The 55,192-nt window shown below is 64.4% G+C and overlaps 3 protein-coding genes across 4 annotated transcripts; all 3 read left to right on the top strand.

Annotated features, from left to right (window-relative positions):
- The first annotated feature begins 686 nt into the window (after positions 1-686).
- On the top strand, positions 687-19,500 carry Gna11 (G protein subunit alpha 11). Its single transcript, XM_071604121.1, has 7 exons — positions 687-862; positions 10,929-11,113; positions 13,414-13,568; positions 14,488-14,616; positions 16,817-16,946; positions 17,042-17,195; positions 17,308-19,500. The coding sequence occupies exons 1-7, from the start codon at positions 727-729 to the stop codon at positions 17,496-17,498; spliced, it is 1,080 nt and encodes a 359-aa protein (XP_071460222.1). The 5' UTR covers positions 687-726; the 3' UTR covers positions 17,499-19,500.
- A 7,766-nt stretch (positions 19,501-27,266) lies between these two features.
- On the top strand, positions 27,267-47,415 carry Gna15 (G protein subunit alpha 15). The gene is made up of 7 exons (XM_071604115.1): positions 27,267-27,475; positions 34,550-34,734; positions 36,850-37,004; positions 37,302-37,430; positions 41,125-41,254; positions 44,107-44,260; positions 46,651-47,415. The coding sequence occupies exons 1-7, from the start codon at positions 27,331-27,333 to the stop codon at positions 46,875-46,877; spliced, it is 1,125 nt and encodes a 374-aa protein (XP_071460216.1). The 5' UTR covers positions 27,267-27,330; the 3' UTR covers positions 46,878-47,415.
- Positions 47,416-51,864: 4,449 nt separating this feature from the next.
- S1pr4 (sphingosine-1-phosphate receptor 4) lies at positions 51,865-53,871 on the top strand. Of its 2 annotated transcripts, none has more exons than XM_027952594.3 (2): positions 51,865-52,242; positions 52,575-53,871. In XM_027952594.3, the coding sequence occupies exons 1-2, from the start codon at positions 52,230-52,232 to the stop codon at positions 53,783-53,785; spliced, it is 1,224 nt and encodes a 407-aa protein (XP_027808395.2). In that variant the 5' UTR covers positions 51,865-52,229; the 3' UTR covers positions 53,786-53,871. The 2 variants fall into 2 exon arrangements, with proteins under 2 accessions (XP_027808395.2, XP_027808393.2); XM_027952592.3 differs by having other exon boundaries at positions 51,865-52,251.
- Positions 53,872-55,192: the final 1,321 nt, after the last annotated feature.

The raw sequence follows: 55,192 nt of genomic DNA, 5'->3' as shown, positions 1-55,192 counted from the left end.
TATGGCAGGCACAGCACTAATGCCTGATGTGGGCCTCTTCTTTAGCAGGTACTGCATCAATGCTCGGTAAACAGTGGGCACTCTGTTCCTGCTTGCGTCTGTCTGGTATTAAGGCAAGGGCTGCATTATTGCCTAGCATACAGCAGGCGCCCATTAACGCCTGTTCGAGGCATGCGGGCGCCCCAGGCCAGGTGATTCCCTGCACCGCAGGCCGCACAGACCCGGGCCGAGGGCGCCCGAGCGCGCCCGAGGGGGGCCGAGTCGAGGCCGAGTCCGCCGCATTCCCACAATCCCGGGCGGCCTCGCCCGGCTCCCGGCGGCGCTGCCCCTTCCCACGTCGGCGCAACCAAACGCGCCCGCCCCGCCCGCGCGCCCCGCCCCCACGCGCTTCTCCCCGCCCCCCGGCGGCCGCTGGCCCCGCCCCGCGGCGCGCGCGCAGGGCCGCCGCTCTCCCATTGGCCGCGCCGCCTGCCCGTCGCGCGCCCAGTGGCTTAGGTTGTCCGGCGCCGTCGCTCGTCGCGGCGGCTGCGGTTGGCGGCGGCGGCGGCGGCGCGGCGCGGGCGGCGGCGGGGTCCGCGGCGGCGCGGCCGAGCGGGGATCGGCGGCGGCGGCGGCCGAGCGGGGGCCGGGCCCAGGGCGCGGCCGAGGCGGCTCCGGCGGGCCGGGCCGGGCCGGGCGGCCGGGGGGCGGCGGCGGGGGCGGCCGGCGGCGGCCGGGGCCGGGACGATGACTCTGGAGTCCATGATGGCGTGTTGCCTGAGCGACGAGGTGAAGGAGTCGAAGCGCATCAACGCCGAGATCGAGAAGCAGCTGCGGCGGGACAAGCGCGACGCCCGGCGCGAGCTCAAGCTTCTGCTGCTGGGTGAGTGGGGCCGGCCCGGACCGCGAGGCCAGCGCGGCCTCCGGCCCTGCGTGGTCACCCCGGCCCTGGACCCCTGCACGGTCGGTCCTGGGCCCAGGGGGCCAGCCCTGCTCTGGCTCCCTGGACTGTCACCCTGCCCTGGTGATCAGCCTTCCCGGGGTCCCTGGACAGTCAGCACTGCGCCAGACCCCTCCGTGGTCAGCCCTGTCACAGTGGTCAGCCTGTCTGATTCCCACTGGTCAGTCCTGCTCTGATCCTGGAGGGCAAGCCCTGTCCCGGTGGTGAGCCTGACTATCCCCAGAGGACGAGTGCTTCCAATACTTAGATGGTCAGCACTGCCCATGGTGATCATCCTTCCCCATATCCCCAGAGGGTCATCTCTTGCCTCAGTTGTGCAGGGCAGTCCCAGTCTCAGTGGTCAGTCTGTGCCTGTGATGATCCGCCCTTTCCCAGGTCTCTGAAGGGTCAGCCTTGCCCCTGCTGTGTTGGGCAGCCGAGGGTGGGTTTGCTGCAGATCCTGCGGTGTTTTTTTGGCCTGTGGTGGTCAGTTACCCCCATCCTTCCAGGGTCAGCATCTACCAGTGGTAGTCAGCCCTGCCTCAATTCCTGAAGGGTCAGTCCCTGCACGGGCTGACCTGGGCCTGCAGTGGTGAACCTCTGTCTGTGGTGGTCAGCTCTGCCGCAGATCTCTGTGTGGCCAGCCTCTGCCCTAGCTGTCCAGGGTGGCTTTGATTACTTGATGGTCAGTCCAGTTTCCTTTGTGGTCTGTTCCTGCTGTGATGTCCAGGATAGCCTGGATCCCTCTGTGACCAGCTCTTACCATGCTGTCCGTGATGACCTGCTCTTTGGGGGGTTAGCCTATAGTCCTCTGTGGTCAGCCCCTGCTCATGCTGTCCAGGTAAGGCTCCTGGATCCCTCTGGGGTCAGCCCCTGCCTGTGTTGTTCACGCCAGAGCCCCTGGAACTCTTTGTGGTCAGCCTCTGCCTGTGTTGACGGGGGCCCTGGCTTCCTTCAGGGCCAGTCTCCTGCTTCTGCTGTCCAGGTTGGGCAGTTACTTTCCCAGTAAGCCAGCCTGAGTGCACCTGGAGTTAGCACCTGCCTTTGCTGTCCAGGTCAGGTCCCTGCATCTGCTGTTCACATTGGCCCCCAGGACCTTTGGGGGTCTGCCCTCTATGTCTTGTGACAGCCCCTCTCTGCCCAGGGCTGGCCTCTGACCCGCTCCATAGTGTCTCCCTTTTGCTGTCCCCATGTCTCTGCAGGGCTAGACCTTTGGCTGTGATCCACAGGACACTTACCCTCACCTCCCCGGTCCTGCCTGGACACGTCCCATCAGGGGGAGTCCTGTTCACTGCAGACTCGGCTGTCCCCCTCCAGACTCTGCTGTGCCCCATCTCCCTTCCCCTTGAGGCCATTCCCCTGCCTCCCTCCCTTGGCGGGGAAACTGAGTCCCTCTGCATGGAATTGCACCCGGCTGGGAAGAGGCAGCCATGGGTTGTCAGAATGGCCACTTCCTTGGCCTTCCGTGGTCCCTGTCCTTGGCGTCCCGGTGGAGCCACCACACCCTGTAGGGAGGCCCCTGTCTCCATCTCCTCAAGGAACACCTGTCGCTGGGAGCCAATCGACCCAGCTGTCTGTGTTGTCACCCCAAATAAGGGCGCAGATAAGGGCCAGGGGAGGACTGGCCCTTTCTGTGGTTTACAAAACAGAGGTCCTGCCTTGTCTGCCCCCGCCTCCTTCCTTCCCAGGCTCCTGGGGAAGGTTGGGCACGTGTGCCCTGTGCCCATAGGCAGCCTGGATGGGCTTGGTGTCCTGGGGAAAGAGGCTGTCCTGCGGTGGGTACACCGCATAGTTAGAGGAGCTGAGCCCAGTGGCAGAGGGGACGTGTTGGCACTCTGGCTTGGATGGGCACCAGGCCCAGGCTCCAGAGGTTCCTTGCTTGAAGTGGCTTCCAGGTTAACTTCCCGATGTTTGCTCGCCTAAGGCTCCCCGTGGCCATCTCTCCAGGAAGGGCGGGCGGGCAGGAGCGTGACCTGTGGAGGGCCGCGTGGTCCTGGCTGACTTCTGTAGTGGGTGGGAGGCTTTCTTTTGGGGTAGGAGACAGTTAGGATGTGCGTTGAAGGACAGTACAGATGCCTTGCCCTGCGGCTCTGGGGCCTCCAGGCCCGTCCTCTCCTATGGACCCCAGCTTCTGAGCCTGGTGGTTGGGCTTGAGGTCGAGGGGCTCAAGGCTGCTGCCAGGGCCCCTGTGTGCAGCTTTGCTGAGGCCAGCCTTGGGCTGAAAGCCTCGCAGTGGACCTGGAAGATGGAGCCCACCCCTGGCCTTGTCCTCAGTGCCCACCTGGGCAGAGCACCTTGGTCTGCAGTCCTTCCCTTCCCCTGCTGGGTGACCCTGGCAGCACCCACCCCCCAGCTTGTAAAAGGGGCATCCTGTGAGCTGATGCCAGATTCAGGGCAGGCGGGCAGGTGGTAGAGTGGGTGCGCGGGTGCAGCGGGCAGGAGCATGACACGGAGGCCCGGGACTTGCCGGGGATTGCGGGGCCTTTGCAGAGGAAGTGGCCGTGGCCTGGGTGTTGGGATGGAGAGACTCTGGGCAAATTTCCCATCTGAGGAACCTTTCATTCCAGATTGAGGGCCCTTGATGTAGGACTTCCGTGACCAGGGGCTGGGACTCGCTGTTAAGTGCCCCTCTGCACAGCCTGTGCCCACTGTGGGGACATATTTCATTTTCCCAGTAAGCCAGCCTGAGTGCACTGATTGTCCCCATTTGGGGGAATACATTGCAGGTGGGACTCTGAGGTTCCCCAGCCTTGGGGGCTGCTCCCAATTGCAGCAGGTGGTGACAGCCTGCAGCTGATGGCACTTTCAGTTGCCTCTGAGTGGCAGCCACATGGCCCCGGTGCCAGGGATGGAACTAGGGAGGGCCTGCTTTTCCCTGGAACTCTCTCCCTCGTCCCCCCATGGCTCCTTTGCTAAGTTACAGGGTGGGGTGTCAGGGCCTGCCCTGCGCTCCTCCAGGCTCCCAGGCAGGGCTGAGTGGCTGCCTTAGCACCTGCTGTGCATCAGGCAGAGGTCGCTGGGCAGGAGCTCCTCCGGCTCCTGCCCCTCACTGCTCCCAGCAGCCTGTGACCTGTGAGGCTGCTCAGCTGGGCGGGGCTTCCGGGCAGCACTTCCCTAGCGCTGGACGCTGGGCTGGGCTGTTCTCTGGGGTGGGTGTCCTGGGCACTGCAGGGTGTGGACAGTGTCCTGGCCTCTGCCTGCTCCAGACCAAGAGTCCAGATGATGACTAGTGTGTCCTGAGGCAAAGCGCCCCTGCTTGAGGATCCCTGTCACACGGTGGCATATGGTATAAAGTGCTGGCTGTGTGACAGTGTGTGTCACCTTGTGGGAAGTTTTGGTGACGGCTGTGGTGCGAGTAGTTCTGTTGATGTGTTTCATTGCTCAGAACACGGGAGGACATGTACACACATTCCACTTTATTCGCGGTGCTGCCCCTGGCCTGTCCTGACTTTCCTGTCAGTGGCAATGACCGCCAGCAGTGGGCCTGGGAGATGGGGACTGTCTGTTCAGTGAGTGTGCTGTCCAGCCCCTGTGCCAGGCCCCCAGGAGGCGAGCACGGAGGAGCAGAGGCCCTGGGGAGCTGGGTGCTGGGCTCCCATCGGGCAATCAGGCCTCTGCCTCTGTCCCTGCTCTCTGGCTGCTGCGTTTCTGTCACTTGGTGGTAAGACTCCCAGGAGGCCACTGCCTGGCCTTGGCAGGTTGTGGTGGGGAACTGAGGCAGGGAACACTGTGCCCCGAGGCCCCGCGGCGTCCTTCCAAGGCTGAGCCCGAGTGGCTCCAGGCTTTCTAAACCGAAAGCTGGGTGGTGGTGCCTCCCTGCGCAGGCGCTGTGGGCAGCCAAATCCCAGGATCCCTGAGGAGGGCTGGGCGTGCCTCCCTGTGGGGAGGGCACATCCAGGTTACTGGCTTCTGGCAGGGTCCTGTGTCTTGCACCCACAGACTGTGGAAGCAGGAAGCTCCTCAGATGGCCTTGTCCACCCTGCACACGCAGCAGAGGGCCAGGGCTCGCCCGGGGTGCGCTCTTCCGTCCTTTACATTTAGATTCAGCTACCCGCTGGGTGTGGCGGCGCACCCCGTCGTCCCAGCACCTGGGGGTGAGGCAGGACGGCGGCACATTGGAGGCCAGCCTGGGCAACATGGTGGCCCTGTCTCAGAGTAAGAAGTAAAAGGACTGGGGATGTGGCTCACTGGGAAAGCTCCCCTCAGCTCAATCCCCAGGACCAAAAAAAGAACAAAGCCGGCAGCAGGAGGCCCGATTGCTCAGCTGCCCTCTCCCCTGGGCGGCTGCTCCTCCCCAGACGGCCCGGGCCCAGCCTGGACTGAGCCTGGGCCTCCCAGTGCAGCAGGCGAAGTGGTGTCCCTCCTCCGTGGCCAGGCTCATCCTGGGGTCAGAGGTGGGTTGCGTACAGGCCGTGGGCCCTGAGCTCGGCATCCTTGGGTCACTGAGGTCCTTTGTGCTGTCCCTGCCTGGACCTCCTGCCTCAGCACTGCCAGCTGCTGTCCTTGACCCCAGCCACAGGGGCTCACTTGCTGACTTTTGCTGTGGAGCCCTGCTCTGTCGGGACCAGAACCCTGCTGCACCACGGGAGAGGGCGCTGGCGCGGGAGTGAGGGAGTCACGGTGCAGTCGTGTCAGAGAGACCTTAGGCAGGTGGCGAGGCCCTTGGGGCCAGCTGTCCCTTCTCTGCAGCCAAGCAGGGTCCCCAGCAGGGTGCTTATCTCCCTACAGCAGATGCTGTTGGGGCACCCGAGGGCCTGGGGCGCCTGGGGGCGACTGCAGTGTGGCAGGACTCCAGCGGCTCGTAGCACTGGGCCTCTGAGCACCGGGTCACTGGCTTGGGGCTTGTGCCACCCTAGGGCCCTGTGTGCTTGTGGCCTCGAGGCCTGGGCTTTCACCCTGGGTCCCCTGCCCTCTGGCTGCAGCATCATCAGTCCTCTGAAGGCCACTGCTGGGTCGTCACACCATCTGCACGTGCTGCCCTGGACTCAGCTCCCAGCTGGTCACCTGGTCTGTGCCCCTTGCCCCCTCCACTCCCTCGACCCTTTCCTGCACTGCCTCTGTGCTTTTGGTGGCTTTCTGGTCCTAGGGGTGGCGTAACTGGGTGGAGCACCCTGCTCCTCCTGGGTCCTCCAGATGTCCCCAAGTCTGGGTTTTGTGTGGTTCAGAGGCACCTCTGCCACTTGCGGCTGTGACAGCACAGGCCTGTGCCTCGGTTTCCCCGAGGGGTGGGGTTGAGCTCAGGGGACCTACATCCAGTCCCGTGAGCACACAGTGCTGCCGTCTGCTGTCAGGGTGTCACATTGCTGCAGAGTGCCCAGCGTGAGCCTGGCCACAGCCCTCCACGAGGGCTGATTCCTGGAGGAAGAGCCCAGGGTCCGGGAGGGCCTACAGCACACCTGGGCCTGTGGACAGGGTGGCCGGATCAGCCCCTGGAGGAGGCATCCCAGGCACTGCAGTGTCTCTGGCCTCTGCCCACTCTGGGCCAGGAGCATTCCCAGTCGTGACAACGACGATATCCCCAGACATGGCCCTCTGTCCTTGAGGTGGTGTCCTCAACCAGGACAACCCTGGTTGAGGACTGCTGACCTGGGTCTCTCAGGGTCCCTCCCTGCTCTCTGTTGTTGGTCAGCCGTATTCTGAGTCCTCTGCCCTGGATGCGGACCCCGAGCCCCGGGGGCTCCAGGTGCTTGTTGAAGGACTTTGGCTGACTGAAGCCCATCCACTCAGGAAACGAAGGGGCATAGCCTGGTTCCTGACTCCTGCCGCCCCGAGCTCACCACGGCCCTGTCACCAACCATCTGTGGCCTTCTGCACCAATCCACACGTAGGTGGGACCAGGAACAGTCTCTTACTAATTCCTGAGTGTCTCCTGAGCCCAGGCTGCCTGTGCCACCCAGAGTGGGAGAGAGCCAGTCTTTTGGTGTCACTCGGCCTGTTTCCTCATCTGCCAAAAGGGAGCAGTGCTCCACCACAGGACAGCAGCCTGAGTGGGCGTGGCAGCCTGGAGAGCCGCCCTCTGCCTCCTCCCTGAGCCCGCTGCCTCCCGGAGGGCTGTCTTCTCCCGACCCTCTCTACTGCGGCTTATTTGCTCATCCTTGCTGAAATGCGGCTGGAGCAGCCCTGGTTCGTGGGTGTCCCCCATTACTGTCCCCACAGGGACCACGCTGGGAAGATGCCGAGCTGCACTGTCTCGGGGCTTCTGTCCTGGCTGACTCCAAAGCCAGTGCTCCCTGGTGGTCCCTTCTGGGACCACAGGGAGGATCAAGGGTGGCAGCCTGAAGGGGTGTGGCCATGCCGAGGCACACCATCTGTGTTCCCTCCTGGTCATTCTTCAAGGGGTGTGCACTGAGGGGCAGTGGTCCCCTCCACTGCTGCATGGGCCCCTGTGTCCTGTGGGGTCTCTGGAGCCTGGCCTGCTGACAGTTGCTGCTTGTTGATCCCTGGGGCCAGGAAGGGTGCTTGTGCCTGGTGGGCTGTGGTGGGCACTGCTGGGGGACTGTGTTGTGGGGCTGCCTGTCCCCTGGGCTGCACTCTGCTCGGGCCCCCTGACAGGACGAGGCGATTCCTGTGAGGGATGGCAACAGGCGTCTGTGTCTCCTGACGCCCCCTTGGTTGTACTAGCTGAGCCTCACGGGTGACAGAGGGGAGCTGGACAGGTAGTCTCTGTCCCCAAAACTTGGGAGGTGCTGTATGTTCCCCAAAGGCCCAGGTGTTCAAGACTTGGTGGTCCCTGGGTAGTGTGTGGGTGGGTGGAGCCTTTGAGAGGCGGGGCCTGGGGAGGGTTTTAGGTCATTGGGGGGCGTGTTCCCAAAGTGGTGGTGGGAGCCGCCCCTTCCTCTGCCCCGTTCCTGGCCATCATGCCCCTACAGCAGCAGCCTGGGGGCAGCAGTGTGCCTGTGCGGACTGCAGCCCCCACCTGAGTCCCAGGGAACCGTTCTGTGTGAAGTGGGCATCTCAGGGTGGAGAGCCGTCACTGCCCAGCCCAGTGTCCTGCTCACACGCCCCCTCTGGGCTGGTGGGCAGGACTGGGCACTCCCCAGGCCTCCTGACTCTAAAGGGGCTTCAGAAAGAGCGTTGATAAGCCCCCGCTTGCAGGGACCAGGGGGCTCAAAAACAGGTGTGGGGTGACTGGGGGAGGGGTCCTCACTGTACCAGGGAGGCCTGCCTCTTCCAGGGTCCTGGGGTGGTGGCAGTCCTGACTACAGCCCCCAGCAGTGGAGCGGAGATCAGTCTGTGAGTCAGGCCATTCTGTCACTGCCTTGGCTGTCGTGTCACCTGTGGGACCCCAAGTGCCAGGCCATGTGGGGCCCCCGTGCGGTTTCCCTGTGCGCTCTCCCCTCCGCCTGTGGACGGCAGAGCTCCTGGCCGGCCTGTCTAGCCACCTGCTTGAGGCACAGTGTGACTTTCTGGCTCATCGGACGTCATCTTGGGCTCGGACCCTCCTAGTGGTGATGGTGAGCCTGCCCGGGTGTCCTGCAGGCTCCTGGGCAGGAGAGGCAGCGCTGTGGCCGAGGTGGCAGAGCACCTGCCTGTGGCCGTGTGGGGCCTCCTGGTGATGTGGGTGCCCCAGACCTTGAGACTTGGCTTGTGCTGGGGGCTGGGGCCAGGGACAGGAGGGGCCCCTCCTGCAGCTCCTTCAGGGGTGCTGTGAGGACTGGCTGTGCAGGGGCTGGTGGCAGAGCCCTGGCCAGGCCTGGCTGCAGGGCAGGGTGTCCAGTGCCCTGCGGAGAAGGGCTGCTGTTTGGGAGAGCCGGCCGCTTCCCGAGGCTTCCTGAGAGCTGGGCCTAGATTCCCGCCCAGGCTCACGCTGTGGCGCTGGGAAGGACAAGGACCTGGGGCAGCCTGACTGCACAGGGCACCTGCCCCCAGGTGGTGGGGTGGGGCGCGGTCCTGCTGAGCTAGGACCCTCAGGGCTGCCTGTGTGCTCTCCCGCAGTGGGGAGAGGTGTGACCCCAGGCCCTGGTATCCTCTTGTCTGACTGGCCGCCACCATGCTCTCCGTCTCTGAGGTTCTGTCGTCTCCGTGTGGGGTTCCCTGTGGAATACCGCTGGCCACGTGCTTTTTCGTAGATGCCAGATGCTGGCTGCTCTGGGTGCTGGAGGCCCGAAGAGGGCCCCGTGTCCCCATGTCCCTGCATCCTCAAGTGTGCTGGTGTGGGGGGACAGGCAGCTCGGTGCCCTCTGCACTCTGAGGGCGCCCCTCCCTCCGCCTCGCCTCTGAGTGCTGGGGCTTGGGCTCCGGGCTGAGGATTCTGCTTGTTGCTCTGGGGCACACAGACGTTCAGGCCCCAGTTGTCATTTGGGAGTCCTAGGTGTCACGTTGGTGCTGTGGCAGCTCCTGGAGGCCCGCCTGCCCTGCCCTGCCCTGCCCTGCCTTGTGTGCTCCAGTGCCGCCCCCCTCCAGGGCCCTCTTGTACCCCTTGAGATGCGGGCTGAGTGGTCCCTGCTGGGGGACCTCAGGTGGCCCCATTCCTAGCAGTTGGGAATGGAGCTCCTGCCACTGTCTGCGCAGGTCTGCTCTGGGGTGGTGTGTGGAGCTCGGGGGTCCCAGGCAGTTCCTCCCATGGTCCAGGAGGGTGGTGGGCGGGACGCTGTGGACGAGTCCAGGATGAGGCCAGAGCACAGGGGTCACATGCCTCCTTGTGCCGTGCACGTGGCCCTTCCCTGGTGACAGCTGTGGTGGTGTGAGCGCGAGGGTGAGTCGGCCCAGTGAGAGGCGTCAGTGGGAGGGGGCCTCTGCTAACAGGAGCCCGGGCGCCAGGCCGCACCTGGGGGATGTGAGGCCCCAGGCAGGACCCAGGCGTCTGCAGCTCTGAGGTGCTGGGTGGCAGGATGTGATGGTGGCTGGGGGTGGAGGGAACCCCGCTGTGCTGCTCAGCTGACACCCCAGCACCGCACCTGGGCTGCGGCCTTGGCAGGTTCTGCACAGCGGTGGCCGGGTGCTCTGGGCTGGCCAGAGGCCCTGCACACGGCTCCTGCTGGCCCCGGCCTCTCCTGGCCTCTGCTTGGTCATCGTTAGCGCAGGGCACGAGACCCAGAATGTCTTCTGTGGAAAGGCCACCCGTGTGTAGAGGGGCAGCTGCCTCAGACGGGGGTCCTCGCTGCCCTGGCTTGAACACTGAGTGACCCTTATCCCAGGTGCAGGTGGTAATCAGTCACTGTCCCTAGGCAAGGTTCCTTTTGCTTCTGGAGGGCACCCATGGGCAGCAGGTGGCGTTGTGTGTCGTCACCCCTCGGGTGCTGTGGGACTCTGCATGGTGGTCCTGGGGTCCCACTTTCCATCTTACAGCTGAGGCATCTGTGACTCGAGGGACTTCGGGCGTTGATTTGAATTCAGCGAGGGCTGACCTGCTCCCTTCTCCCCCCAGGGTCCCATGTCTGGGTGCTGGCTTCAGAGGTGTGCCCCGTCCCCCCTCTGGCCAAATGTTCCTCCCACAAACCAGTGTGCAGATCGAGGCAGTAATGGGCAGTTCTGCCCTCGGGGATGCTTGGTGTGATGTCTGGGGACATTTCTGGATGTCACAAGTGGGGGAGCTCCCGACAGCAGGTGGAGGCCAGGGACGCTGCCCAGTACTCTCCAGTGCCCAGGATGTCCTTCCAGAAAATGACCCGTCCCTAGACATCAGCAGTGCCTAGGGGGACGCTGCCCTAGAAGGTGCATTCCTGGTGCCTTTTCCTTCTCTGCAGAGTAGGGGAGGAGAGGAGAGTGGCACCAGCCACTCCCACCTCCACCAGCCCCTGCCCAGGATGGTGTTGGTGGGCGTGGTGGGTTGGCCCTCCTCAGTGGATGCTCTGGAGGAGGAAAGTTTGAGGTTGGGCAGCTGTGGCGGAGGGTGCTGCTGCCCCTGGGGGAAGTAGCTAGCCAACCTGACCCTCTGGGAGCTGGCCTCAGTCTCTGCGTCTGTGGCACGGGCTGGCGGCATGGTGCGGTGCCACCGCAGCACCCCATGTGCCAGGACTGGGCAGCGGCCTGGCTTGCGGGCCCTGGGCTCACCCCCCCTGCCCTGCAGGCACGGGCGAGAGCGGCAAGAGCACCTTCATCAAGCAGATGCGCATCATCCACGGCGCTGGCTACTCGGAGGAGGACAAGCGGGGCTTCACCAAGCTGGTGTACCAGAACATCTTCACCGCCATGCAGGCCATGATCCGCGCCATGGAGACGCTCAAGATCCTCTACAAGTACGAGCAGAACCAGGTGAGCTGCGGCCCGGGGCATAGCAGTGCCCTGGGTGCCGGCTGGGTGCTGTGATGGGCACCACCTGTGTCCCTTAAGTGGCTGTTGGCTCCCTGCAGGGAACTGCCTCGCCCAGGCCACCTGGGGAACGGGCAGAGAGGCTCCCAGGAGCTGACCCTCTGTAGCCTGTGAGCCTGCCAGGCGCTTCCTTCACATGGCACTCGGCCTCGCGGTGACCCCGCGAGGTGCAGCTGCCAGGGTGACGCTCAGCCTGTGCCCACCTGCTTGAAGAGCATGGCTCGGTGGCCTCTACCATGTCCACACAGTCGTGAGCCAGCACCACGATCTGGTCTCAGAACATTCCATCACCCCAAAAGGAAACCCGGGGCTGGCTGGGCTCAGCGGCAGAGCGCGCCTAGCACGCAGGAGGCCTGGGCTCGGCCCTCAGCACCGCATGTAGATAAGTGAATAAAATAAGGTCATCAACGGCTAGAAAATAAATAAAAAAAACTGGAAACGCCATCCCCACAGTCACCCTGCCCCTCCCCAGCCCTGCACCCGCAGTCCACGTCCCATCTCTGGACTCTGCTGTCCTGGGCTCTGTGTCACTGGGTCACACGCTGAGGCCTTCTGCGTCTGGCTGTCACTGAGCACCAGGTCTGCCGGTCCCTTCACACTGGAGCTGCCACCTTGCTCTTGCTCCCACCCAAGTGACGCTGCAGCGTGAGGGTGAGACGCCCCGTGCCCGTGTTCGTCCGCTGGTGGACGTGAGGACTGCCCGAGGCTGCTCCGAGCCGTGCTGGGCGTGCTCCGTGTGGCTGTCTCTAGGTCTCCTGGGCTTGGAGCCTCTGAGGACCTAGCAGATGCTGTGCGTTGAGGCCACACCACTCCACAGGCCTGCCAGCCGTGTGCCAGGTGGCCCTGGTGGAGAGCTGCTGGCCTTGCCAGGTGGGGTGCGGACTGGTCTTGCAGATGTGTCTTAGGGAGTTAGACTTCACCCAGAAATCGAGGCTTGGCCTGGGCTGACCTTGGCCTGGGGGTGGTCAGACACTGTTGGACTATTTACCTGGAATCTGCAGGCCCTCCCCAGGTCTTGGATGGCTCCTGGACTTGAGCCCCCTACTCCAGGTCACTGGGGTGGGGCGGGGCCTCTGGCGGGGCCTGGCCTTGCCCCTGCCCAGGTCTGCTGTCTGGCAGCCGCGCTGCTGAGAGGCTGGGTGTTCCTCGGGCTGTGGACCCGTTGGACCTGACCGCGGCCAGGACAGCCGCCGTGTCGGGGCGCAGGTTCACGGGCCCGCACGCTGGCTCCGTGCTGCCTGTGGCAGACAGAGGGGGCACACAGAGGTGGAGACGCTCGGGCCACCGCGAAGCTGGAAAGGCCTCTGGGGGAAGAGACGGGTCCCCGCCCCCAGTGCTGGCTGTGGGCTTTCTGGAGGCAGCCCTGACCCCGCTCGTCCTTCAGTGGCTTGTCCTGGCCCAGACGGAGGGGTGTGGAGGGCGGGGACGCGGTGGACAGGGCTGAGAGGACACCCAGTGAGCCCTGGCGCCCAGCAGGGCTTCCCTTGTTTTCCGTTTTGGGGTCCTGCCAGGTGTACCCTGGCCAGCCCCACAGCCATGCCACGGCCAGGCGTGCCCACCGTGTCTGAAGAGAGGCGTGAGGAGCACGGGGACCTCTGCCGAGGGCCTGCCCTGCACAGGGCCCGTGCACCTGCCTGCGTGTGCCAGCGGCCTGGCCTCGGCCGCCCTGTCCCCACGGGGCTCCTGGCGGGCACGCCCCCCCCCCCCCCCCCCCCCCCCCGCCCAGCTGGGGCTTTGCTCTAGGGCCGGGTGTGGTGCGGTGGTGCTGGCAGAGGTGAGGCCTGGGCACCCCGGGCTGCGCAGCCCTCTGACTCGGCTTCACCCTGTGCGCTGGGGCCTGGGAGGGCAACGTCCCGGCACCTCTGGGAGAAGTGGAGGTGGCATGTGGTGGTGCCGTCGCCCGTTTGTCCTGGCGTCATGTCGGGGCTGAGTCCCCTTTTAAGGGCTCGCTGTCGTTCGTGGTTCAGGAGCGGTTCTGTTCACACGTGTGCTGGTTTCTGGTCCCCTGTGTCCTCCCTGTTCTAAGAGCAAATCAGGGGCCCACGTGAAGCCTGGGAGCCCAGGGGACTTGCCTCGCGGGGCCTGGCGGCCAGGCCGTGTCTGCCAGGGCCTGCCTGCTCCAGGACGGAGGTCCTCGGAAAACCCATCCTGGGCTCCTCTTCTCCGTGGGCAGCACTCTGTCCACCTGGCTGGGGCCTGGACATGCCCCTGCCTGAGCTCTGGCCTCCCCTCCTCCTCCGCAGGCCAACGCCCTCCTGATCCGGGAGGTGGACGTGGAGAAGGTGACAACGTTCGAGCAGCAGTACGTGGAGGCCATCAAGACACTGTGGGGGGACCCGGGCATCCAGGAGTGCTATGACCGCAGGAGGGAGTTCCAGCTCTCGGACTCGGCCAAGTAGTGAGTGCCGGCTGGGCTGGGCCGGGAGGCGGGGAAGCAGCCCACCCAGCCTGCTGCGCGTGGTCCTACAGGGTCACATCGCCACCAGGGGCAGGTGGTGCCGCGTTCTACTGGTCGTCCGGACCCCATCTTCCTGGCCTAGGTGGGAGGTGGCTTGTGCTTTAGTGAGCTCCTGGGCCTGGGCCGGGCCCTGCCGGGCTGCCCCTGCCCCCTCCTGGCCCCTGCCAGGCTGCCCCTACCCCCTCTTGGCCCTCTTGGCCTCCCGGCGGGGCCTCAGTCTGTGGGATCTCCAAGGACAGGGTGGGCTGCCAGCCTCCTGCCCTGCCCATCCTCCCACCTGCCTGCCCCCCTCTGGGGGGACCGTGGTAGAGCCCTGACCAGCAGGGCTCTGGGTCAGAGGCCATGACACCTGGGTGTGCAGCCTGGCAGAGAGACAGCACACAGACCCCTGGGAGGACTGAGGAGCCAGCGTGGCCCAGGGAGCCCTGGAGGACAGGTCCCAAGGAGTCCCGCATAAGGGAGGGACGCAGTGTGCCCGAGGAGCCAGCCCCGTGGGGGTGACACAGAGATGCCCGGACAGCAGCTTGCGCCACAGCCTGTAGGAGGCGTGAGACGAGCAGCCGGGCACGGGCAGCGGGGCTCCCTGTGGGAGGCCACCCTCCTTGTGAGTCTGTAGCTGTCCTAAATAACAGGTGGATATTCAGCAAGACAGGCCTCTGAATGTCCCCCCCGACGCACGGCCCGGCTGCCGAGTCCCCCAGACCTAAGGAAGAGCCTGTGGCTCCTGCCCCCGGTCCGGGTGGGGGTGGGGTGGGCAGCCTCCCCTCCCCCGGCCTGGCCCTGGCCCTGGCCCTGCACACAGTGCCGGGCCCGCCCTTCCTGAGCAGTGGCCGCAGCAGCCCTGCCTGCTGTGTTTCAGCTACCTGACCGACGTGGACCGCATCGCCACCTCTGGCTACCTGCCCACCCAGCAGGACGTGCTGCGGGTCCGTGTGCCCACCACTGGCATCATCGAGTACCCCTTCGACCTGGAGAACATCATCTTCAGGTGCGGCACGGGGCGCTGCCCTTTCCCCAGACCAGGGCTGAGGGCCAGCCCCTGGGCCGGGGCAGACTGTCGGGCAGGAGGTGCCAGGAACAAGCTGGGGGGCCAGAGGCCAGCCTCTCTCAGGGCCTCTGCAGTGGGCCTGGCCTGGGGCGGGTGGACAGGTAAGGAGCTTTGGGCTCCAGGCCCAGGGCAGGTATCCTGTGGCCCTGGGATCCTGTAATGGGCTCTGGGTCCACTCCAGCTGGTGGACCAGTGGTGGATGGACGAGTCTTCTCCGGGCCCTCACTGGCCCCTGTGCATGGTGGTCACACAGCTGGAGTGGGCCTGGTGCTGCCCATGGGGACATGCGCCCTCCCTCGGGAGTCCGCACACCCCGGGAGGCTCCAGTGACCACCAGGTGGCAGGCTGAGTGCAGGTTCTGCCGGGACAGAGCAGCGCTGACCAGTGTGTTCCTTGCCTCAGCTCTGGAGGCGGAAGTCCCAGGGCCAGGGTGGCAGGGCTGGACCCTGAGGCCCCCTCAGTGTCTGGTGGAGGTTGCGGCCTCAGTGCCCTGGGCTTGTGGAGGGGTCTCCCAACCTCTGCCTCCATCTGCACATGTCCCCCTCGCGTCTGTGGTCAAATCGCCTCTGCACTGGGACGCCCATCATCAGACGGGGTCCCCAGCCCCACTGGGCCCCCGTCCTGGCTGATCTGTAGCAGGACCCTGCTTCCAGGCACTGGGGACGGAGCCCAGCCCTGCACTGCAGTGGGCTGGCCCCCTCGCAGCACACGTGTCCTCACAGTGGCCCCGTGGGGCCCGGGGTCTGCCTGGAGGCCCCGTGGCCGAGGCCGCCCCAGGCCCTGGTGTCGGCTCTCGCCGCCCTTCCCCAGCAGAGCCGGGTCCAGGCTCTGAGCTGCCCTGCCGCCCAGGTGCTCTGGACCCCCCAAGCTGCCTGTCCACCTTGTTGTGAGAGGGGAGGTGTCTGGTCGTGTTGTCTTTTCTTCGTGGGATCTGAGGCCACCCGGGCTGCACCTGGTCAGCAGTGCCCTGTCCCTGAGTTCACAGAGGGCTGGCCAAGGACCGGGGGTCCAAGTCATGGCCTGGCCCTGATCGGAGGCATTGGGGGCACCAGGTTGCCCCAGCTGTGAGAAGATCCTCGTCCCCAAAAGGCTCCCAGGGGCTCGTGTGCACCGAGGACGCCTCAGGGTGGGAGAGGCCGTGGCCCAGCACCAAGGCCCTGACCACACTTCACTGGCAGCAGCCCCAGCTGGGCCAGGTCCTGGCTCGGGCCCTCTGCGGCCACCCTGCCCTTCAGTCCTGCCGGCTTGCCCGCCCTGTGCCCGCTGGGCTCCTGCACACCCTGCCCCAGGCTCCCCTCTGCCCAGCCAGCCCTGGAGTTGTGTCTGCAGCCCGCCTGCCCCTCCACAGGCCCCGGGTGACGCCTCTGTCCCTGTATCCTGGGGTAGGAGGAGCGCCCGCAGCCTGCTGTTCCCAGAGGCGTCTCCCAGCTTGCCCTCGCCCTCACTGCCCACATGTTGGCACCTGCCGTGCTGGACGGAGCTGTGCCCCCTCCCCTCCCAGCACCCAGACGGCCCCCCTTGCCCTCTGCGGCTGCCACATCCCGACGGTGAGGCACATGGCAGCTGGGCAAGGGGCTGGGATTCGCCGGGGCCTCTGCAGGAGTGACGAGGCCACCCTTGGCTGCAGTGGACACCTGGCCCACTGTCCACAGCCAGGAGAGGCCTTCCCTCCTCCGGGATTCCAGACTGAGGCAGCAGGTCCCAGAAGCCCGACCAGCTTTGGCTGCACAGCGCTGTCAGGCCCCCCGGGACCTGTGCCCCGCCATCTGCCACCACTGCACTCTCCAGGTCTCTGCTCTCAGGACTTGTCACGATTTTGGAGAGACAGGGACAGTCACCCTCTGTGTCCGCAGCTCCAGCCAGCCATGGAGAGGGCACCGGGAGGAAGGTCCCCTCTGGGCGCTCCGATCGTGTCGTCTCCTGAGAGGCGCAGCGCCGTGCCCCCTCGGCCTGCCGCAGCAGCCTGGCTCCTCGGGTGCCCTCCGAGGTGCCGCCTTGGCTGAGCAGAACTCCTGGCGCTCACTGGCTTCCGGCCACACCTGCTGGCCTGGGCTCATGAGCAGTGTCCAGTGGCAGCCACAGCCACAGGGGTCGGGGCCGTCTCTCTGGTGCTGAGTGCTCGTGGGCTGTTTCTGTGCAGGATGGTGGACGTCGGGGGACAGAGGTCTGAGCGGAGGAAGTGGATCCACTGCTTCGAGAACGTGACGTCCATCATGTTCCTCGTGGCGCTCAGCGAGTACGACCAGGTCCTGGTGGAGTCGGACAACGAGGTGAGCGCCTGCCCTGCCCTGGCCGCGGCCTGGGTCTGGCCGTGCTCCGCGGGGCCGTGGCCCCGGCCAGGCTCCTGAGACGCACATCCCCCCAGAACCGCATGGAGGAGAGCAAGGCGCTGTTCCGCACCATCATCACCTACCCCTGGTTCCAGAACTCGTCCGTCATCCTCTTCCTCAACAAGAAGGACCTGCTGGAGGACAAGATCCTCTGCTCCCACCTGGTGGACTACTTCCCCGAGTTCGACGGTGAGCCTGCCTGCGGGAGGGGGCGGCGCGGGGCCAGGCCGGCTGTGGGGGGGGGGGCGGAGGCTTGTGCTGCCAGAGCGGGGCCTCACCCCCGCCCGCCCGCCCGCCCCAGGGCCGCAGCGGGACGCGCAGGCCGCCCGGGAGTTCATCCTGAAGATGTTCGTGGACCTGAACCCCGACAGCGACAAGATCATCTACTCGCACTTCACCTGCGCCACGGACACGGAGAACATCCGCTTTGTGTTCGCGGCCGTCAAGGACACCATCCTGCAGCTGAACCTCAAGGAGTACAACCTGGTGTGAGCCCGGCCGCCCGGCCACGGACGCCCCACGCCTCCCGCTCCCTCGCGCCCTCCAGGGCCACGGCAGCCTTTTCTGCCTTGATCTGTGGCTCGGTCTTTTTCTAAAAAAAAGAAAAGAGAAGAATAAACAAAAAACAGATCGGAGGCAGGTGGCCGAGAGCCGGCGCCCCAGGCCCCGGGCGCCCGCGACCCTGGGCTCCCACGGGGAGGTGTGGGGTCCTGGGCCGTGGCCTGTTACCACTTCTCTAAGTTATTGACGTCCTCGCGACCTGCGCTGTAATTTGCTCCTGGACTCCAAGAAGTGGGGGTGGTGCACCCGCCGCCCGCCCCGGAAGTGCCTCACCTGTACACGTACAGAGTCGTCTGTACGGTCTTTTTTGTTCTTTTTTTGTTTTTTGAGGAAAAGAAAAAAAAAAACCAGCTCACGGGGCTCCCAGGTCGGAGGAGACCCCACGTGCCTGGTGCCGTCGGCCCCATCTGCCGGGCTGGGGACTCGGGTGCCTGTCCTGCGGGCAGTGGGGTGGTGCTGGGGGCCTGGGCCCGGGGCCTGGGCCTGGTGCCTGGCCTGGGAGCCAGCGCTGGGGACGGCCGAGCGTCGGGGGCACGGAGCCTGCTCCGGGTCGTGTGGCTTCCATTTTGCTCCTTTTTTTTTTGTCACCGGTTTGGAAAGTGAGGGCAGAGTGGGGACTTCTTCAGAATCTTCTCAGGTCTGTCCCCGAGAAGCAGAGAGGAAAGGTGGGGGTCACTGTTGGTGGCCATGTGCGTGACCATCCCCGCAGTGTCCTCAGCCCGCCCCTGCACCTTGCCAGGCCTTCGAGGGCCAGTGGTGGCCAGGTGCGGGAGGGTAGTCCCCAGTCCCCAGCCCATGTCCTGGGCCTGGTCCCTGAGACGAGGCGGAGCAGGGGCTGTGCTCAGGGTGGAAGTGGCCGTCCCTCTGGTGTCACGGTGTTGTCCTGTTGGATTTGCTCATGTGTCCTGGGAGTGGGTCGGCGGCAGTGCCTGTCCCTGGCACCCTGCTGGGACCCTTGGAGGCTGCTGCTTTGGTGCTTGGAGAGGGCACAGGAGTAAGCCAGCCGTGAGCCGCCTGTGCCCGCTGCCCACGCGGGCCTGGGGAGGGCTGAGGGGGCTTTGGAAGTGGGGCTGTCCCTGGCTGTGGCCTGTGGGGCCTGCAGCATCTTAGGGCAGGGCGTCCCTGTCTTAGCGGGTCCGTCCCTGGGCTGTGTGTGCCTAGGAGGGTTTGTGCCATAGACCCTGGCAGTGGGGCTGGGCCAGGGTCCTTGCAGAGGGGCACCCTGACCTCTCAGAAGGGAAGAGGACTTGGGCTCTGTCAGTGGCCCGAGGACAGGGTCCCTCCCGTGGGGCCTGGGCGCCTCTGCCAGCCAAGTATTGACCCTCACAGAGGGGCAGCGTGCCAAGCGTACCCGGGCCGCCTGGGGCCACAGCCAGAGCCCGCTGCCGTGGCCTGACCAGGCCCCTGTGCCCGGCAGAACCAAGACAGGAGCTCCTGCGCCAGCGCCACCCAGGCAGGACCGGGCAGCAACCTCGGGCCATGGGGATGGGCCACGCCTGATATGCTCCCCGGCAGCTGGGCTGCAAGGTGACCCTGGTGTCCCCCCCATAAACTGTCGTCAGCAGCCCCGACAGGAGCCTTGGCCTGGGCACTGTCCCCCAGGTGCCCTCTGCCTGGCCACCACCCAGGACCTGCGCACCGCGGAGCCCTGACCCCAGACGACGTGGACCCCGACCTGTTTAAAAAGAATATTCTGTAAAATGCTGTTTTTAAGCCTTTTGTCATTCGAAGTGCATGTATTAGGCAAGTTGGGGACAGAGTGAGGAGCGGGCACTCTGGGCCCCATGCCAACCTCGGGCTGGGCAAGGGGCCGGGGTCCCTGCAGCAGGTCCGGGGCCTGACCCCTTACTCCACATGTTCCTGATGGAAATCGACTTTTCATATCTTTCTCTTGAAGCGAATTGTTTTAATTGGAATAAATCCTGTTCCTACACACAGTGGCCCCGCTGCCTTGCTTCTGGTGCCAGCCAAAGGGGCGGGCGGGCGCAACCCAGGCCCGGCCTCAGCCCCAGGTCCTCCCTGCCTCCCGCCTGGCTCTGGTGCGCTGTCCACCTCCTTGGGGGGGGTCACATGCTGGGCCCCTGACTTCCAGCCTGTCCCAAGGCCTGCGTTATTTGGGGACTGGGCCCAAGAGCCACTCCCAGGACACTCAGGAGGCAGGTGTGCCTCCCCACCGCTGCAGAGGGCTGTTGATCCAGCGGCCTCTCTGCTCCGCCTCCATTTAGTCATTTCCTTTCGGGGGAAGGTTGTAACTGTGGTAAAATACACGCCACAGCTTACCATTTGACCTGCCCTAGCGCCCAGTTCCCCAGCATTAGCACATTTGCAGTGTTGAGCAACTGTCACCACGTCCAGCTCCCATCCCCTCCCAGCCCCTGACCCGCCATGCCACTTCCTGTCTGAATCTGATGACACCAGGGACCTCCTGTGGGTGGGTCCTGCAGCCTGTCCTGTGACTGGCTCATATAACTGTCCGCAAGGGCCCCCCCACCTCGTAGCAGGTGTCAGAATTTTCTTCCTGTTCGTGGCTGAGTAATATTTCACCATGTAGATGGGCTGCACTAGCCGTGCGCCTGTGGGTCAGCCCTGGGCTGTCTCCTCTCTGCTGCCCTCAGCTGTGGGAACACCCCTGCTGCAGCTCTGGTCGGGGTGGGGACCGCCAGCTGTTTCCGCAGTGCTGCGCCATGCCCATCCCCTGGCAGCGGGTGAAGCTTCTCTTTCTCCCTCCCCCAGCGTCACTGACCTGGTCCTGGGGCCTGGTCGGGCCCAGTGTGTCCCTGGGCCAGGGAGGCAGCGCGCAGCACCCCACCAGGCAGGAGGGGGCCCGCGGGCGAGGGCTGTTCTGGATGGGCCCTTCAGGGAGGGAAGGAGCCTCACTTACCCGGGGCTGGTGCTCCTGGCTGAGGCCCAGCCTGGGCGAAGGCTGGCAGCCGGGGGGACAAGCCTGGCAAGCTGGAGGCTCGGGAGCCCTGTGGCTGGAGCAGAGGGAGGGCGCGGCGGGAGAGGTGGGGCGGGGGGCAGGGAGGACTTGGCTTTGACCCCAAGGAGGTGGGAGCCTTGGAGGGCCCCCCCGCTCAGGTGCTCACAGCGCCCTCTGGTGGTTGGTGCAGGGAGGACAGGCTGGGGGGTCGCAGGTGGGAGGTGACCTGCTGGTGCAGGGGACCAGGTAGCAGAAGCAGAGATGGAGTGTCTGCAGGACGGGACCTGGGGAGGGAGCAGCGGAGGCCAGTGTGTCCAGCAGGCCTCGCCCCAGGCAGCCCCTGGCCTGTCTGGTGCCCACCCTGGAGGGAAGGCCTCCAGTCACCCCCGTTCTAAGGGGAAGCAGGCTCGGAGGGAGCCCTCGTCACCCTCATCCCCATGGGCCACACCATACCCATCACCTGTGTGGACACCGATTGTGTCCACAGTTGGGTGTTGTGAGCCGCGTTGCTGTGGGCAGAGGTGTACATCTGCCAGGGGCCTGCGTCCAGTTCTGGGCACACCCGGCAGCAGAATGAACAAGGGTCAAGAATCAGACACTTTCGTGGTCTCTGGGTTCTGGTGTAAATCTGAGGAGGGGGACGAGGGAGGGCTGGGTGGGGCGCGCGCCCAGCGGGGTCCGGTTCCAAGCTGCGAGCTGGGAGAAAGAGGAAAAGCAAGGGGTAAAGAGAACACTGCCCAGCCCCGCGGGACCTGCACTCGCAGAGTACAACTGGGAAGAGCCCAAAGGGAAAGTGGATCCACAATTACACCTCGAGACGGCAGCGCTTCTCGCAGAGGTCAGCGAGGCCAGCTCTGAGCGCAGCGCCAGCCACACTGTAGAGCCCCAGCGGCAAGCTCTCCACAGCAGCAGGAAGGTGCGTGTCCAGGCCCCACGGCCACACGGAGGATCCTAAGGACCCTAACAAATCTGAACTATTTGACTTGTTCAGAGCATCTTCTCTGACCATAATAGAATGAAACTGTAAATCCATAACTGGAGGATTATTACTTGGAAAAGTCCTCCAAACCCTGGGATTTAAGCAACACACTCCTGAATTGTCCATGGGTTCAAGAGCCTCGAGAGAAATTAGAAAATACTTTGAACTGAATGAAAGAGAAAATAGAATCTAATAAAATGTGCAGGATGCACGCCAGGCATGGTGGCTCACACCTGTGATCCCAGTTGCTCAGGAGGCTGAGGGAGGAGGCTCACAAATTTGGGCCAGTTGGGACAACATAAAGACCCTTTCTCAAAAGTTTTTCTAGGATACAGCTAAAGAGTGCTTTGAGGAAAATTCATAGCATTAAAGTACTTATATCAGAAAAGAAGAAAGATCTCTGCAGGTGGGCCTCAGAGATACGATAGGTCGGGTTCCAGCCATAGCAATAACGTGATCATCACAGAAAGGAAGTCGTGATTATCTTCTCAGTGCATATAAAAGCTGTATTACACTATAAGCAGTCCGTCGGATGTAAATAGGATCATGTCTAATAACGTGTGCATTGCCAAGTGCAGTGGCCTCTCCTGCAATCCTAGCAACTCGGGAGGCTGAGGCGGGATGATCTCGAGTTCAAAGCCAGCCTCAGCAACTTAAGAGAGACCCTGTCTCTAAATAAAAAATAAAAAGGGCTGGGGGTGTGGCTCAGTGGCTAAGCGCCTCTGGGTCAACCCCTGGTACAAAACAAACCAAAAGCAAAAAAACTACCAAGAACTGCATGTACACAAGTTTGACATCTTAGAGGAAACAGACAGATTTCTGGGAAGACACATGCGGCCAAGACCCACTCAAGAAGAAGTGGAGCCAGAAGAGTCCTACACAAGGTCCTCCAAGGAATAGGAATGAGCTATATCCTCGGGCCACCTGCTTTCCGTGATGAACGCTACCAAATGCTGAAAAATAAACAGCATCAAAACCTGGGTCTGTCCCAGAAGACAGCGGGGGGACACTTCCAGCTCCTTTCTGAGGTCAGCATCATCCTGACGCCAACATTAGGTAAGGACAGTTCAAGGAAGCACGGAGCCGATCCCCTGAACACGACACCAGCAGACCAGGTCCAGCAGCTACCGGGGGCTCGTCCTGGGGGCGAGGGAGTCGAACAGAGAAAACAATCAATGAAAACAGCTTGACGCTCGGAGGATTGATGAGGACAGCACACCTGACACAGCATCTCCTCAGCCAGCAGGAACAGCGTGACTCCCTCCACCTGATCCAGAGAATCGATAAACACACGCACCTGCACACACGCACGCACACACACATACCCATGCACACACGCACACACGCACGCACATACATACACACGCACATGCACACGCACACACACACACACTCAGACACGCACATGCACACACGCACTCACACACACACACCAACTACAGCTAACGTCATACTTAATGGTGAAAGATTGATGTTTTCCCCTTAAGATCAAGAACTAGGCAAAGATGCCCATAGTCCCCATTCCTAGTCAACTCCACGCTGCGAGTCCTAAAACCTGCCCCAGTAAAGAAAAACAAATGTCAGCGAGACAGGTGACTTGACTGTCTACGTAGAAAATCCATGGAAATCTACAAAAAGAAAAAAAAAAGATTCTGGATTAATAGTGAGTTTAGCAAAGTTGCAAGATAAAACACCTATGTGCAGGCTGGGGCTGGGGCTCGGCGGTGAGCGCTCGCCTCGCCCGCGTGAGACCTGGGTGGGATCCTCAGCACCAAAAAAAATTTAAAAATAAAATAAAGGTATTGTGTCCATCTACAACTAAAAAAATAAATATTTTTAAAAGATCCATATGTAAAAATCAATCATATTTCTATACAATAGTAGTGAACGACTGGAAACCCCAAATTGAAAACAATTCAATAGATCCCCAAAGTAAACTCCCTCTGTACAAATGGGGTGAAAGAAGGACGAGTCTGAATGTGAGAGAACAAGACTTGCCGAGAGAACCGGAGGAGCGGCCCCATGGAAGAGCGTCCATGTTCATGGACTGAGGACGTGGTGCAGCCCGACACCGATTCTCTTGAGAACATCGACAGATCTGAAGCCGTCCCAGTCATGATCCCAGTAGGTTCTGTGCACATGTAGACAAGGGATTCCGAAATGTCTGTGGAGAGTTAAAGGAACTAGGATAGCACACACACGCACGCACGCGTGAACAAGAACAAAGTTGGAGCGATGCACTTCCCTATTTTAAGAGTAGTGAGTGCTCTCCAGAGAAAGAGAGCCTACAGGGTAGATGGGTGGGTGACTGCCTGCCGGGTGTAGGTGACAGACCATGGATGATGGACACGGCTCACACAGTCGCGGAGGCCGAGTCCCGAGCACGGCGGAGCCATGGTGAGACCCGGGAGCGCTAATGGGCCGATCCGCGCAGTCGGGAGGCCTGAGACCCAGGAGAAGCTCGGACGTGGGCCCGTCGGGAGGTCAGGGGCCCCGGGCCCGGGAAAGCCCACGCTGCAGTCTGCCTGAAGGCAGAGGAACCCCGCTCCCCGCCTTTGTGCATTCAGGCTTCAGCTGGCCGAGTGAGGCCCAAGGGCCGTCTCCTTCGCTCAGTGCACGCCCCACAGACACACCCAGGGTGTGGGGTGACGTCTGCCCAGCATCTGGGCACCTCGCGGCCCGTCAGGTGGACGCATCGCGCCTGTGGAACCTCAGTGATCACATCAGACTGTGGAGCCCAGCCTGGAAGGAGGCTGCGGCTGGTGAGGAGGTGTGGCCAGGGCCCAGAGGCTCGCGGCCAAAGAACAGCAGAGAAACCTCCACTTCCACCTCCACCGGCCCCAAAGGCTAACTCCGCAAGGTGACCCAGCCCAGTTTCAAACAGGAGAAGGCTGGGGCGGGGCTCAGCGGTGGGCGCTCACCTACACGGGCCAGGCCTGGGTTCCATCCTCAGCACCGCATAGAAATAAACGAAAGATATCGTGCCGATCACCACTAAAAGTAAATACTGAAAACAATAATGATAAAAGAGGGAACCGAGAACTCTTGGGAGAAGGCATGAGAGAACATGGTTGGAAACCTGGATTTGGCAAAAAATACAGCCCCGAAAGCCTGAGATGAGGGCTGGCGCCCTTGCTAAGCTGGCCTCCGCCAAGATAGGCGCCAACACGGGCCCAGCGGCCCCACCCCAGGAGCTCGTCCTGGGGAAGGGAAACCCACGTCCACCTCCAAGTGCACCCACCATCTTGGCACCCGTGCTCCTGATGGCCACAGGCTGGAAGCAATGAGCGGTCCCTCGGAGGGAGCAGGTAGAGGGTGGCGGTCCTCATGGAGGGAGGCACGTCAGCCTCTGACCCGCCAGCCCTCTGACAGCGTGACCCTGCGGGGACGCGGCTCAGCGAGGTCAGTGCTTGTCTCCCTTGGGCAAGGCGCTGGGCTCCGCCTGCAGCTCAGAGGGGACAGGAGAACTGCTTCTGGTGTCCTCGATGGGGAGGCCCCAGCCGAAGAGGACGAGGCCAAGCTCTTGAGCCACACTGTCACTCGGTGGGTGGCCCCACATCGCGGGCATTCTCAGAAGGTGGCTGGCTCAGCGGCAGGGGCGTGCGAGGCCCTGGGCTCCATCCCCAGCACCGAAACCACCACAAAACCCTAGTGAGTCTTATCACCAGAAAGTACCCAGGGGACAGGACGCAGGCCCTGGAAGTCAGAAAATGGTGGCTGGTGGGGGGGGGCACCTACCTGGGGCACTGGGGGCTGCGGGGAAGCGGACTGGGCCCCACGGTGGCCCCGCGGCCTGGGGCCAGGGCTAAAGTCACCTGCTTCTGTTGACACTCTCTGTTTGGCTTTGCTCTATTTTATTTCATTCATTTCATTTTATTTCTGGGGATCAAACCCAGGGCCTCCCTGGGGTCAAGTGCCCACTCCCCACTGAGCTCCACCCCCGCCCATTGTCCCGATTTAAAAACCATGTCTGTGCCCACATTGCTCCCTGCATTTCCAGATGAGCCCCGAGCACATGACAGGCCCGGCCCACCAGCATGTGGACAGGAAGCAGCTCTGCCGGCTGGGCAGCTGGAAGGAGGGCTATTTTAAACCTGGAAAGTTGAACAGAGGCGTCCCGGCTGGCCGCAGCAGGCAGAGGCAGGAACTGGCCATCTGCCCCCGAGGACAGTGGGAGCCACAGAGGCACAGGGTCTCAAGTCCTGTCCACACTGCGGCCAGCAGGGGGGCCTCTGTGTCCCAGCTGCGGCTCAGCCCAGCCCGGGGCTCCGCTGGCCGGGCCTGGCCACTGCAGCCCACTCAGCTCTCTGCCTTCTTCACCTGCCCCAGAGGGGCCAAGTCACCCGGGGCCTCCAGCCTTGGGGTGCATGGTCCTCACAGCCATCCGCTGGGCGGGGTGGGCAGGGCAGGGCTGCTAGCCCCGGTGACCTGGCAGGGGCCCCATCACACTTCCCATCTGCCATTCATTATGAATCAACAGCAAGGAAACCGCACCACGTCCCTCTGTGCTGGGCCTCCCTGGGCGCGCGGCCCCTCGCAGCCTCTGCTAGCCCAGGGTGGGAGGGAGGGACTGTTGCTGACAGTGTCCCCTGGCCCTGGGCCCTGGGCATGACACTCACCCTCTCTGGGCCTTGCTACTGCCCCATCTGTGAAGGGTCCAGGGCCCCCACTTACATGAAGCTGGGGGGATGTCTGAACCAAAACTTCCTAGGGCTCCTCAAAGGGGGTCTTACCCACACAGGGGGGTCTGTGGATCGGAGAACCCCCTCCTGGGGTGACTCTAGAAAGCAGCCCCGTTTCCACCTGCCCCAGAACCCCACCCCCGTCCTACTTCTAGAGCGGGGGATGGGGGGTGGGGGGGCCAGGGAGGCCTTGAATTCTTGGTGGGAAGAACCCTGTGATCCCCAGATTCCATCCCCAGTCCTCGCCTGCCCCAGGCCTGGCCCCTCCAGATCCGCGGGTCACCCCTGCACCTCTGTTTCTCCACCCCTCTTTAAACCCACACCCCCAGCCGGCACCTCCCAGAATGGGCCGCCATTCCTCAGGCTCCCATATGTTTGTGGAATTTATTTCGTTTTTATTTTTGCACTGGGATTGGACCTGGGGATGCTCCACCACTGGGCCACATCCCCAGACCTTTTGATCTTGTTTTTTTCTGGAGACACGGTGTCACCAAGTTGCTGAGGTGGCCTCCAACTTGAGCGCCTCAGCCCCTGGAGTTGCTGGAGTTCCAGGGGTGGCCACAGGCTGGCCAGGCTCCGGCATTTCTAAAACGTTGGGAAGTCTTGTCATCTGAAGGAACGCTGGTCAGGTTCCCCCGTGCCCTCGGTGCCCAGGGCCAGGCTCCGGCACAGCGGGCTGGTAAAGGTGTCCGGCTCGGGGTGAGCTCCCTGCGGTGCGGTCCGCAGTCCCGGCTGGGTGTCCCCTGCCCGGTGCCTCGGGTTCCTCAGCTGTGGGACGTGGATGGCCGCTGGTGGCGCCTGGCCTGCCGTTGGGAAGTCCCCAGGAGCCGAGGGCAGAGGGGCCACTGGGCGGGGGGCCCTGGGCAGCCCGAGGAGCCCGCCCCCCGCGGTGGGCGGCGGTTCCGGGGTCCCGGCGGCGGGGCCCGCGCCCCTGCGCCCGCGCGGCCGCCAACCTGTCGCGCCGCCCCGGCCGGTCGCGGGGGCGGGGGCCGCGCCTCCGCCTCCCGGCCCCGCCCGCCGCCGCCGCCCGCTCCCAGCACTGGCCTCGTGCGCCGGCTCCCCGCGGGCCGCAGGGACGTCCGTCGGGCCCCGCGACGAGCAGCCCGCCGTCCCGAGCGCGCCGCTGGGTGCCCTGCGCGGCGGCCGGGGCCATGCCGCCTGCTGCCCGCTGAGGCCCCGAGCATGGCCCGGTCGCTGACCTGGAGCTGCTGCCCCTGGTGCCTGACGGAGGAGGAGAAGACGGCCGCGCGGATCGACCAGGAGATCAACAAGATCCTCCTGGAGCAGAAGAGGCAGGACCGCGGGGAGCTGAAGCTGCTGCTGCTGGGTGAGCGCGGCGGGGGGAGGCCGGCGGGGGGAGGCCGGCGAGGCCGGGGCGAGGCTGGCGAGGCCGAGGGGAGGCCGCGGCCGTCCCGGGCCAGACCGTGCCACAGCCCGGGCACCGCGTGCGAAAAGCCGAGCTCCCCTGCGGTTGGGCGGCAGCCCCGCGCCCAGGCTCGGCAGGGCGCAGGGCACCGGCGAGGCAGACCCACCACGCCCTGCCCGCCTGTGTCATGGCACGGGAATGAGGATGAGCCCAGGTGCACAACCCGCCCGGCCGGCCGCAGGGAGGGGCCGCCGGCCTCCTCCTCCACCTCCGAGGCCAGGCTCCCCTTGCTGCTTTGCGCCGCTGCCCTCGGAGGAGGGCTTGTCCAGGGGTGTCCTGGGCCAGGACCGCAGGACTAGCTGGCCGGCCGTTCATTCATCCACTGGAGACTAATTTAGTGAGTCGGTGGCAGGAGGGAAGCAGGTCTGCGTGGCCATGGGTCGGCCAGCGAGGAGCACCCATTCATGGGGTAAACCCCGCGACAGAAACTTCCGGCAAGAAGGCTTGGTGCACAACCAAACGGGGCGAGGAAGTACAAGCGCGGGCAGTTGGAGTTGATGGTGGCCAGGGTTTTAAGGCTCCAAGAGTCTGAACTCTGAAGCCTCAGGGCCCTTGTCTCTGCTCCCTGGACTGTCCCCTGCTCAGGGGCCACTGACCCAACTGCGAGGACCCAAGGTTTGGAGGGTCTCCTGGATCCCCGAGTCCTGGGCTGGGACTGGAGGTCAGGACTTCTGAACCCATGTGTGGCTGTCCTGGGCAAAAAGGCTGGTCACCCACTGTGGGGGCCACGTTCTTCTCTGGCCCAGTGGGAAGAGGCAGCCCCGGGAGGGGGGAGAGGAACAGAGTGGGCAGGGCTGGGGTGGCACCTTCATGGGGAGTCCTTCCAACTCTGGCCTCCACCCGCCATGAACTACCACAGTTCTCCCTGTTCCGTCCTGGTGTGGCCCAGAATCCAGACTCCGGCACCCCCCGCCCATGTGCACTCTGGTACTTTCCGGTGACCCTTTGGGGGCAGTGTCTGACTTCCTTGCTGGGAGCTGAGCATTTGCTTTTCTCCTTGATGTTTGGTAGCATGAAGGGTGAAACCACCTGAGCCTGCAAGGTCTCTGATTAAGGCTGTAATCACCGCTGGGCACGGTGGCACACCTGTAACCCCGAGTGCCTGGGCGGTGGGGCAGGAGGATCCCAAGTTTGAGGCCTGTCTCAGGATAAAATAAGAAGTGCCAATCCCCAGCTCTGCAAAAAAGTTCTTTCTTCAAGCGATACCTCTGTCTCTGTGACTCAGTGACTGTAATAGATGTCATCTCTGTGTGACGTCGTCAACCGGAGCTCTGATGTTCACCACAGAGGCACATCCGTGTCATTACTCCTTGGGGCCTTGTGGGCATCAACTTATCCTTGAGGGAGCTCTGGCCCTTTGAGTCTTTCAAAGACTGTCCATTCCTCTGCATCCTCGGTGTGTGGCGACGCGCCCTTCGTAACACCCCGGCGCTCCTGCTGCCTGTAGGATCCGTAGTGATGCCCCCTGCGCCCTCGGTGCTGGACAGTCTCTGCCCCTGCCCCTGGACCTGCAGGCAGGGGCTCCTGGGTTTCAGAGAGCTGTCTGCAGCGCCCCGGGCTCCACCGCCCGGCCGCCGCGCGCTCGGCCCCCTTCCCCCAGCGTCCACTCCCCGCAGGCCTCAGCCCGAGCACCCTGCGAGAGGTCTCCCACCCTGGCCTTGAGGGCCGCCGTCCTGTGGCCTCTCCTCTGACCCTCTTCCAGACTCGCCCTCACTTGTGGGGGCCTCACCGCTCATCTGTCCAGTTACACGGTGGACACATGCGCGGACCACAGCTGCCCGCCCTGTGTAGGGTGAGCCCAGCGGGGCAGGGATGAATAGGGATGGTTCCTGACTCGGAGGATCTTCCCAGGGGCTGTGTGACGTCTTCCTGGAGCTGGGAAAGGCCCGTGGTGGCTCCAGCGCAGGGCGCTCAGCCAGCCACACACCAGGGAGCCCCTCTGCCGGCCCCCGCTGACTGGCTGCCCCCACCTGGGGGCTGCCTCCACCCCCCCCTGAAAACAGGAATCGAATCTAAAAGTGACTGCTTTCTCCTGGAGATGACTGATCCTTTGAGGAAGTTGGCGAAGTGCTGGGTGGAGGTGAGACTGTCCCCAACCGTGGGGAGAGAGGAGCCGGCTGTCCGCAGGGCCGGGAGGCGGAGGCCAGGGAGGTGGACCCAGCTGGTTGCAGTCTGCCCTCCTCACTGCTCTGCTGTCCCTCAGGAGGAGGAGAGCCACAAACGCCAGTGACAGATAGGGACACTGAGGCCCAGCAGCAAGTGTGGGCCGGAGCCAGGCCGCGTGGCCAGCCTCCTGTCCCCTTTCCCCAGGCCTGGCTCCCCAGGCCAGAGAGATGCCCCGTGACTCCGGGGCTCGGCCCCCGCCGTGGCAGCTGCTCCCGCAGCCTGGCCCCTCAGAGTGTCCTAGGGCAGACCCCACCTCTGCCCAGGAGCAGACAACCCACGTCCCAGGCGTCAGGACGGTGACAGGCGGCAAAGACAGGGTCCCCTGGTGTTTTTCAGACTCTGGGCTACAGTCCATCTGCGGGTCCCAGAGCCCACGTTGTGAGCCGCCAACAATTATCATGGTCATCATCGTGATTTTTGCCTTTGATGAAACACGGGAGGTTGACGTCCACGGCGCAGCCCCAGCAGGGCCTGCTCCCGCGGGACAGCCGCTGGCGTGTGCCTCTGGGGACCCGAGGTGGAGGAGAGAGGTCGAAGCCCGTCCCCGGCTGCAGCTCCCGTGGGACTGCCTAGTGGCCCAGTGTGCATGGAAACGTCGTCACCCCACAGTGACACGCTGGCCCAGGGACCGGGTTTCCTCCCTGTCTCCTCGCTGTGTGGTCCTAGGCACGTCACCTGAGCTCTCTGATCCCCGTGTCCCCTTGAAGTGGAAAACAGAGGGAGTCTCTGAGGAATGAGGGGGACCCGGGGGTCTCAGCTGGGGCCTCACACCAGCTGCAGTGAGGACGAGGACAATGAATTGGGACAGGGCCAGGCGCAACCGAAGCGGGTTCAGTTAGAACCTTGTGTCCTGGGGCTGGGGCGTAGCTCACGCCGGGCGCTTGCCTGCCCTAGGGGCCCAGCTCGGCACTGACCTGGGGAGCTGGGCGGCCATCAGACCTAAGGCAGGCCCTGCCCAGCTGGGACTCAGTTCCCCATGAGAAGAGGCCAAGCAGCAGCCTCTCCTGGCGAGGCTTGGGCAGGGGGGTGCGCACCTGAGCACCAGCCGCGGGCCAGGAGCCCACGGCCACCTCGGCCAGCCCCGGTCACTGCGGCTCCCAAGCCGAGGGCCGCGGGTCTCGGAGCCTCCTGGGGGTGCAGGCGTCTCCCCCACGGTTGGGCCTCTGTCCACTGTAGGAGCCCTCGGGGGTCTCACGCCCTAGCTGCGGGGAGTCCTGGCCTGAGACGCAGTGGCCCCCGTGGCCCCCATGGCCCATGCTGGGAGGTCCCCAGAGCTTCAGAGGGGGACCTGCACTGTTGCCTGGGGGCCTTTGCTTGTTTTTAAGGTAATTTCTTTTTTTACCTTTTTTTGTCGCCGTAGACGGGCAGCCCTTATTGTCTGTGTTTCTGTGCGGAGCGGAGGGTCCGACCTGCTGGCCCGCGCCCTGCCCCAGCCCGCCCGGGGACCTCTTATTTGGCATGATTTTACATGTGTAGAGAAGTCGTGGCCCCCAGGGTCCCGTCAGCCCCCTCCAGCCCCCTGTGGCACCTGGCAGACCCTCCTGTACTGGCCACCGGGGTGGGGCGGGGTCATGCGGCACGTCTGGTGTCCACTGGCTGGACTGCAGGCCTCCCCACGTCTCCCCACAAACCCTTCCCGTGCTCCGGGGGCCTCACCTGGCGCTCGGGCCCCCTTCTCTAACTTTTTTATTTTTCTTGAGAGAGAATTTTAATATTTATTTTTAGTTTTCAGCGGACACACATCTTTGTTGGTATGTGGTGCTGAGGATCGAACCCGGGCCGCACACTTGCCAGGCGAGCGCGCTACCACTTGAGCCACGTCCCCAGCCCCTCTCCTAACTTTTTACTGAGAAATAACTTCATACCATGGAAGTTGCTCCTGGGTTCCTCTGTGCAGGGCCACGTGGCGCTCCATTTCCTGTACTCGCTGTCTCTGCACACGCTCACACACACGTGCACACACGCATACACACATGTGCACACATGCGCACGTGCAGTAACGAGGAGCAGGTGGAGCCTCCCTCCCCCCTTCCTTCCTCCGTGGTCTCGAGGGCCGTGGACTCTGGGCTCAGAGCATCCTCCTGCCCCTGCCCCCTGCGCCCCAGCGGGACGTCCCGCTGAGCGCATTGCTAGGTGGCTTCGGTGGGAGCACGTTCGCACAGACCAAGACGGTACAGGTCAGTCGCTCCACGTGGCCTCTCGAGGCCATCAAGACACGCTGTGCTCTAAAATAAGGATCCAGAGTGTAGTGTGGACAGCGGGCGGGGGCCATGCCGGTCATGCCGGACTCCCCACGACTCTGGAGGCTGAGGCAGGAGGATCTCAAGTTCCAGGCCAGCCTGGGAGACTTAGCAAGACCCTAAGCAACTTACTGAGACCCTGCCTCAAACTGAACTCGGGCTCGGGATGTGGGTTGGCAGTAGAGCAGCCTGCATTCAGTCCTCAGGACCAGAAAAGTCTCCTATATTTAGGGCGTGAGTCAGCCACATGGCCACCAGTCACCACTTCAAGTGCCATGTGCCACAGTGACCGCAAGCCACATGCCCTGCTTCCTCCCGACTGGCATTACCAGCATTTCTGTGACAGCAGGAAGGCACCCAGCTCTGTTGTCACCAGGCGATGGGACGTCAGCTCCACCCCGATGGCGTCCCTGACTGACCTGGGGGGCTCTGTAGGGGACAGGCAGCCAGCCACGGGGAGCTGCGTGTGTTCAGACCGCGTGCGAGCGCACACGGACACACTCACCACCCTCACTGCGTGTGAATTGCTCGATGGCATCTGCCCTTGGCCCCACGAGTGGGAAGTCCTCTGGCCGAGCGGCCTGGTGGCCGAGTGGCCCTGGCGTACACGTGCACAGCTGACTGGCACACGCCTGGTTTCCCTGAGCCGCCGGCTGACTCCTGTCCCCGCCGAGGCCTCTGGGGATCGAGAAGCAAGGAGCCAGCACAATGGCTGGGGTTGGCGATGGGCAGGGCCGCCCTCGGCCAGCCTGCGCCCTTTCCCACTCTGCCAGCCCCCAACTCCCCACGTACGTCCTTCACGGCGGGAGAGACGTTTTCTTGGACCTTGAGTCCAAGAGACTGGACACCAGGGAAGGCTCAGAGGCCAGGTGGCCGCCGCCCGCCCGCACAGATGCAGAGGGAGCTGCGGGCGCCTGGCGGGTGGCGGGTGGTGGTCCGCCGGCTCCTGGTTCCCCTTTCTGGCCCTTCCCTTTTCACTGCTGTCCCAGTTCCTCCCGAGTTAACTGCCTCCCTCCGGGGCCAGGCACAGGACTTGTCCCCACTCCCCGTCCCCAGGACGGCCCCGGCCAGCGTCCCCCAGGGCCCAGCGACCAGCTCCTGCCCCGCCTCCCTCCACGCTCAGAGGCTTTGCAGAGAAGGACAAGCAGAGGGCCGTCTTGGCGTCAGCCTTGGACCCGGGGCTGGGCCGCCGCCTGGGTATTGGTGGCCCAGTGGAGTGCTCACAGGCCAGGGCCAGCTGTGCAGGCGCAGCCTGGCGGGCAGGGAGGGCCCGAGCTTCCTCCGAGCCACCCTCACGTGGCGCAGGAGGCTTTGCAAGGCCTGGGCCCTGCTCCTGTCTGCAGGCAAGGCCACCCAGCACGTCCCCCTGTCCCCAGCTGCACGGGGGCAGCTTGGAGCCCATCACTGCCCACCCGGACTAGCACGGTCACCTCCACCTGGTCTCTGGCTCCAGGCCCGCCCCACCCCCGGGATCTGTCCTCCCTGCAGAGGGTGCCTTTGAGCACCCGAACCAGGCCTCTCCCTCCTCTGCCCACAGCCCTCCATGGCTCCCACCTCCGTCAGGGTCCAAGCCCAGGTCCTCCCGCAGCCCCGGACCCTGCCCAGCCTGCCCGTCCTCTTCCTCCCCGTGTCTCCCCCCTCCCCTGCTGCAGCCACACAGCTCCCTGCTGTGCCTCCAACCTGCCGGCCCCCTCCAACCCCAGGGCCTTTGCATGGCTCTGCCTCTGCCCCGAAGGCTCTTCTTCCTGATCTTGGCACAAGAGGGACTTCCCTGGCCTCAGACCCCGACCTGCAAGTCACCTCTGCGAGAGGTCTTCCTGAACCCCCCGCAGTCCCCAGATCACTGTACCTGTGTGTCCTAGCCAGCAGTCATGATGCAAAGCAGCTGTGTGGCTCTTCACGAGCCAGGACCAGGACCAGCGGTGACCTAGTCCTCCCCATGGGCCTGGCAGTCTCTGCCCCACCAGGCCCCTGGCCCCTGCGGCTCCGTGCCAGGCCAACTCTGCTCCTGGCTGGGCTGCGGCTGCGTCCCTTCCCACACGGGAGAGAAAAAACCCATCGTGAGGCTGGACTGGGTCAGCGGTGCAGCCCTCGCCCAGCGCGCGGCCCTGGGTTCCAGCCTCAGCACACACAGAGATGGATCAGTAAAATAAGGGTGTTGTGTCCACTACAACTGAAAAACAAACGTCTTTTAAAACTCCATCACGAATGTGGGGATGCGATGTTCACGTGATTTCCACGCGACGTGAACTACTGTTCTGACTCAGTCTTTTTGAAATGCAAGAACTACAACCCCAACAAGAATCGGAATTGGAGAAAACCACACTGAGGGCGTCAACTGGCCAGCCACGCGCAATAGGCAGTTGGCTGGACCTGCAGGCCGCAGGGTGCTGACCCCTGTGGGGAGACTGGACAGTGGATTCCTGCAGCCCCCACACCACTTCCCCGTGGGGAGGCCGAGGCTCAGCGTCACCAGCCCAGGGCACACAGCGAGGGTGTGGACAGGGTCCGGCTGGCTGCCCGGTGCCGTGTGGCAGGGGCTGAGCGCTGGTTCTGTGGGTGTCCCCAGGGCCTGGCGAGAGCGGCAAGAGCACCTTCATCAAGCAGATGCGCATCATCCACGGCAACGGCTACTCGGAGGAGGAGCGCAAGGGCTTCCGGCCGCTGGTCTACCAGAACATCTTTGTGTCCATGCAGGCCCTGATCGAGGCCATGGGCAGGCTGCAGATCCCCTTCAGCAGGCCCGAGAGCCAGGTGAGCCCCCGAGGCAGGGCGCACCCCCAGACCAGGTGGGGAGCCCACCAGACCCTGAGAGCCCTGGGCTGAGCTGGTGTCCCCGTTTGTGTCACGAGATGTGTCTGAAATCTGAAAAGCTCTGAGCTTTGAATGCAGTCCGGTCCGAGGTGAGCAGTGGTGCCCTGGGGGGCTGGCAAGGGACCTTGGGGACTTAGGATTCCCGAAACCAGGCATGGAGCCACACCTGTCCCCCAGTGACTAGGAAGGAGGCCCAGGCAGGAGGATCGCAGGCTCCAGGCCAGAGCAACCCAGCAAGGCCCTGTCTCAGAGTCAGACAAAAGCCCCATCAAAGCACAAAAACGTCCACGATTTAAAAAAGCAAGACAGGGCTCCAGGCAGAGGCTGAGTGAGCGTCACCAGGCAGATGCACGTGGGCCACCGCCCGGGGGGAGCAGGGCGGGCAGCAGGCCTGTTCCCAGAGGCCCCTTCCCCAGTCCGTCTCCCCGGGTGGCCCGTGTCTGAACTTCTCAGTGGGGACCGGACGGTGGGCTCAGCTCTCGCGGGCTCACTTGTCCTCGCCTGCTGGGCTCGTGTCCACTGAGAGGCTTGGCTTTGTGGCCATGCCATTCGCTGGACGTCTGGGTCATCTCAGGAGATATGGGAAGTCTGTCGCTCTGTTGGGTGGGTGGCTCGGGAAGCCGGTCCCCCGGGCTGGCTGGTCCCCCAGCCCTTTATTCCCTGGGAGAGTGACGAGGGGGGGTAACTCTGGCTCACCTGGGGCCCCTCGTCCATGGTGTGTGGCCTGTGGCTCGGGGCCCGCCGTGGGCCCGGGCACCCATCTCGGGGCTGGGGACTGAACAAGAGGAAGGTGAAGGGGCTGGGGTCCCACTGTCCCCTTCTGGGGCAGTCCCAGTGACCTGGGACCCCACCTCCACATTTCCAGCACCTGCCCCGAGCCCAGCAGGGACCCCCCTCCACTCCTGGGCCTCGGGGTGCAGGGGTCCTGCCGTGGCCGGAGCTCACTGCTGGCTGCGTCTCCTTGTGGCATGAGAAGCGGGCACTGCCCTGTGGCTTTGGACTCTGGGGACACAGGTCTTGCTGTGCTGCAGGCTGGCCTCGGCCTCCCGCGTGGCCGGCCCCCTCCGTCCCCCTCCTCTCCTCAGCCGCTGTGCCTTCCGCCCATGTTCTGCTTCACGCCCTCTTCAAAGCCCCTTTCCTCCCTGACCTGTGACCCATCTGCGGGTCCTGGTCCCCCACCTGAGGGTCCCTTCCCACTGTTGTCACGGTGTCTGCAGGACAGAGCCTTCGTCCCAGTGAGTCCAGTGGCTCCATCTCTTCTGACCAGTCCTGTCTGTGTGCGTCTGTGTCCACCCCGGTCCTGCGGGGAGACCCCGTTTCTGCCCATCTCTAGGCCCGGCTTCGCTGTCTGCCTGTGGCTCGACTTTCCACGGGGGTCGGTCGTGCAGCGCGTGAGGCAGGCGGCAATTTCCCTGTCCCTTCTGTCCTGTGGGCTGTCACCATGTCGAGGACACCGTCCTTCCTTGACTGCTGTCAGCCCCAGTGCCGCGATGTGCTCGGGGCCGAGTCCCTGGTCTGTTCTCTGGCTCTGCTGACCTGCCCTTCAGTGAACACGCGTGTCCCCCGTGGCTTCCTGGGGGAGCTCTGAGACCCACGAAGGCCCCTCCCAGGACTGCTCTGTGGCTGGGCTGCTCCAGGACCGTCCTAACAGTGTATCTGCTCTCTCGCTCTCTCTCACACACACACACGCACACACCACTACCTTTCTGGGACTCTGATCAGGACTGCATCAAATCCACAGATCAATCGATGGAGAGACAACAACCTGTAAATACCAGGCCTCCCAATCCATGAACATGGTACATCCTCCGTTTATCTAGGTCTTTTTTTTGGGGGGTGTCAGGGACTGAACCCAGGGGCCCTCACCACTGAGCCACACCCCAGCCCGTTTTTATGTTTTATTTAGGGTCAGGGCCTGGCTGAGTTGCTTAGGCTGAGGCTGGCTTTGAACTCCTGATCCTCCTGCCTCCGCCTCCTGAGCCACTGGGATCACAGGTGTGGCCACCGGGCCCAGCTTGAGCTTAGAACTTCTAAGACCCCCGTGTCTCTCTCCAGCACCACGCCAGCCTGGTCATGAGCCAGGATCCCTACAAGGTGACCACGTTCGAGCAGCGCTGTGCGGTGGCCGTGCAGTACTTGTGGCAGGACGCTGGCGTCCAGGCCTGCTATGAGCGCCGGCGTGAGTTCCACCTGCTGGACTCGGCAGTGTAGTGAGTCTGGGGTTGCGGGCCACGGGCGTGGGGGGGCTGGGGGCAGGGAGAGACAGAGGAGCAGCCCCCGTGGACCCAGGCCAGGGGCCAGTCCCCCCGATTGCTGGGCAGTGCAGGGCAGCGTGGATGGCTCCCCCCAACAGGGCGACATTCTCCCTGGGGTGGTCCTACTCCTGAGGTGACACTGCACACCCAGGGTGACGGGGCTGGGGAGCCTGTCCTCGCGTTTACACACCTCCTGGGGCTGAACAGCCAAGGGACAGGCTGCAACACGGGCCGCGGGCTCTTGTCCCACAGCTACCTGTCCCACCTGGAGCGCATCACTGAGGACGGCTACATCCCCACGGCACAGGACGTACTGCGGAGCCGCATGCCCACCACTGGCATCAACGAGTACTGCTTCTCTGTGCAGAAAACCAAACTGCGGTCAGTGCCCAACTTGGTCCCTACCCCCAGCTGGCCTGGGGAAGGCTCTTGCAGAGGGGATAAGGAGCTGGATCCCTGAGGAGTGAAGAGGAGCTTGGGGTCCCAGGCTCCAATGGGGTGACTCCTCCAGCCCCTGTTTGGTCAGGACTGGCAACTGGAGGGGCCTGGGCGAGGCCCCAGGGCCCCAGGAGAGGTGTCCTGGAGGAGGGACATTGGTATTGGGGTACTGAAGGATGGATAGGAGTTTACTAGTCCCAACCCTCAAGGGGCTGCCAGGGAAAAGAAAACAGAGACCGTGTGGTCAGGGCTAGGCCAGAGGGATGACCTCCAGGCTTGGGGAGCTCGGGAGTCATCTCTGGTCAATATCAGGAGAAGACTAGAGGGTCAGGGTAAGGCTGGAGGCAGGAGAGTCAGAAAGAGGCCGGAAGGGTTGGTGAGGCCGGGACAGTGGCTTGCACATGGGAATGACAGGAGATCCAAGGCTTGTTGCAGATGCAGGACAGGCAGGACTAGGCAGGTGTGAGAACTGGAACAGGAAGTAAGAACACTGCTTGGGAGCTCCTGTCACGGTCACAGTGGAGCCAACAGGATGGGGGTGACGAGGTAAGACAATGAAGCCACAGGGGTTGAGTTTCAGGGACCTGGGGACACCTGGAAGTGGCTGGATGAAGGGTTGAGCTGAAGACAGAGTGAGGGGCCAGGGCAGGGCGTCATTGCTGGGGTCATCCAGCAATGGTGGCCAATGAAAGGGTCAAGGAGAGGAGCTCGAGTCTTCTGCTGTTTTGATCAGCCCAGGGTCAAGAGCAGAAGTGGTAATGTGGGTGAAAGGTTGGAAAGGTGCAAGGAGGTGGATGGTGGATGGGTGGTGGGGTGGTGGGTGGATGGTGGATGGTGGGTGGTGGGTGGATGGTGGATGGTGGATGGATGGTAGGTAGATGGATGGTGGATGGTGGGTGGTGGGTTGATGGTGGGTGGATGGATGGTGGATGGATGGTGGATGGTGGATGGATGGTGGATAATGGGTGGATGGATGGTGGATGGTGGGTGGATGGATGGTGGATGGTGGATGGATGGTGAGTGGATGGTGGGTGGATGGTGGATGGTGGATGGTGGATGGTGGATGGTGGATGGATGGTGAGTGGATGGTGGATGGATGGTGGATGGTGGATGGTGGATGGATGGTGGATGGTGGTGGATGGTGGATGGATGGTGGATGGTGGATGGATGGATGGTGGATGGTGGATGGATGGTGGATAATGGGTGGATGGATGGTAGATGGATGATGGATGGTGGGTGGATGATGGATGGTGGATGGTGGGTGGGTGGTGGATGGTGGGTGGATGGTGGATGGATGGTGGATGGTGGGTGGATGGTGGATGGATGGTGGATAATGGGTGGATGGATGGTAGATGGATGGTGGATGGTGGGTGGATGGATGGTGGATGGTGGATGGATGGTGAGTAGATGGTGGGTGGATGGTGGGTGGATGGTGGATGGTGGATGGTGGATGGATGGTGAGTGGATGGTGGGTGGATGGTGGGTGGATGGTGGATGGTGGATGGATGGTGGATGGATGGTGAGTGGATGGTGGGTGGATGGTGGATGGATGGTGGATGGATGGTGAGTAGATGGTGGGTGGATGGTGGATGGTGGGTGGATGGATGGTGGATAGTAGATGGATGGTGGATGGATGGTGGATGGATGGTGGATGGTGGATGGATGGTGGATGGTGGGTGGATGGTGGGTGGATGGTGGATGGTGGATGGTGAGTGGATGGTGGGTGGATGGTGGATGGTGGATGGTGGATGGATGGTGGATGGTGGGTGGATGGTGGATGGTGGATGGATGGTGGATGGTGGATGGTGGGTGGATGGTGGATGGTGGATGGATGGTGGATGGATGGTGGATGGTGGATGGATGGTGGATGGTGGATGGTGGGTGGATGGTGGATGGTGGATGGATGGTGGATGGTGGATGGATGGTGGGTGGATGGTGGATGGTGGGTGGGTGGTGAGTGGATGGTGGGTGGATGGTGAGTGGATGGTGGATGGTGGGTGGATGGTGGATGGTGGATGGATGGTGGATGGTGGATGGTGGATGGATGGTGAGTAGATGGTGGGTGGATGGTGGATGGTGGGTGGATGGATGGTGGATAGTAGATGGATGGTGGATGGATGGTGGATGGATGGTGGATGGTGGATGGATGGTGGATGGTGGGTGGATGGTGAATGGATGGTGGGTGGATGGTGGATGGTGGATGGTGAGTGGATGGTGGGTGGATGGTGGATGGTGGATGGATGGTGGATGGTGGATGGTGGATGGATGGTGGATGGTGGATGGTGGGTGGATGGTGGATGGTGGATGGATGGTGGATGGTGGATGGTGGGTGGATGGTGGATGGTGGATGGGTGGTGGATGGATGGTGGATGGTGGATGGTGGGTGGATGGTGGATGGTGGATGGATGGTGGATGGATGGTGGATGGTGGATGGATGGTGGGTGGATGGTGGATGGTGGGTGGGTGGTGAGTGGATGGTGGGTGGGTGGTGAGTGGATGGTGGGTGGATGGTGAGTGGATGGTGGATGGTGGGTGGATGGTGGATGGATGGTGGATGGTGGATGGTGGATGGATGGTGGGTGGATGGTGGATGGATGGTGGATGGTGGATGGTGGTGGGTGGATGGTGGGTGGATGGTGGATGGTGGATGGTGGGTGGATGGTGGGTGGATGGTGGATGGTGGGTGGGTGGTGGATGGTGGGTGGGTAGATATTCAGCAGTGGGGGTTGGCGCTGTGCATATGGAAGACGGGTGTCAGTCAAGGAGAGTGGGATGCTCTCAGGCCATGGAGAGAGGTAATGAACAGAGTGAAGGCCCAGTGGGAAGGGACCCAGGAGGGGAGGTGACACTTTTAGTCATGCCAGGCAAGTTGCCGACCCTGTTGGTCTGCAGAGCCCCGTGCCCAAGCCCTGTCCCTTAATCCTGCTCTGGGATGGTGCATGAGGAACTCTGAGGAGTGTCAGGTGTCAAGTGACATAGTGCCCACTGCGGTCCACCTGCTGGGTGTCCAGCCTTGATGTCCCCTCTGGTCCGGGGGGGGCAGGTCCCTGCTCTCTCTCAGGCTTCTGGCTGGGCTTTGTGAAGCCTGCTCTTTGGCATTTCCTGAGTGACGGTTGCATCCCCCGGGAAATGACATGCAGATTGCTATCAGTGACCCACTTTCAGAGCAGAGGGAACAGGAAGAGGGGGAGGGGAGGGCTTTGTTGTGGTGTGCAGGGCCGGGGACGGACAGGACAGTTTGTCTGGGGATGTCCTCTGTTCCATCGAACCCTCACTGAACACCCCAGGGCCAGCCTGAACTCAGTCTGTGAACCCATTCTATTGTCCTGGGGTCACGTGACCACCTCCCCCATGTCACCCAGCCAGAACCAGGTGGATCCAGGGCTCTCGCAGATGTGGGCAAAAGCAGTAGCCCCTGGCCATGGACACTGGGGACAGCCTGTCCCATCCGGAGCCTCCTTCCCTCCTCTAGAGCTGGTGGGAGGCGAGTCCCTGCCCAGGGGGCGCCTGTGGCTTCCCAGGGGCGCGTCCACACTGGTGTCAATCCTGACTGGGCCGCGCCGAGGAGTGCCTGGTGCATGGGGCTGGGACGTTCCCAGCCGGGCCGAGCTCTGACAGAGGCGCTGGGTCCCCGCAGGATCGTGGATGTCGGTGGCCAGAAGTCGGAGCGTAAGAAGTGGATTCACTGCTTCGAGAACGTGATGGCGCTCATCTACCTGGCCTCGCTGAGCGAGTACGACCAGTGCCTGGAGGAGAACAGCCAGGAGGTGGGCCACCGGGGACCTGCACACAGGGACCTGCACACGGGGACCTGCACACTCGGGGACCTGCACACGGGGGACATGCACACACAGGGACCTGCACACCAGGGAGACCTGCACACGGGGGACCTGCACACACGGAGACCTGCACACTCAGGGGGACCTGCACATTCGGGGGACCTGCACACACAGGGCCACCTGCACACGGGGGACCTGCATTCGGAGGACCTGCAAATGGGGGACCTGCACACGGGGGACTGCACACCCAAGTAGCTGCACACGGGGACCTGCACACGGGGACTTGCACACAGGGGACCTGCACACGGGGAACTGCACACACGGGGACCTGCACACGGGGACTTGCACACAGGGGACCTGCACACGGGGAACTGCACACACGGGGACCTGCACACGGGGACCTGTACACGGGGGACGTGCACACAGGGGGACCTGCACAAGGGGGACTGCACACGGGGGACCTGCACACAGGGGGACCTGCACACACGGGGGACATGCACACACGGGGGACCTGCACACAGGGGGACCTGCACACGGGGACCTGCACACGGGGGACCTGCACACACGGGGACCTGCACATGGTGGACCTGCACACCTGGGGGACCTGCACACGGGGACCCGCACACCCTGGGACCTGCACACATGGGGGACATGCACACGGGGGACCTGCACACCTGGGGGACCTGCACATGGGGACCTGCAAATGGGGGACCTGCACACGGGGGACATGCACATGGGGGACCTGCACACGGGAACTGCACACACGGAGACCTGCACACAGGGACCTGCACACATGGGGGACATGCACACGGGGAACTGCACACGGGGGACCTGAACACAGGGACCCGCACACCCTGGGACCCGCACACATGGGGGACATGCACACGGGGGACCTGCACACACAGGGGACCTGCACACGGGGGACCTGCACACATGGGGACCCACACACGTGGGACCTGCACACGGGGACCCGCACACCCTGGGACCTGCACACGGGGACCTGCATACGGGGGACATGCACACACGTGGGACCTACACACGGGGACCTGCACATGGGGACCTGCACATGGGGACCTGCACACGTGTGACCTGCACACGGGGGACCTGCACACACGGGGACCTGCACACGGTGGACCTGCACACGGGGACCCGCACACCCTGGGACCTGCACACATGGGGGACATGCACATGGGGACCTGCCCACAGAGGACCTGCAAATGGGGGACCTGCACTCGGGACCTGCACATGGGGGACCTGCACACTGGGGACCTGCACACGGGGACCTGCACACGGGGGAACTGCACACACGGAGACCTGCACACGGGGACCTGCACACATGGGGGACATGCACACGGGGAACTGCACACGTGGGACCTGCACACGGGGACCTGCACACGGGGGACCTGCACACACGGGGACCTGCACATGAGGGACCTGCACACCTGGGGGACCTGCACACGGGGACCCGCACACCCTGGGACCTGCACACAGGGGACCTGCACACACGGGGGACCTGCACAGCTGGGGGACCTGCACACGGGGACCCGCACACCCTGGGACTGCACATGGGGGGCCTGCACACGGGGAACTGCATACGGGGAACTGCACACAGGGGGACCTGCACACACGGGGGACATGCACACGGGGGACCTGCACACAGGGGGACCTGCACACATGGGGGACATGCACACGGGGGACCTGCACACAGGGGGACCTGCACACAGGGGGACCTGCACACACGGGGGATCTGCACACGGGGACCTGCACACCAGGGACCTGCACACGGGGGACCTGCACATGGGGACCTGCACACACGGGGGACCTGCATACGGGGACCTGCACACCTGGGGGACCCACACACCCGGGGGACCCGCACACCCGGGGACCTGCAAACCCGGGGGACCTGCACCCGCAGCTCCCATGCCCGTGGGAGCACCTTGCTCTGGGTGGCCCTGTGCACGCCTGGCGCGGCTTCACCCTTCCCCTCCTGCCCTCTCGTGGCTGGACCTCTGCACCCCAACCTGACACTGCCTGAGGCACACGAGGAGGAGTGTCCTGCCCAAGGTAGCCACACCATGGGCTCGGGCACTGTGCCTAGGCACACCCTCAGCAAGTCACACTGAGACCCAGGGACCTGCAGACACGCACACTCACTGAGGGTCCTCGATCCCGGGACTGGGACCTGCCAGGCTGGCGTCCCCATCCACAGGGACGGTGGTCTGCGGGGTGGCAGGGCCAGGGTGCTGCAGGAATGTCTCCCTGACCGACAGCTCAGCAGGAGCCCTGGGTCACCTGGTCACCTGGAGGCCGTTGGCAGGGGCTCGGCTTTCACAGGAACAGCCTGGGAACCTGAGGGTCGGGCGCTAGGACTCCCACTTTCAGAATGAGACAGAGTGAGTTTTAGGGCACTTGGACAGCTGCCCCTCGGGTCCCGCCACGTGGGCTGTGCCAGGGTCCTGAGGTCTCTGAAGTAAAGCTGCCCAGATGGGGGGCGTCAAAGATGGCTTATTCCCCACCGTCTGGGAGCAGGACGTGGGGCCCAGGTGTGGCAGGGCTGGCTCCTGATGCTGTGCGGAGCCTGGGGAGCCCCCAGGTGGTGGCTGGCCAAGTACATCTCCAGTGTCACCCAGCGTCCTCCCCCGAGCACCAGTGACATGGGATCAGGACCCCCCCACGACCTCATCTACAAGAATTCCCTGTAATGGCCCTATGAGGTGGACACAAGCTCGGGAGGACCCGGCTTGGCCTGGCATAGCCTCCACCAGGCCTCCCCGCCCCCCCGGCCCCCTCCACGAGGGCCAGGGTGTCCGGGGGCCACGACCTGCCTTCGCTCCCTGCAGAACCGCATGAAGGAGAGCCTGGCGCTGTTCGGCACCATCTTGGAGCTGCCCTGGTTCCAGAGCACCTCGGTCATCCTCTTCCTCAACAAGACGGACATCCTGGAGGAGAAGATCCCCTCCTCCCACCTGGCCACCTACTTCCCCAGCTTCCGGGGTGAGTGATTCTCCACAGCAGCTCCCGAGAGGCCCTGCCAGGGCCCCCAGGGCGGCAACAGGATCCAACCGAGTCCTGACCAGCGCCGTCCACTGCCCGACCTCTCTGAGCTTTTGTCGCCCCCTCTGCAGAGGGGTCAAGAGGACAGGCCCAGGCCAGAGGCAGTTGGCAGAAAGGAGTTCTAGAAGGCGCTGTGACGTCACCTACTTGTTATTTCCATGGTGTGGGGTGGACCCAGGCCCTCTGCATGCTAGGCCCCGTGCGAGGCCCCCGGTCCGGGCGCCCCAGCTCCCATGGGGCCTTGACTCGTGGCCGTGGGCTGCTTTCCACGGCCTGCCCGGACGTGCACGGCTGGCTAAGCAGGTTGGGATGCAGCCCCGGGTCCAGCAGAGGGTTAGAGGTCAGGCCTGGCTGGAGAGGGGCACAGGCTGGCTCCTTCCCCGAGCACCACCACCAGGGTAGGGGGCGGGAGCAGGTCCTACCTATCTAGTGACGAGGGCCCAACAGTCCCCAGGCCGCACGCTCGAGCGGCCATTTCACTTGGCTCCTGAGTTCGTGGGTCAAGCTCTGGGGAGAGCTGAGCCGGGCTGGGTTTGTCCTGATCCACGAGGCACCGACCGGGGGTGTCTGGCGCCGAGGAACAGCTCAGGAAGGCTCTCCCCGCGGGCGCTGGGCCTGTCCTCGCGGCCTCCCCTGTCCCCACGAGGCTGCACCCGGATCCAGCTTGTGGCTGCATGTGGCCGGGGCTCCCCCACACGATGGCTGAGGCAGGTTCACAGACGGCGCCCAGGCGTGGGCTGGCCATCGAGACCAGGCTCAGACAGTCAGGATAGCCCTGGTCCCACTCTGTCACCCAGCACGTCACGCCAGTGAGCCCCGGCTCAAAAGGAGGGGCCCCACGTACCCAGAGATGGAGGACCAATGGGTGGCCCTCTTGGAGACCAGCAAAGGCTGGGCGCCGTCACCCCGTCTGTCTGCCCAGCGGCTTGGGGAGCTGAGGCAGGGGGATGGCCAGCCTGGGCAACTTGGCGAGACCCTCTCAGTATCAACAGGGATACTTGCGGGCTGCAGCTCCGTCCCAACCAACCAGCCTCAGGCCACAAAACCAGGGTTCCAGAGCTCAGTGGACCCTCCCCACGAGGCCTGGGGGCGGAGTCAGGGTGTGGCCTGCTGCCCTGCGGCCTCCCGGGGGGCGTCCCCCTGGCTGTTCCTCGTCCACAGACGCAGGCTCCATGGCTGTGCCCCTGTGGCACGGCCACCTCCTCACCACACCTGCGTCTCCACTTGCCCCAGGGCCACCAACCAGTGGCCTTAGGGTCACCCTCGTCAGCCTGACCCCATTTCATTTAAATAATGGCATCTGCAAATACTCTACTCCCCCAAAGTCCACACTCTCAGGTCGACGAGGACGCAGAGTTTGAGGGACACTATCTCACCCCAAATCATAATGAGCCCCAGTAGATGAGGCTCGCAGGGCCTGCTTGGCAGCAGGTCAAAGGTCAACGAACATGACCTCTGGAGAGGTTGCCGGGGTTTGACCCCCGGCCTTGCTGCGTCGGAGCCCCGAGGCCAGTTCTGCCGGTCACACCCACAAGGTCGAGGGTCTGGGAGGCCGAGGCCAGGTTGAGGCCAGTGGCCTGGACGCCGTGCGCTCTTCCCAGCTGAGCCCGAGGGTCCATTTGGCCCAGGGGTGTGGGAGCAGGGGAGGGGAGGGATGGTGTGAGGGACTTCTTCGGTGGCCAGAGCACGTCACCAGCTGCTGGCCCCTCACCATGGAGGACCGCCCGAGGGGGGCTCTCGGCTGGGCGCCCTTTGTCCTCATCTGGAAGCCCAGTGCAGGGGACCAGACACGGGAGGCCACCTGCTGTCAGCCGGAGTTGGTCAGCGGGAGGCGGGACTTGAACCCAGGACGTGAGGACCTGCAGCTGGAGCCCCAGCCACTCTGGCACCCAGGGAGGCGCGTCTGGAGTGCGGGGCCCTCTCCGTGACAGCCCCCTTGTCTCCGCCCCGCCAGGCCCTGACCGCCCCAGCTGGCGGAGATCGGGGACTGACCTGTTGGCAGCTGGGTAGCCACAGCAGCACAGGGTGGGCCTTGGGCAGCCCGAGTCACGCTGTGCTTTCCGCCCTGCGTCCCCAGCCCCGAGGTGCCCGTCCAGGGGTGGCCCAGGCTGACGGGGGTCCCTCCCTCCCTTGGCCTCGGCGGCTCCAGGATCCCGAACCCCCACCCCGAGTCCAGCCCAGAGTCCCAGGACCACGTCCCACCGCCCCCTCCCATCACGGCGTCCTTGTGAGCCTTCCCGCGGGCTCTCGTAGGCTGGGCCGGGTCACGTGGCCGGCGATGCCCACAGAGGGGGCAAAGAGGGTCCTGATGCCCCCGCCTCCCTTCCCAGGCCCCCGGCAGGACGCGGAGGCGGCCAAGAGGTTCATCCTGGACATGTACACGGGCATGTACACCAGCTGCGTGGACGGCCCCGAGGGCAGCAAGCGAGGCCCCCGCTCCCGCCGCCTCTTCAGCCACTACACGTGCGCCACCGACACGCAGAACATCCGCAAGGTCTTCAAGGACGTGCGGGACTCGGTGCTGGCCCGCTACCTGGACGAGATCAACCTGCTGTGACCAGGCCCCCGGCAGGCGGCGGGCAGTGGAGATGGACCCCAAATGCCATCGCTCCAGCCCAGGGCCACTGCCCCTCTCTCCTCTGCCCCTCACCTGGTCAGCCGTCCCCCGCCGACCTCCTTGACTCCATTGACGCCCTTGGAAAGGGAGGAACAAAATGGCCTCTGGGGATGCCAGAGTGGGGGGAAGGTCAGGCCCCGGGTGGGAGGCTGCGTGGGAGGGCCTCGCCCCGTGTCACTGGGTCACCCTGCCCTGGGAAAGGAGCTGTCCTTCGGGGTGGGCTCTGGCGCCCTCTGGTGGCAGCAGGGGGAATCCCCGCCGATGGCGCTAACCCAGGACAGGTGGTCGGGCAGGGGCCTCTGGCGGCCACCACAGAGCCACCTTCCAGAGCCCCCAGGCCCACGGCGTCCTGCCCCGGTGTGCAGAGGAGGAACCCGAGGCCCCAGCGTCCCTCTCCTGCTCCCAACAGCCTCTGTATTTATTCCCCCGCGTTCCACCGGGCCCCCTTGTGGGGTAGACATTAAAGAAAGGACCCTGAGGTCGGGGCTTCCTGGGGGTGTGTCCACAGCCTCCTGCCCTCCCCATGCCCCCTTCAGCGACCCGCCCAGGTGCCATGGCGGCAGGGGTCTGGGAAACAGCACGGGAAGCCAGGGAGGGAAGTGCCCCTCGTCCCCCCCACCGCCGCCCCGTCGCTGGTCACCGTGGGCCAGGAGGTGAAGTCCCACCCCACCCACCGCCCATCACCTGCACCCAGCCCCGTGCCACCCAGCCAGCCCCCACATGGTCCCCAGGAGCCCTGGAGGGTGGCTGAGCTGGCCCACCTGGTGGCCCTGGCCTTCTGGCACCTGACGCACGTTTTACGACTTTGGTTTAGATTCACAGAGATGTTTGTGATGTGGCACGCGGGGACATGGCCATCGCAGCGCCCAGGCCCACGCGGCTTCCCCAGGACAGCCTCACCTGGGGCAGTGGCTTGGCCACCCTGGTGGGCCAGCCTCCGCGTCCACAGAGGCCGGATTCCTTCAGGACCCTGGCTGGTCCCAGACCCAGGACCTGGTCCACCCCATGTGGCCTCAGGTCTCTGGCTTCTCTAGCTGGTGCCAGACGCCCCTCGATTTTGGGGTGACTGGTCTGCGGGGGCTGGCAGGTGCTGGGGGCTCAGAACACACATGGCTCTTAGTCTGGAGGCCAGAGCACGGGCTCAGGGACGAAGGGCCAGCTTCAGCCCCTCTGAAGGCGCAACAGAGACAGAGGGAGGCCCTCCCTGCCCGTCCAGCCCCTGGGTCGCCTGGCGCGTGGCCGCAGTGCCCGGCCCGCCTCCTCCTCCGTGGCTTCTCCTCCTGCAAGTGTCTGTCCGGGTTCTCTGTCTGGTCTCAGGGCCTTGACCTCCACTGAGCCACCACTGCCCCCTGCCCCAGCGCTGTCCCAGGCGCCCCACGGAGCCCTCCCCAGCCCTTCTTATGTTGATTTTGAGACCGGGCCTCACTAAGTTGCCCAGACTGGTCAGGAGCTTGGGATCCTCCTGCCTCAGCCTCCCACGTGGCTGGGATTCGAGTTGCAAGCCTCCAGGCCCGGCCTCTTCCTCTTCTAAGCACCCTCCTCACCTGGGCCCGGGGTCCACCCGAATGGCCTCGTCTTAGCTGATTCCATCTGTAAAGACCCTATTCAGCTGGGCACAGTGGCCACACCTGTCATCCCAGCAACCTGGGAGGCTGAGGCAGGAGGATCACAAGTTCAAGGCCAGCCTGGGCAACGTGGCAAGGCCCCATCTCAAAATATAAAAATAAGCAGGACTGGGGTGGGCTCAGGGGGTCCCCGGGTCAGTCCTCGGCCCCCCACAGAAGGCACCAGACGGGAGGTCAGTCTCAGGTGCTGCCAGGTGTTTTGTGGGAAGCCCTTTGCTGGGTCAGTGCCAGGGTCAGTTGGGGCTCGGGGACTTGGTGGAGGAGCTGAGAGGTCATCAAGATCCCATCGAGGCACAAGCCGCCAAGTGACTGGCACAGCGCGTTCCCTCCGCTCATCGGCAGGCGATGGCACGGATCCCGGGTCAGGCCCGCAGGTCACCTGTGAGCCAAACCCAGCCCGAGCCTGCTCTGGGGCACCACCGGGCCTTACCCGCAGCGCCGTGTCCCGGGAGCCACCACCGAGGGTAGAAGGCTTTGGGGGAAAAAGTTCCAGAAAGTGCTGTGTCTGGGGCTCAGGGTGGAGACTCTCCTGGCACTCGTGAGCCGGGTTCGAGTCTCAGCACCACATGACACTAAAGTAGAGGTATCGGGTCCTCCTACAGCTAAACACATATTTTTAAAACATTCCAGAAAGTTCCGAAACACAACACGGTTTTGCCGTGTGCCCAGCTGGTGGCCCAAGTGGGCAGCCCGGCTGCGGGCACCTCTGCCATCCAGACCCTCTCCAGCGCCCTCTCCTGCGTGGCCAGGGCTGAGGTGTGCACCCGCCAGGGACTTTCCCAGTCACCGTCCCCCGACAACACGGACGCTCCGTGCCAGCCCCGAGCCGGGCACCGCAAGTCGTCAGGGCGTCCGGAGTCCACGGAGGTAAATGCTGCTCCAGAGAGCATCCCCGCCGTGGACGCTCTGTGCTGTCCACTGCACCAGCAGATTGAGTCGGGGGTGGACATGGTCCAGCTGGACGGTCGTGGCCTTCACAGGCGCTGACCTGGGCGCGGTGACCGCGGGCCGTCTCCCTCTCCCCCTCTCACAGCAGGTGCGCCCTGTGCCGACGTTTTTACAAATAGGTTGCGAGTGAGTCGAAGCCACCGTGGGCTTTTGTCCCAACACCACGCGTCTCCCAAGAGCAGAGGCGTCCCTTACCCAGCGCCACGCCTGGCGGGTCACAAGGAATGCCCTTTGACACGTACACACCAACGCACCGCCGTGCCCACGGCGGGCCCTTCTGACTCCGAGGCACCTCTGATTTCTATCATGGGGAAGCTCGGCGTGGAATTACCATCTTACCCATGTCCCAGTGGGCAGCTCGGTGGCCCGGGGCAGTCAGGGGCTGAGCAGCGACCCCATCTCCCTCTCCAGAACTTTCCATCTCCCCAAACTAAAGCTGTGCCCCTTGGCCCTGACCCGGGGCACCAGCCCTGGCTCCGTGGTGCTGTTTCCTGCCTCCGCGGCTCTGAGCCTCCAGGGCCCCTCCGGTGACCCCCCAGGTGACCCCCCAGGATGTCCTTCTGTGTCCAGTTCTCAGTTCTCACTGTCCGAGGTCCCACCTGCCGCAGGTGCTGGGAGCCCTTCTCCCTGGCTGGGGACGCTCCCGTGTGTCCAGTCTTGTCCCACTCCCTCCCCAGCCTCAGGACACGGGTCCTGCCCACTGGGCAGCCCAGCTGCCTGCTGCCAGGCCAGCCCCACACGTCCCCGTGTCTCTGCCAAGGAACGCTCTCATTCTTTGGGGCTGTCCCTGGTGGAGATGCTGGGGCCAGGGGACCATCATCCACCTGTGAGGCTTGAGTTGTCCCAGGCCGGGCACTGCTGCCCCTTCTGGCCACCCAGGGTCCCCAGGCTCCCGACTCCGTGGCCCCCAGAGGTCCCACTCGCCATCTGGCTCCTGCATGAGCAGGTCCCGGGAGCCCTGCGTCCCGCTTAGGGTCAGGGCAGGAGGCACTTAGGAGCCAGAGCTGGTGCTCAGGGCTCTGGGTGCCCTCAGCGAAGGGAGTGGGACTCGGGGGTCTCTGTTGGCCTCCTGTGGTGCTGGGGGTGGAACCCAAGGTCGCGTACAAGCTGGGCCAGTGCTGACCACTGAGCTACCACCCCAGCCTGAACCCTGAGTCACAGGGACCCCAGGATCCGTCACCTGCCTCGGGGTCCTTCCTGGTCCACCGGTGCCCCATCCCCCTGCTATCCCTTGGGAGACGCTGGTCCCCGGCGAGGTCAGTGCACTAGGTCCTCCCTCCACCCCAAGCACAGCGCCCCTGCCCACGCACAGCCCTGAGCGGCCCTGCTCCAGCCTGCCCTGGCTGGCTCCGTCCTCCGACAGTGCGTCCTGTCCTGGGAGTGACCCGGGGACACGGCTCTGCTCCTGGAGACCTTCCCGCTTCTTCTGGTGACCCACCGGGGCAGCAGCCGAGCTCCCGGCCTCTCGCGGGCAGGGACGTGGGGTCGCTGTCCGACGTTTGTTCGTCCACGGATGGCGGTGGTAGCGGGGGGAGCCTCCCCAGCCAGGCACGCGTCACCCAGCTGCACCCGGTGGGCAGCTTGAGGTCTGAGGGCCCCTGGAGGAGGCCGGGTGTCGTCCGTCCTTGGGGCCCATCTGGAGGGGTCACCCCCAATCCCACAGGCCCAGCACAGGGGAAGCCCTTTCCCTGGGGGCAGGAGCTCCGCAGCTGAAGGTCCTGCCTGGGGACGGCCACACCCTGGGGACTGCGCCTGGGTTTGGGCCCTGCTGGAGCCAGGCTGTCACAGGAGGGGCTCAGCCAGAACCGGGGTTCAGCTTGGGGTCAGGCCTCGACAGGATCGGGGCAGGGTTGGGGTACGCTTGAGGTCATGGGCCCCGCCTGGCTACCCTGGGATCAGGGCTCAGTACAGAATCAGGGACCCCGGCAGGTGGCTCAGGGATGGCGGGGGAGGGGAGGGGTGGGGGAGGGGTGGGGGGTGGGGGTGGACTCCGCTCAAGGCCGGGGCTGGGCTGGCATCAGGATCAGAACCAGGCCTGCACTCAGCTGCCTGGGCTCAGCCAGGACCAGGCTCTGGACGGGGAGCCGGGCTCAGGGCTCAGCTTGGGTTGGGGGCAACCTAGGATGGGCTCCGTCCAGGGCGGGGCGGGCAGTCAGAGCTGGCCCCAGGACTCGGGGACTGTCCTGAGGGGGCCTGGAGCTGGCTGCCCAGCGCGCGGGGTGGCGCCTGGGCCTCTGCCTCTGCTGTCTCCTCCGACCTCCTCCCCCTCACCTCCTGCTACCTCTGCTCGGTCACCTCAGGGACAAGAGCTGGCCCCTCCCAGGCCAGCGCAGCTTCCCGCAGCCACCCGCCCAGCGCTGGCGGTAAGTGGGGGCTGGGGTGCCAGGCAGCTCCTCGCTCCTCTCTGCCTTCCGGGGGCACTTGGCTTCTTGGGTGGGCACCTGGCCCCTCAAGGTCACCTGGGCCTCTTCGTGAACGACCTGGCCCCTCGTGGGGCTCCTGGCTGGCAGAGCTGGTGTGGCCACCCCTGCCCGCGGCCAAGGGCTCCCTTCTCAGGAAGGCTGATGACTACATGGCCCAGGGTGGGAGGGACAGTGGGTCTTCCGTGGCCCTCCTCCGTGGCCAGTGGGGCTGGTGAGGGGCCTGGTGAGCTGTCCCTGAGGTCCCTCCCCTGAGCCAGGCTGCCTTTGGGAGCCCCAGCCGTGGCCCAGCCCCCTCAATGGACACAGCAGGTGAGCCAGGTGAGCCCTGAGGAGAGGGGCTTCCGTGGGCAGCTTGTGGCAAGCGCTTATTAAGCCCCTGCTGTGTGCAGGCCTGGCTGCAGCGGCTGGGGAGCCGGTGGGTGCTCCTGGGGACAGGCAGGGAGGGGTGGCGAGTGCCAGGTGGCCCCCTCCCCTTCTGCTTTCGAGGACCAGCGGGGGCAGGCGGGGCAGTGGGGTGTCCCTGCAGAGGGCCTCCCCAGAGTCCGGGCAGAGCCAGCCAGCCGTTGGGATGCCCCTCCCTGCCCTGGGCTCGCCCCCACCCTGGGGGTACCTTGAACAAAACAGGAAATTTCAAACAACAGGAAACCGAGGCCAGGCTGCGAGCTCCACCCTGCCGGGCCTCAGTCTGCCCCGGGAGGCCATGAACGCCACGGGGGCCCCGCTGCCCCTGGACGCCTGCCACCAACTGGCGGCCGGTGGGCACAGCCGGCTCATCGTCCTGCATTACAACCACTCTGGCCGGCTGGCGGGGCGCGGGGGGCCGGAGGACGGCCTGGGGGCCCTGCGCGGGCTCTCGGCGGCGGCCGGGGGCCTGGTGGTGCTGGAGAACCTGCTGGTGCTGGCGGCCATCACCACCCGCATGCGCTCGCGGCGCTGGGTCTACTACTGCCTGGTCAACATCACGCTGAGCGACCTGCTCACCGGCCTGGCCTACCTGGCCAACGTGCTGCTGTCCGGCGCCCGCACCTTCCGCCTGGCGCCCGCGCACTGGTTCCTGCGGGAGGGCCTGCTCTTCGCGGCCCTGGCGGCCTCCACCTTCAGCCTGCTCTTCACCGCGGGCGAGCGCTTCGCCACCATGGTGCGGCCGGTGGCCGAGAGCGGGGCCACCAAGACGGGCCGCGTCTACGGCTTCATCGGCCTCTGCTGGCTGCTGGCCGGGCTGCTGGGGCTGCTGCCCCTGCTGGGCTGGAACTGCGTGTGTGCCTTCGAGCGCTGCTCCAGCCTGCTGCCCCTCTACGCCAAGGACTACGTCCTCTTCTGCGTGGTGGTCTTCGCCTGCATCCTGGCCACCATCCTGGCCCTCTACGGGGCCATCTTCCGGGTGGTGCAGGCCAACGGGCAGAAGGCCCTGCGCGCCCCGGCCCGACGCAAGTCCCGCCGGCTGCTCAAGACGGTCCTCATGATCCTGGTGGCCTTCGTGGTGTGCTGGGGCCCGCTCTTCTGCCTGCTGCTGGCCGACACCTTCGGCTCCACCGTCTGGGCCCAGGAGTACCTGCGGGGCATGGACTGGATCCTGGCGCTGGCCGTGCTCAACTCGGCCATCAACCCCCTGATCTACTCCTTCCGCAGCCGGGAGGTGTGCCGGGCCGTGCTGGCCTTCCTGTGCTGTGGGTGCCTCCGGCTGGGCCTGCGGGGCCCTGGGGACTGCCTGACCCGGGCCACCGAGGCCCACTCTGGAGCGTCCACCACGGACAGCTCACTGAGACCCAGGGACAGCTTCCGGGGCTCCCGGTCGCTCAGCTTCAGGATGCGGGAGCCCCTGTCCAGCGTCTCCAGCGTGCGCAGCGTCTGAGGCAGCGCTGGGCACAGGCACCCGCCAGGCCCGCGGGAGGTGGCTCCTGGCCCTGCCGTCTTCCTGCTGATGCCGAGCGGCTTTCCCCGGGGCCCTGGACAGGGCGGCCACTGTCCACCACGGCGGAGAGCACCTGCAGCAGGTGGCAGGTCGGCGAGGCCCCGGCTCCGGGGGGGGCTCCTGGGCCACAGAGCTGCGGCTGTGAGGGGCGGGCTGGGGGGCTGAGGCCTGGACTGCAGGGACGGTACCCGGGTCACCAAGGAGCCTGTGTGCAGGGGGTGACGACGCGGGAGCGATGGGCTGCTGGCTGTGTGCGGGGGCAGGTGTGTCCTCGCAGACAGGGTCACGCACGTGTGCTTGGGAGTGTGGTCCTGAGTGGGGGTGTGTCTGCCGGGGTGGACTCTGTGTGTGTGTGTGTGTGTGTGTGTGTGTGGCAGCCACTCCCTGCGCTGCAGGACACCAGGTAGGACGGTGACACGTGTCCTCTCTCTTCTCGGTCACTCCCCTTGGGGGAATGGATTTCTTCCCCAGCTCTACCTCTGCATCTTTTGGGGACCAGATGGGGGCCAGCCGGGAGGACAAGGCCCAGCCCCCTGGCCTGTGTTCCCTCCCCCACTGTGAACCCAGCTCATCACGGAACCCAGGGGGACAGGCAGGTGCTGGCCAGGGCACCTGCACCCAGGGGGACCGTCCAGCGACCGAGTGGAGAACAGAGCCGCCCATGTCAGGACACTCCGTTGACCTAGTTTACGTTAAATGGCAGCCGTGAGGCCTGGGCCCGGCCGGGGGCTCCCTTGCCCGGCCAGCCCAGAGCTCAGGAGAGGGCTTTGGGATGCCCCCATGGGTGCTGGGCACCGGCAGCCCACCCAGGTGGCCGTTTCTCTGCCGCAGCAGTGGAGGTGGCGACTGGCGACCGGTTCCCCCGCTGCCCGGTGCTGTGCCCACCGGCCTGGCTACACAGAACTCATTAAAACCAACAAACCTGAAGGTTGAGGTGCCACGTGTCGGTTCCCTGGGGCCACAGACGGCCTCCGACGGCAGGGCCACTCCTCCGCCGGGTTCTGGAGGCCGAAGTCAGGGTCCAGGTGTGGCCAGGGCTGGCTCCTGAGGCCCCTCCAGGGTCTGGTGGAGGCTGGCGGCCTCGGTGCCCTGGGCTTTGGGAAGCTTCTCCTGAGCTCCCCTCCATCTCGGTCGCCCTGCACTGGGACGGCCCACCCCCCTGGGCCCCAGTCCTGCTGACTCCGGGGCAGGACCCTGCTTCCGAGCAGCAGCCCTTGCTGGGGTCCTGGGGGTCAGGGCTTGACGGCTGGATCGGGGGCACAGTAGGCCTGCGACAGGCACAGGATCACGTTTCCAGAGGAACCCGCTGGGCGCAAGGCTGGCCAAGTGCCCACACAGGGATGCTCA

Source organism: Marmota flaviventris, chromosome 1 (assembly GCF_047511675.1).
Source record: "Marmota flaviventris isolate mMarFla1 chromosome 1, mMarFla1.hap1, whole genome shotgun sequence".
NCBI lineage: Eukaryota > Metazoa > Chordata > Mammalia > Rodentia > Sciuridae > Marmota > Marmota flaviventris.
The sequence above is the reverse complement of the archived record's forward strand: the minus strand, read 5'-3'. Positions and strand labels throughout refer to the sequence as shown.

What these genes read in the sequence shown, in the direction of transcription:
- Gna11 (XM_071604121.1), top strand. Translation starts at nt 727, where the DNA reads ATGACTCTGGAGTCCATGATGGCGTGTTGCCTGAGCGACGAGGTGAAG. An exon ending in TGGTGGAGTCGGACAACGAG is followed by an intron (nt 16,947 to 17,041) that starts GTGAGCGCCTGC and finishes ACATCCCCCCAG; the next exon opens with AACCGCATGGAGGAGAGCAA. An exon ending in CTACTTCCCCGAGTTCGACG is followed by an intron (nt 17,196 to 17,307) that starts GTGAGCCTGCCT and finishes CGCCCGCCCCAG; the next exon opens with GGCCGCAGCGGGACGCGCAG.
- Gna15 (XM_071604115.1), top strand. Translation starts at nt 27,331, where the DNA reads ATGGCCCGGTCGCTGACCTGGAGCTGCTGCCCCTGGTGCCTGACGGAG. An exon ending in GCTGAAGCTGCTGCTGCTGG is followed by an intron (nt 27,476 to 34,549) that starts GTGAGCGCGGCG and finishes GGGTGTCCCCAG; the next exon opens with GGCCTGGCGAGAGCGGCAAG. An exon ending in TCAGCAGGCCCGAGAGCCAG is followed by an intron (nt 34,735 to 36,849) that starts GTGAGCCCCCGA and finishes GTCTCTCTCCAG; the next exon opens with CACCACGCCAGCCTGGTCAT.
- S1pr4 (XM_027952592.3), top strand. Translation starts at nt 52,230, where the DNA reads ATGGACACAGCAGGTGAGCCAG. An exon ending in GGACACAGCAGGTGAGCCAG is followed by an intron (nt 52,252 to 52,574) that starts GTGAGCCCTGAG and finishes TTCAAACAACAG; the next exon opens with GAAACCGAGGCCAGGCTGCG.